The sequence below is a fragment of the Arvicanthis niloticus genome, chromosome 16 (genome assembly GCF_011762505.2).
Source record: "Arvicanthis niloticus isolate mArvNil1 chromosome 16, mArvNil1.pat.X, whole genome shotgun sequence".
Lineage (NCBI taxonomy): Eukaryota > Metazoa > Chordata > Mammalia > Rodentia > Muridae > Arvicanthis > Arvicanthis niloticus.
In genome coordinates, this window is record NC_047673.1 from 63,649,727 (window position 1) to 63,721,552 (window position 71,826).

At 43.1% G+C, this 71,826-nt stretch overlaps 2 protein-coding genes across 3 annotated transcripts; both read right to left on the reverse strand.

Moving 5' to 3' along the window:
* Positions 1-16,887: 16,887 nt before the first annotated feature.
* On the reverse strand, positions 16,888-19,643 carry Ackr1 (atypical chemokine receptor 1 (Duffy blood group)). The gene is made up of 2 exons (XM_034520042.2): positions 18,338-19,643; positions 16,888-17,923 (listed from the first exon to the last, which is right to left on the reverse strand). Exons 1-2 carry the CDS (start codon positions 18,356-18,358, stop codon positions 16,940-16,942), a joined length of 1,005 nt encoding a protein of 334 aa, XP_034375933.1. The 5' UTR covers positions 18,359-19,643; the 3' UTR covers positions 16,888-16,939.
* A 1,246-nt stretch (positions 19,644-20,889) lies between these two features.
* On the reverse strand, positions 20,890-52,389 carry Cadm3 (cell adhesion molecule 3). 2 transcript variants are annotated; one of them, XM_034520040.2, is made up of 10 exons: positions 52,137-52,389; positions 34,083-34,184; positions 31,471-31,611; positions 30,861-31,013; positions 30,035-30,172; positions 29,736-29,906; positions 27,378-27,468; positions 26,764-26,933; positions 22,763-22,888; positions 20,890-22,067 (listed from the first exon to the last, which is right to left on the reverse strand). In XM_034520040.2, the coding sequence occupies exons 1-10, from the start codon at positions 52,216-52,218 to the stop codon at positions 21,949-21,951; spliced, it is 1,293 nt and encodes a 430-aa protein (XP_034375931.1). In that variant the 5' UTR covers positions 52,219-52,389; the 3' UTR covers positions 20,890-21,948. The 2 variants fall into 2 exon arrangements, with proteins under 2 accessions (XP_034375931.1, XP_034375932.1); XM_034520041.2 differs by lacking the exon at positions 34,083-34,184 and having other exon boundaries at positions 52,137-52,387.
* Positions 52,390-71,826: the final 19,437 nt, after the last annotated feature.

A 71,826-nucleotide genomic window follows, 5' to 3' on the forward strand; every position in this document is an offset into this window, starting at 1 on the left:
CATAGTCTCTTTAAGAATGTTGGACATGTAAGAGTTGTACTCACAAAAATTGTATGTGGTGGGAGGGTGCAGGAAGTGATAGAAGATCATAATGGCAGTACTCAAACTAGAATGCTCTTCTGCAAATTTATTTAAGCTGCTTATTCGAAGTTTGAAATATATCTTCTTGTGGGAGCATTGCATTACATTTTTTGTCCTGTTTCCACCATTACTCTGCAGTATTTTTCCAAAACAAAATCAAATTCCCATTTTATAGAAGGGACAGTGTGGCTTTCTAGCGATCACATAGTGAATGAGCTGGGACTAGGATTCTCCTTTTAGTAGCGCTCAGCACTAACGGCAGAAAAATCAACCATCGCAAGAGTGACCTATGCTTGCATAAATATTTATCAAACGTCTGCCATGTGGCAGCCACTGTTATCTCTGCTGACTTCTCCATCTTCTTCTGCCACCTCCCAGTTTCATCCTGCTGGTTTTGTGGCCCAGATATTCCTTCAACAATATCTCCATAGCCAGCTTGTAGCCTTCCTACTTCAGGTCATTTCACCTCTTACCTGGCCAATTACAGATGCTTCATAATTTGCTCCCTTGGGCCCTTTGACTCAACAATCTCCAAAGTGATTTGCCTATGGTTTCTTTTTAATTAAGTTAAATGGAAACTTGCTCATCCTATTTCCCCGATAAAGGAAGACCAGATAGAATCTATGCTCTTGTTTCACAAAGTTCTCACTGGTCTAACAGCTCTGTGCCTCTCCTGCTACCCTCTGCCTTTCATCCTAGATATAGGCCTGGTTGCCATTCTCCGTCTTGACCATGATGTCATCCCTCCCTGTATAGGCTAATTTTCTTGCTTTTTCCAAAGTCCTTAACTCCATTCTGCTTACCAGGATAGGTCCTGATCTTTGGTAACAGATTTATCCACTTTCATATTTCTCTAGATTGCTCATTTCATCCTCTAAAATAGGATCTTGAATTCTTTGTCCACCATATGATGACAGGAAATAATTCAACAGAATCTATTACTTTATTATGGAAATCTGAAATTTCTTAGTCTTGGTGTGACCAGGAGTGTTGCTAAGGTAAATCAAAACAAATGGTCTATAAAACAAACTATCAAATCCCAGAGACTTAACAAAACACACACACACCACCACCACAACTACCACCACCACCAACAACAACAATAACAACAAAACAACAACAATAGGAACAAGCAGGCCATCAATTTGAGAAATGCAAGGAAAACATGGAAAAGGATGGGAAGAAAAAAGAAATTATGTTATTGTGTTTTAATTAAAACATATATTAAGTAAAAAAGAAAAAAAGAAGACTTCTTCATAAGCAATCTGAAGCATCTGGGTAAGGAATGTCATGTCCTGAGCCACACTCCATGAAATTGTCACCTTGAATCACTAAGAATGCTTTTACATATTATGGAAGACCTGACTAAAATAGACAACATAAAAATGAAATAAAGAAAAGAATGGTTGGTAGAATTTCAACATAGAAAACAGTGCTAAGAAATAAGAATTATTGATTTAATTGTGGATTGGCCAGCTAAAGAAGACATTGCTGGAAGCATCTACAGTATTCCAGAAGGCCCTGATAGAATGGTCTTTCCAGAAGTCATCACTTCAAGCAATCCATTCTTCTGTCAACCAACCCATGTCTTCTCAGTGTCAGCCTCCTGGTACATTGCTGCCTCAGGAACTTGGGCAGGGTCATGAAGCCATTCCCTTATCTGTCTTCTTCTAGTCCCCTCACCTTTTCTTTCATACCTTTTTCCTGACAAAAACTGACCCTTTCTTCTTACATGTCTTTGTCTTGGACATCCACAGATTGCAATCAGGCAATTGATTCTGTTCATCTTTGAACCCAAAGGCTAATCAAAGGTGAGGGGAAACAAGTGTTTATTGTGAATAGCAAAAATATTTCTCTAATAAGTGACAAGTTATCACATGCTTCTACTGAGCTTTAGGAGTTCTCCACTGTGGCTAACTGGAGGCAACCTTGGCTTCCTGTACTGATTATGCTCACCACACTATGTTGCTATGATCTGTTTTTATGCCTGTGTTCACCATCTGTAAGACATTTTTAAGAGCTCCCATTGTTCTGTTCATCTTTGTATTCTCTACTTCAGCAACAGAACCTGAGACATACTAGATATTCAATACATTCATGCTTTGCTATTTTTACTAACTTCCATTGATGCCTGAAGTAAATCAGAAATTTGCCCTCTGTCCTCATGGAAGTTATACTTAATTTGACCACAATTATTATAACTACAAACAACCATATTTAACTAACATGGGGACTAATTGGGGTACCAAAAATGTACTCTAAAGGTTGAAGCTGTGTAGAAATGCTTTTAACAAACCAACAGACAATAGCTCTGATGGGCTAGATGGTCAGCCAGGGGTGTGAGGATCCAGCGTCAGTCAGAGGCATGTGAAGTCCACCTGGAACAAAAGCACTTTTTAACTTCCTCAGACATTCTGGATAGTGGGTAGATTTTTTGCGGAGGTGTGGCAAAAAATGCTTTGTGACTCAATGCATACAGTTAGGTGCCCAAGGAGCCTTAAACATATGCTCCTTTCATGCTTTATGTCTTTTTTAAAAAAAAAGAAGTCCCTACAAAGCTAGGTAACAATTGACTTAACTAATAGTAGAATGTTAGGTCTTTATTAAAGCTATTTAGAACAGGGAACCTTCTAGTAACTTTCATTGTTGCGGAGAAGATAAGACAGGCTCATGTGCAAATTGACACATAGATATCTTTCTAATCTCTTTTCTCTGAATTGCAAAAATTGGCAGAGAGGCAAGATCTACTGGGGACAAGGAACTTGAACTAGCTTGGCATCTGTTAGAAGGCCCATTCGGAACAGCTGATGATTCTTCTTGCCTGGTCTTGCTGACATCTTCATCTCCCAGTAAGTGGAGAAAGCACTGAGGAAAAACTGCTACTCAAGATTTAATTATGACCAATAAGGAAGACCCAGACAAGGACACATGTATGATATTCAACCAGAGGGACAGTGGCTATGCTGTTTCCCACTGTTAACACTAAGTGATAGGACAGCCCTTATTGAAATAGAGCATGACCATCATCTCAATTCCATTTTTGTTAATGGACATGGTATGGATAACCAAATGAAGCTAATTCCTTTGTGTACCCCCCAGACATTCAAAAAACAGCTTTCTGGACGTTCCAAACAAAGAATTAAGACCTTCTAACCTGTGATTTGAAATAATGGAATAATGTAATGGGATGGGCACTTCTAAGAGCTGAGGTTCAAATAAAATAATCATGAGTTATCCTGATAAAGAAAGGAGAAGGCAGTTAACAAATCCCATGGGGATCCATAAAACTCTCTTTGATGGATTCAGATTGAATAAAGACCTGAACAAAAGATATAAGGATCGAGCAGAACTCAAAAGAAACCCAAATGTCTACAAGGTCCTGTAATGTCGATGTAGTGTTAACACTCAGTATGTGCGGAGTAGTCTCTGTGTGCTGAGCATCTAAGGTGTTCTCTTTGCACCATTACATATGTTAATTAAACCGCTGATTCCTCGGAGAAACAGGAAGCAGATTTAATAATTAATTTTTATTTTTTAGATGAAGGTTCTAAGAAATAAAGTGGTGATTGTCTCAAGGTCAACAAAAACAAAATGTAGCCAGCTTGAAACTTGAATCCAAATACGATAGTTTAAAAATTGATAATTTTGATCCCTGTGTGCTACTGCTTTTTTTTTCTTCCTTGGGACACTGTTTCTGGTTAGGATAGAGTGCGTAGATCTGGAGTTGGGCAAGCAATAGTTTCAAATAGCTTTTAAAGGGACATCCCATGTAAAAAGAAGAAGAAATAATGGGAGGTTTATAAAGGTGGCAAAAATGGAAACAGATGTCAAAGAAAAAGAAGGCAGCCCTATTAAATTCTTATTTTGTTGCCACTTTTTCCAAAGAGAAGGCCTTTTAACTTGAAAAGGATAGGTTTAAAATTGCTGAAATCTTGAAGCCAAAATATAAAGAATAAATCTATTTTCTTCAAAATAATAGCTTCTCTGGGATCTTAGGAATATCAGCTGATAAGAAAGAAAACAAGATCCATTTGTGCTCAGATTGCTGTATCAAACCAGAGCACCCAATTTAAAAGGCACACAGGACAATCAGCCATAGATTTATATTTCCCAGAGACCATCCAACCTTGTTCCTTGTATCCATGGTGTCGATCTGATACGAAGATTGTGCTCAATTCTGGGTAGAATGTTTTGCAGATAGTATTGAATAATTACACTCAACTTATGTTCAGAAGAGTCAAAATTGATGATGTACAATGGATATTATGAAGTGAAAAATCTATCAATAGGTGTGTGGTTGAGTCTTATTAGTAGACACACGTGTATAGAGAGAGCACTTCATCATTTTTAAATCTTTTTACATCACTTGTGTTCCTTGATCCTCATGGTTTTCTTCAGAGGTAGATGTTTCTAACCCACTTGATAAAAATTTAGAGGTGAAAACAAACACACTGGCAGAGGTGCAACTGATTTAAACAAAAGGCTTTACCCTGGATACCAAGCTCCCTTCTGGTTGATATCTGCAAGGATCTGAGGAGCAATCCTGTGAAAGAAGGGTGAGGTGCATATGCTTGTCGATGTCTGATCTCTAGAGCTTATAGAAACTTCAAGAAGGATTGTTCATATGGAGCTAAGATGATGACATGCAAGGTCACTCTGCCTATGGAAGCAATCTTAAGTTCTTTAATTTTATGAACACAATAATGATTATAAATGGGTTAGTGATCTTACTACCTGGTTTTCCACACCAGAAAAAAATTAGTTTACTGCTACATTGCCTTTCTGTTTTCACATTTTGTTATAGCCAGATTAAAAAAAAAAAAATCAAAAACTGGCAAGGAGCCATGCACAATTGTTTGAGAAACATTGGATTAGAAAATTTTAAAGGTAGAGCTTTTTAAAATTCTAACTTTGACAATTGTACAACTCTAGATCATGTATTTCAGTACTTAATTATGCCTTTCTTATATCTTAAGTTAACATCTTAGAATTGGTTAGTACCAAATAATGTGCTAGGTTCTTTTCATATTAAAGAACATTGATTTAAACCTCTGTGTAACTCCATGTAATAGATGCATCTGAGTCTACTTTCAATGACTCAGAGACTCAGAGAAGTTCTGGGACTCACCCCAAGAGAACTGAACTTTGATCTTTAATAACAATGTCTTTGTTCTCAATGACTGTACTTGACTAGGTGTTTATACCCTGCTTGCTTCTATCCACTTCCATACATATATAGAAAGAACACCCCAATATAAAGGTTGAGCAAGCAAGGACTTGGGGAAGTAACTAGAATATAAAGGTTTGAGATTAGTTCCCCTATAGAAGAGACACCAGAGATTTCCCAGTTGTCTATAAGCCATTAAGGGTACAGTGTTTTATTATTGCAGTCAAACCAAACTAAGACAACCACTGTGTACATGCCTTCTGCTATTAAATATTAATAAACATTTCAGTTTTCTTTATAGAGTCTACATTCCTAGATGGTGGGTCTGTTCAATATTTTTAACATTCCGAAGCTCCCAATAGCAGCATAGTATCTCTACTGCAAAAAGACAATTATTGAGTGTCCCCTGAATGCCCATGGTAACTCACATGGTCATGCACATAGTAACATAACAGGCTTGGTTGGGGTTGACTGGGGCATACAGAATGTATCTGTCCACTTGTTTTACAAATTCAAGTAGGCAAATCTCGAAACTGCGAAGTTGGTAAAATCACTCTCATTTAAACTATTCAAACATTCAGGGATCACTGTGGGGGAAAGCCTGATGAACTTCCCCAAGTCTCCTCTCAGAGTCAAGAAAAGATGAAAAGAACTCCCTCGTCCTTTGCTTCCCATGTTCTCTAAGCATACAGCAGTGCCTATGGGTTATCTGAGAGCCTAAAAGACTGAAAGGGTTTCCCTCTGGGTTTTCTTCAGCCCAAGCACTGTTAAAAGTCTATTGAGTAGAATCCAGCATGAGTTGAATAGTAGAAAAGGCTGGTTCTATGAGAAAAAGGTAAGTGGATTTAGCATAATGATGATGAGAAAATTATTCGAAATGGCCCGGGAACCCGTGGCTTCGCTTTGCAGCTTATGTTCATGTACAGCTCATCATCTGCTCGCCATCTTTGAGTTGAAAAGGTATTCACTATTGCACTGCCACCTTCACAGTGAAGAAGCATGCTGCCTGCGGAGAACATCTAATCAATGCAGCTGTCACTCTAGGACAAATATTCTAGCACAGGACAGATGTGCATGAACATCCCCCAATGTGGAGATGGAGTGCGAGTGTGCTTGCCAGAGCTGGCCTCACTACAGGTTGTCCCTGTGACCGCTTTGCTTGTGCCCTGTGCTCCTGCATTCTTTTAAACAGTGCCTTTCCCACAACACTGGCACACACTCAGCTTGTCCAGAATCAGGGCTCAGGAACAGTGTGGGAGGGCAAGAAGGCAATTGAGAAGAGCATAATCTATCCATGACAACCTGAAGGTGGCAATAATGACATTTACTTGAAAACCCGCAGGAGAATGAACTACTTGTTCTTACTGTGAGTATGTAAACATATGCAAATGTATGTAAATGTTAGACTCATACAATTTTTCCATCTGGATGTGGCCCCTTGTGGTGAGACCAGAAGTCAGTGGGCTCTAACTGAGGGATTCTGTCCAGTTTGCCCTGGGGCTGAGGGATGGCTTCTTTGTTCTTTTGCCCATTCTCTATTCACAGCAGGGAGGCAGCTGGGGCACCAGGTAGGTTCAAGACCAGACATACTGATTAGCTTGACTCAGTTTGCTCTGATGTGGAGAAGGCAGACTTCCCCTACCTCACTCCAGCTGGCTGCCATCTCTCCCTGCCCAGTGCACAGTGTGATAAAGACAGTATCTTATACTTTGAGGAATACAACTGAGGGAAAATCTTTCATGTTTCTGGGTCTCAGCCACCTTATGTACAAGAATGAACCTGATTCACTCAAAGCTCTCTCCCAGAAGGTCGTATCTGAATTTATAATGTGAGCTAGATCATCAAGGCCCGGTGCTGTTATGACTCACTGCCATCTGAAAGCAAGAGAAAGAAAGAGCAAGAGATTGGAAGTCTTTTTGGAACACAGACATGGGTTCTGATCTTAGATTTCTAACAGTTTATTCTTGAAAAGGTTGCCTCGCTTCTGATTGCCATGGTCCATTTTCTTCAATAGAGTATATTATATTAATATGTTCTCAATATTAATATGCACACAACATTCAAAATGGGTGCTATGTGTCTAGCACCGGGCTAGATTTTTTTAAATGCCAAAATAGGCAAACCACAGACTCTGCCTGAAAAACTTAGAATTGTGGGTTCAATCCACAAGGACAAGGGTTACACGTGAATGCCTATGTTGCTCTGGGAGCACATGTCAAGCTCACCCAACTCACCAATTCAGCCAGCAGGGCACAGAGATAACCTGAGCTAAGTACTGAGGAGGACATAGGCCTTGTCCAGATGAAGGGAGCCATTGAGGACCTTCTGGGACAGTAGTACCACTCTATGTAAAGAGACGGCGGTTCCAAAGAAGGTGACTTGCTTTCAAGAGATTGTTTTTATCCACTATTTTCTGAACATTGTCATGGATGGCAAGGTGAAAGGAATGGATTCAGGAGTTAGAGGGGGCCTCGAGCCCTTTGCTAAATTTGGTCTTACTTTAGGATAATTAGAAGCCAGCGATCCTCAGGAATGTTATGACTCAGTCAGCATGTTCTAAGAATCTCTTTGTCTTTTAGAGTGGGTCAAGCTGGAACCAGGGAGGCATTCAGAAGACTGAAAATGTTCCCCCTCTCTGCCCCAGAGAAGTTGCTAGAGTTCAAGCAATGGTGGGAGTCCTTCTTAAACTCTACTGTGCAAAGACATCCCAAAGGATCTTACCTAGGAGCAGACTCTGATTCGGCTCTATATTTGAGGTGGAGTCAGAGTCTGCATCCCCTGTGAGCTCCTAAGTAATAGCCCTGTCATGATCAGCAGCTCACATTTTAAGTAGAATTAGTAGATCATGAAGCACTGACATTCTTTTTGCTGAGTTGGGTCAAGTTCAGCTACTGAGCAGGAAAATTCTTCTAGTGCCCTTGCCTTCCTATAAGAAATAGCCCACAAGGAATAGAAACCAAGTCAGAATAGGATCATTTTAAAGATCTTTAAGTATGGTTAGGTACGATGAAGGGAATTGCAGAGGGACCATTGCTATTTGGTAGAACAAGACCATTTTATGATCTGCTCTAAATAATGCTATGTAATGTAGCTCAAGTCAGTCCAAAGGCAGCAACATGCCCAGCTCTAACGAGCCCCCAGTACCTCCTTCCTGCACCCATTCATCATGTAAAACAAACTCTTCCATAGAGTTTTCCCTTAAATGCTATCTCAGATAGAGTTGTAGCCCTCTGATCATGAGTGGAGACCCAAGGACAGGAGCAGAAAAGTAACTTCAAGTTTATCTCATGAGTTTAAAAAAAAAAATGTGTATTAGATAGAATGATCCCAACAGACAATGGGCATTTCCCCAATCGTCTGCAGGTCAAACTTTTAAAAATACTAATTACAGTATATTTTCTCCAAGCAGTAACTGATTTTACATCTTCAACATCTGTCAGACTATTTGATTTTGACATCAGACCTGTGAGCTAAGTAGGGCACGTGCCATTATTTTATCAGATAAGAAAATGAGGAATCAGAAAGTAGGTAAGTAATATAGCAGAGAATGCAGGACTCACACACTTCATCTCTATCCAGTGTTTCAATCCAGCCCCCTAACACTGGCACATTATGTCACTTCTCATAGAACAGAACTGACTTTTGGAGTGGCTTGCATCCTTAAATAGTTGTTTGTTTGTTAAGTCCTCAAAGCTACTGTATCTCTGAGTTTCCTTACTTAAATTGAAGCAACCCAACACAAGATGAAAGGCAAAGTAAATTTGAAATGTAATTCTTGTAATCTCTTCTCTCCATTATTAACATTAATTACAGGAAAGAACCTTTAAAACATGTATTTACATTACTTTTTTGTTTGCTCATTTTTTTTTTTTTTTTTTTTTTTTTTTTTTTTAATAAGGCTTCTTTTTTGAAGGGTTCTACAGCAAACTTCAAGACCCACCCAGGGTCTGGAAGAAGTGGGAGTTGAAGCGACAGCTTCTGAACACTAGAGGGTGCACAGGCACCAGCAACACTTTTTCTGCAGTAATTTGTGCCAGGAATGGTACCCACCTTTGGAAAAATTCAGGCCATGTCCACATCTGGCTAAGGATCTTTTCATTTTTCTATAAGCCGGATACAGAGAATACAAAACTGTTTCAGATTTGAATCAGATGGTTCATTCCAGAATCCAAACAGATTAAAATCAATATGAGACCTAGGAATCTGAATTTTTAAAAAAGCATGTTCATCTTGCTATGTCATTTAGCATTTATCAGAGGGATCCAGGGTTCTTTTGTGACAAAAAAAAGAATCAGAATAACTTTGAATGGGCCAAGGACGCCATGATTGAGAAATCTCTCTTCGGGTGACTGATCCTTGCTTTTGTGAGATAGCTATTAGGTCATTCTCTGCTGCACCCTAAGGACAGGACACCCTGTACTTCCTTCTGAATGTTCTCTTGCCCAACCTCAGCTTGAGTTCTTTCTGGCCATAAAAGAAAGTATAGCACTAATAATTTCTTCCCCTTTATTTTCTTCTTCTTCTTCTTCACATTCTTACAAACCTTTTCATCTCGAAACACTGGTAATTTATTTGTGTATTTATGTATTTATTATCATTTTTTTCCTGTTGACCTCCAGTCTCCATAAAGTTATGCCTCATATCTTGTAAGTTAACCTCTGAAAAGCAAGAACATAAAGCAACATAGAGTGCATATCTGCTCGTGTGTGTGTGTGTGTGTGTGTGTGTGTGTGTGTGAGAGAGAGAGAGAGAGAGAGAGAGAGAGAGAGAGAGAGACCGAGAGAGAGAGAGGAAGTTTCTCTCTTACTGTCTGTTCTTCTCTTCTCATCCCTCCCTCTTCTTCCATTAGTAACAGTGTGACAACCCTTCCCTGTGACATAGATTTCATCATAGACTGTGTTTCCAGAAGTTTGTCTCTCATTAGTCTCTGTGTTTCTTCATCTCATCTGCTATTTCCACTTCCAAAGCTATATATATACACATATTTATTTTTTCCTGTAGTTCAACTCATTTACTTCAACACAGATATATATTTTCTCCACTTTTCCAGGGTAGCTCTTTCACTCCCTCTAAGACACTCCTTAGTTAAACCTTGCAGCCAAAGCATGGTCTCTTACGTCTTCATCGTTTTGGTCAACAACTTTTAAGAGTTTTAATTTGCTATTAGAACTTTCAACACATGGAACCTGGAGATGAGCCCTGGATTCCGTCCACATCATGTCTGGGCAGGAGTGGCACCATGCCCTCCCTTGTTCTGGATGCTGCATCTCCTAATATGGTTGAAGACTACATTAGCATTTTGGCTGCCACACACACAATTGGATCATCCTTAGCTTGTAGCCAAGTGAAACCTCTAAGGGTTTTATTTGGGGGGTGGAGGGGTTGTTTTTAATATGATGACTTCTGTTAATCCAGATGTTTTCCATTCTATTCTGTGCAGTTGGTGTTTTAAATGCAAGTTTTCTATTCATGTCTATTTAGTTTTTATTTAATTCTTGTAAGTTTTGTTAACAGTGTCCTTTCTTCCGTCTGCTTTTATATTCCCCAGGACTTTCTATGAATCTATCAATCAATTAAATCTGTAAAGGAAGAAAGTAGTCATCACCAAAGCTTAAAAGAGCTGAAGGGGATCGTCAGAAAAAGGGGAACATTGTTGTGTTTTTGAAAGCTTTGGGTTGATAGAAATAATCATTCTGCTCCACCTCTTTCTCAGGTTACAGTGTGAGCCAACTCATTTGCACCAAGCTTTTGCTCCAAGCTCCACACCCATCCCTCATGCTCTGGGTAATTGGATTTCAGTGGGTTGGCTTTCAGAATCTACCACAACCTCCTTATGACAGCAAATATGCACCTCCGGTTTGCTTGCAGGAAAACTAGGCCAGTGAGACAGGCACTGACCAGGAGCTCTGGGACTAAGAACTCTGGATATGTATGTTCCCAGGTTCAAATATGCTCAATGTGGTTCAGTGGAAGCCTGAGCAACCCTGATAGAAAGGAAGGGAGGGAGGGAGGGAGGGAAGGAGGGAGGGAAGAAGGAAAGGGCTGGATGGGTCAGATAAGATGATGTTGTCTATAATTACAAATTTTCTTTCTGTATCCCTCAGCATCTCTCATGGTTGCTTGATGGGCACATCCTATAAAGGAAGTTAATTGTACCCATTATGTGCCTAAAAACATTAACCTAACCAAGTACCTTGAACATCAGAAAGATAAATTGGCCCCAGAGAATGGGGGTCACAGAGGACAAAAGGTGAGGGAAAGAAATAGAGCATAGAGGTAGAGAAGGAGAAAGGCTGATGGGAATGCTAACTTACAATTACTTAGTAGAGAACATTAGGAAATCTTTACTATGTAGATCAAAATGACTTTCAGGTTCCAGGAAATGTGAGCCCTTCCCTGGACTGCAGTGGAATCGGAGGAGGTGACTGGAATCTGAATAGGATTCTGAGCCAGTGGAAGACTTCATGTCCAAGAACTTCAGGGAGTGTCCCATGATTCACTTTTCTTCAAGTACAGATGAAACATGGTGGCCCTTCCCTCCTCTTCCTGGCTGTCCCAAGCCTAGCATTGTCCCAAATGAACCCAAGTATTATTCATTCATTGCATGACTCAAGACCTGTGTTGAGGCCCCCTAGCTCTGTCAGCCATGAATTGCCACAGAAAAGGGATTCATAGACACTGAAATAATTAAATAACATGAACAAAACAACTTGCAGGACTCAGAGAAAGTTAGTGTTTGTTGTTGGTGATGATTGTTTTGGTTTTGGCTTGTTTTTACAGATTTCTCCCCCAATTATTTGTGTGCTTGTTCTTGTTCCACTTATCGCCAGACTATGAAACCTCCAGTGTGGAAAGCTATGTTTTAGTCATATGAAGTCAACTAATGTGCTTATGTGTTAATCAAATGCTTACTGTGCTCTGGGTAACACCCAGGCCCTGTACTCCTGAGGCCCAATATGTAGTAGTGGATGAAAGGGGTGGACAGGAATTGAACTGGTCAGACAGTAAGTGAATAATCAAGACAGTTTTGATGCTGGATTCTTGCTGCTATGGAAGCAGCATTAGCTGGGTGTGGTAGCTCATGCCTGGAATTCCAAAATGTCTTTTTCTTAATATGAAGTGAGAGGCATACTCCTTGACCAGGGCTTCGGGCTGTCTGTGAAAGAGAAACATGAGAACACAGAGTGCCTAAATACTTGGGAGGCTCAAGCAGTGGTATTTCCATGAGTTCTTGATGCTCTTATAGAGTACCCAAATTTACTCCAAAGCTCACAACAAACGGTAACTCCGGATCCAAGGGATCTTCCGTCCTTTTCTATCTTCTCTCGGAGCACACATCCAGATACACACACACACACACACACACACACACACAAATAAAAATAAAATAAATCAGAGGGGTGTGGGAGATACCCCAGGGGAATTGGTAGGAAAACGTGAGTATTTGAGGGTATATCCCTTTGGAGGCTAAGTCAGATTTGAAGGAAGTAATATTTGTACTAAGACTCCCAAGAATGAGGAGATGTTACTCACAAAAAGAACACAGGAAAGATAGTTGGCCATTCAAAAAAAGACAAAGGTGTCATTGGAAATAAAACTTAAAGAATAAGAGAAAGCTAAGTCCCATGCTAACAGCCTAAGTGCTGAGACTTCAGGACAGGGCTAGCTGTAAACTCTATGAGCAGTATGAGAAACCCAACTCTGAGGCATAATAGAATCATTCTTAAAGGCAAGACTTGCTATTAGCAAGATGAGAGAGACAAAGGGTGCAGCTTGGAGCTATGTGAAATGTTTTCTGTTTTACCAGAATCTAGAAAACTACTTAAGACATTTATGCAAATAATTTTCCTTGATGGGAGACACAAGGGGGTGAATTGAGACACTGTGAGGGATGTCTCTGAGTGCAACTTTAGGAACTCCATATGTGTTAAAGATGCACAGAGGAAAAGCTAGAAATCACATTAGCAATCAATCAATCAATCAATCAATCAACAAATAAAGGAGAGAGAGAGAGAGAGAGAGAGAGAGAGAGAGAGAGAGAGAGAGAGAGAGAAATAAATTAGAGATGCCCAAGAATTATAAGGATACAACCTTTAACCTTGTCATGTATTAAAAGAATATGGAAAGCACATTCTAACTGTAAAAGTGGCACAAAAGATGCCCAAACTCCCACAACAGTTTGCTGATCCCAAACCCCCAACCCAAATGTCTAGGAGCTCTTTTTTGAGATTCCCTCTTCCCTTTCATCCAATAGTTGTAGAGGAGATAAAAAACAACATGGTTTGCTGAACTGATTTCTGAAAGTACCCCCCACCCTGTGTGCTCCATACCGAATCACCGAGATGTCTAGAAGATGATTTGGAGACACTTGGACTTGTTAATTAACCTAAACAGTCACATTCATCTGCAAGGTGCATTATTGTTAATTAAAACCGCGATTCTCCTCATGCCCAGACGGCCGACTGCTGTTGTCAGAATAATTAGATAGCATAGGATGGTTTTCATGCAAATTCCTGGCAATTAGAGTTGGCAATGGATTGGATTTGAAATCCCAGTGAAGTTCTCAGTGAGAATTCCACAGAGGCTACAGAAGAAAGGTGTTGGGAGACAGGGAAGGAGGGTATAGGTGTGGTGGTGGATGAAAGGCTTTAGGAAACAGGTATTTGTTTCCTAAATCCTAGAGGGTATGGGGCTCTGCCAGAAACAAATGAATTATAAGCATCAATGTGATGTTCAAACTTTCCTCAAGAAAAAAAAAAATCTCTCCCTTAATGTAAATTGACTCTCCCTAGGGGCTTTTTGTATTCCCCAAAACTTGTTTTCTGACTTTCATCTTTCTGAGAGGAGTTTTTCCCTCCTTCACCAGGATGCCCAATAACTCATACACAGCGAAAATCCCTGCCAACCCTTAGGTTAAACTCTAAGGAAATGATTTGTATTCTTGAACGAAAGATGCCAAGTTTCAACCCAATTTAGAGTTTCAACGAATTTACTGGTACCCATTGGGTTAAGTGGGTCTGGATAGCAGGTCCCTGAGGAAAACTTGAAGAGTTGGCTGAAGTCAGAGTCAGACATAAGGATGAACTACACAGCTGCCGTATACATAATGGTAGGGAAAGGGCAGTCTCAAAGGGCCTTGAGCAAGGCAGCAAGGGTGGGGGAGGGGGATGAAGATGAGATAACCATAAGCAGTCCTGTTTCCAGTCCACTGTGACTTCTTATCAGCTGCTGGCTTCTGTTTCTGCCTTCCTTTTGCAAGAGATGTGATAACTGTTAGCTATCACCAAGAGGCTCTCAACTCAGAATGAGGAGGGAGACCCCTCTGGGAGAATGGAATTGAGACAAAAGAGACAGTCCTAGTGTTAGGCCAAGTATCCCCTGAACACTGGAAGCATCAGGGAGTCAAAACAGCCTTAACATTCCTTCAATTAGGTCAGCCTCCAAATCTAGTCTCTTGTAGGAAAAGCAGTTAGAGATTCTCTTTCTTCTCTCTCTGTCTCTCTGTCTCTCTGTCTCTCTGTCTCTCTGTCTCTCTGTCTCTCTGTCTCTCTCTCTCTCTCTCTCTCTCTCTCTCTCTCTCTGTGTGTGTGTGTGTGTGTGTGTGTGTGTGTGTGTGTGTGTGTAAATGGCAACTGGAAAGGAAATAAGAATAAAACTAAAACACCAGGACACATTCACCATCTCTGTGGTTAGAGACCTGAATGTAATTTAGGCTTGTAAATCATTTCCTTTTTCCTCATTTTCTTTCTCTTCTGTTATGTTTCAGAATGTCTCCCGCGTCTCAATCGGCCCCACAATCCCGCCTTTCAATTTATGTTGCACCAATCAGGAACTAAACCTGGTGGTTGCTAAGAGACCAGAGGAGGGAGATTTAGAGGCTTTGTCAAGGCACCCACCCAGGAAAATTCCCTGATCCTTTTGCACTCTCCAGCTTAGGATGCTTTAAGTCATCCCTGCCCCTTTCTTGTACTTTCCTTAAACCCAGAAAGTCATGCATAGATATGTCAGGAAAGAAGACAGTAGAAAGCATCTTTGAAAGTGTGGAAGGATCATTAAGTGGAATCAGACCAACATGAAGTATCTGCTCAGGTTTTCCTGGGTGGGCTTGAGGTGGGTGCAGGGACAAGCTCCCTTTGTGGTCTTTCCAGGAAGAGGGTTAGTTTGTTGGTGGTGAGACTGCCCCATATGAAGATGGTCTTGCTTGCTGTCCTCCTAATGACCACCTAAGCTTTACTGAGTAGGACATGAAGAAAACCCTCCAAAGTCACAGCCAGCAAACAGGGAACCAGGCATGTGTAAGGGACAGATTTCCTGGGATACTAGGATTATAAGAGAAGGAGAAGAGAGACTGGCATGAGGGGAAGGCTTCCTTTGAGAGCTAGGTTTTGAAAAGGAAACTTTGGCAGTTCCAGTCTGAAGATGAACTGGATCAAAGTGCCTTCCTTTCAGATGCTTCACCATCAGTTTACATCATGATCTCTTGCTTCTATACGCCACAAACAGAAAGGCTGGACATAAACACCATCGTGGAAGAACTTATTGAATAAGGATTTCTGTCCTAACACCCTGAATAGGTGCAGCACAGAATTAAGTTAGGAAAGAACTTCTACTAGAGTTTTGTGTACCTGCAGAAACTGACTGAGATGTAAGCCCATGCATTTCGCTGTGTGCATGCATCTATTATAACATGGAAACACATCCTAACAGATTGAGGCACACACACATATACAGAGGAGAGAATAGGGGTCACGATGAAGAATAAACCTGCAAAAGCACACATACACATATATGTATGCATGCATGCACATACACAAACTCAAATTTACTCAAGCACACATGCATTCACACACACACACACACACACACACACGGGGGGTGCATACAGAGGAATTAGGGTTATGGTGATGAAACAACTTTCAAAAGAACAGCATATGTGCATGCAGAAATGTGGAGGGGAGAAATGGAGAAAAGGAGGGAAGAATGGAGGGAGGGAGGGAGGGAGATAGAGGTGGGGAAAATAGGAGGAGGTTGTCCAGGTCATGATGAAGAATTAACCTGCAAAGACAGCCCCTAGGAAGCAGCATTTTACACTACTTTGATATATGCCCTAGACTGGGCCATAGTAAACGTCACTGGCCAAGGTGACTGGCAGCCCTAGTAGTATCTAGTCTCCACCATCCTGGGGCCTCTTTCATTTTCTACCACCAGTCTAACTGCCAAACAAAGCCAGAGAAGACAAAGATGACAAGGAGCATGGAAGGGTCAGACAGAGGAGTGGGTGGGGCTGTTGTTTTGGGCTTTGCTGCCTGTAACTCATTGATCTTTTACCTGCTTTGATCTATCTCTCTACCCATTCCACTTGTTTTCTGCAATGGGTTCCCTTTTTGTGCTCCTCAAACCATGCCTTCTAGTTTAGAGAGTTCATCTTCTCTCATTCTACTGTTTCTTTTCTCTAGTTCCATAAGAAGACAATAATCACTCACCTCCAGAAAACATCTGTATTCCCTGATGATGTTTATCCACCATTCTCTTTCTTCCAGGACAGCTCTAAGGACAGGAAAGGAAGGCATGCATTGCTCTCCTTTCCCTCAGTGGTCTTTCTCTTTCACTCCAGACAAATCAAGAAAGCACCCACTTCATAAAAGCAGTATAGACTTTAATTTAAGTTGACATGTGGGGAGAAAAAAAAAACTACGACTTGCCTACAAGGGCATCCATTTGAGAAGCCTGTCTTGCAGGGAGGGAGAGTGAGGGCAAGAATTTGCGGGTGGTCTGGTGGCAGAACAGGGCCAGGAGCAGTGGTGTGGCCACACAGTGCAGCATACTCAGGGCTTCTGCCACGTTCAGCATTGCATCAAGAATCTTCTGGGATTGACATGTATGCAAAAGCATGACTTTGGACCTCACCAAGGCATCAAATATGAGAACCATCCCATGAGGCCACCAGAAAATGAACCAGACCCACAAGACACTAACCCAGGGGCCTGGCCCCTTGCTCAATGCTGTTTTCAGCCCCTTGGCTGCCAGAAGAATCAGTGGCAATACAGTGAAGATGATAAAACAGATGGCAGAATGCGCGTACTTCAAAGCTTCCGTGTCACGGTACAATGGAAAGGTGCAGAGGCCATTATAGACATCACTAGCCAGAGCGACTGGTATCCCTAAGAGAGCAGCTGCTGCCCAAAGTCCCACACTGAGTGCCAAGGTGAGGCCAGGGAATTGACGGATATTCAGTCTGGGGTTCAGGCAGGCATAGCATCCTATCAACAGAGCCTGGGCAAAAGCAGAAGTATACCAGACCCAGTAGCCCAGGCTGCACAGGGCTGTGCTGTGGGCACTGTATAAGCCTGGTGTCAGGATGGGCACCGCAATACTGAACAGGGCACTGCCCGCTGCTAACTGTGCCAGAATGGGCCAGCTGGGGCAAATCTGCCAGTGGAAGAAAGGTCTGAGGATCGTGAAGAGGATGCCACCACTTGCCAGCATGCCCAGGACACTGATGAGAATGAAGAAGGGCAGTGAAGAACTGTCCAGCAGGCTACAGGAGTAGCAGGGAGCAGCTTCTGTCTGGTTGTAGTCACTTAGGAATTCATAGGAGGCGTAATCTTCATACAAATCATCCCAGCTTTCGACAGTAAGCTGAGTTTCATTCTTGTCTAGTGAAAGGGTATCCACCTACAAAGTACATCCAGAAGGGACAGTCAGGGCATCTAGCACCTCAGTAAAGAGGCTGTGCTATGTGCAGGGCTAGACAGAAGGGGCACTTGGGTTTGGAGAACAGGAGTCTCCTGGGCAGACATGGGTGCAGTGAGCATGGTGAACAAGGAAGCTGAGGAGGAGCCCGAATCTTCAGAGCCACAGAGAAACCTGGTCAGAGTTGTGTAGAGAACAGATGGACAGAGGGAAGTGGGGACAAACCTGCTTGAACTGCCTGAAAGATGTGGAGAGAAGAAATAGAGTAGGAACGGGAAACAGGAAAGGCAAGGCAGAGATTTTTGAAACAGAAGAAACATGGGCATGAGGATTATGAGAAAGTAGAAGGAGCACTGAGACAGAGGCAAGGTTATGGAACATGGTCCCCACACTCACCGGGTGCAGACAGTTCCCCATGGCACTTCAGACTCAGGGCAGTAGAGTACAGGGCCTGCACTCTGTCACAGCTGTGGCTCCAAGATAAGTGCCCAGGGCTGATAAATTCTCTCAGGTTCTAGGCAGAGCTGGAGTGTGTGTGCATTCAGGATCACACTCAGGAAGCTCAGCCTCACACCTACTGCCTTCTTAAACCTTGGGCTAGCATAGGGCCCTGTCCTGGAGCTTCCTGTTTTGAAGCTGGATTTGGCTGATCAGAATGACCTCAGGAAAAGAACATGGTGAGGTCCACAAAAGGGAAAATTTCCCAAGGGTGGCAAGGAAGAAACCAAGGGTCTTTCCAGCAAGGGAAGGATGAGGGGCCAGGGGTGACTTGTGAAGCAGAGATAAGAGACATGCTGGGAAGTTGGAGTGACCAGGCATCTGATGACTCTCTCTGTTCTCTATTCCTTTGAATGAGATCCAAGGAAAGAGTTCAAAAGTTCCCCTGTTTGGGGGAAGGCATGCTAATGCTATTTGGTGTTGGCTCTGTCCAGACCGAGAGTGGGCACTTAGTTGGATGCCTTTTGTGTGTGGCAGCATGAGCGGAGGAATGTACATATTTATCTGTGTGTCTGTGTTGGGTATCAGTGTGCCACCATCTGAGTGCTAGGTGCTGGGTGGTGCCTGGGTGTGTGCATTGCTATCTAGAGGTATGGGCACTTCAGTTAAGAGGGACTGAAGACTGGAGGCCTGTTGAGGCTCTGTAAAGACTCTCCTTCAGGGAGCAGTTGGGCATTTGCCTTATCACCTGTGGACTCAATGAATGCGTCTCTTACACCAAGCAGAACACATAGTCTGAAACATCAAAATAGGCTCTCTGGGACTATGGGATAGCAGACTTTAATGTGAGACCATAGCCCGCTGGGTAATCTCTATTCATACTCTGTTGTGAGACATACAGACTGTGAGAATGCTTCATTGGCTTGGCATCTTAGCAATAAGTAAAGTTTCTGATGGGAGGTAGAATTGTTATTTCTCTGGCCAGGAGAAACACGGGATACATGTTCAATAGGTGGATTCCCATTAGCTCCCTCAGATTGAGGTGTAGAAAGATAGGTACCCAGGTCAAATTTCAGGTGTATGAGGAGGGCACTAAAAAGAGAGTTTAGCAAAACCTGTGAAGCTCTCCTTCCTGGATGGTGTTGCTCAGAGTCTTCACCTCCATCACAGTGGTGGCCAGCATTGCTGGACAGAGGGTAACAGGGTAGCAGTCAGATGTCATGCTTTAAATGCAAACATTCTCTGGAAAGCAAGTGACTCAGACACTCTGTCCCTTGATTCCACATACAGATGCTCCACAGAGTGGCATGGCAAGGGTGCAGTACCCTTTGAGTGCCAGGAGCCAGGGACATGAGGACAGCCCTTATTTACATGCGGCCCAGTCAGCATTGAGAGTAGCAGAAAGGAGGCAGCCTGACCACATGGATAATCCAGATATATTGAGGGTGGTCCCTCTGAGATTAGCACAGGAGAGTTAGAAAGATTATAAAGATACACGATCCCCTCCCTGCTCCCTTCCCCCACCCCCACCCCCACCCACAGACAGACACACACAGCACAACAGCCCCTCTCCCCCCCGCCCGCCTGGTACAAATATGGCTTCTGTGTAATATGGACAGAGTGGTTCAGCTCGAAGAGGAAAAGTCATTTTCCCAAAAGCGGGTGCTGGGAGACAAGGAGCCCGGACAGGAGCCCAACCCTGGGACCCAGGGCTCCCTTGCTGCTATAAGAGGAGAAGCCCTGGCTTAAGCGAGGGGCTACCTGGGGTGCCCAGGTTCCTAACCAGGGGATGGAAGATTCACGAAGGTATTACCTGAACTGAAGGAGTGGGCAGGCCTGCTGTATTGCAGCTGCCCCATTTTGCACACCTGTTGTCAGAGCAGGGAGGACATGCCAGAGGAGGGGGAGCATGATGCCGAGAGCATCTTGGGTCTAAGGGACAGGCCAGCCAGGATGGAGAGGGTGAGAAAACTCCTCTCCACAGCAACCAGCTTGGCCATAAGAAGGAAGACGGTAAACCAAATGCTGATATGGGTACCCAGAGGACTCTCTCGTTGCTGGGTACAGAAGATGGGAATCCAGGGTCAGTGCCAGGGAGAGGGGTGCATAGCAGAAACTGTGGCCCTGGCTCCATGGCTCAGAGATGGGAGGTCTAGGGAAGGTGGTGAATGCGTGGTATTTCAGAGAGGGACAAAATGCACAGCTGGGTAAACCACATCCTGGGTCTCCTCTCTTTCACATAGGCATTGAGAGCGATCTGGAAATGACTCTGCTGGAGCAGCCCCCTAGATGAGGTACAAACCCTGACTACAAACCATCCACTCCCAAAGCCCGCCTCATGTGTCTCACGCCCTGTTCACCCACCCAAGACCCCTGGTCCTTCTTCTCAATCCCTTTTCTTCTTGTTCACACAAACACACATGTACACACATCCATGCATACTTACGCACACTTATACACACAAACATACACGCACACGCACGTGTACAGAGTTCACATTATTCCCTCGGTTTGGGCAGGAAACAGCTCACTGCAGTGAAGCTCCTTTTAGTAATTTTGTTGTCAAGTCTGCCTGGCTGCTGAGGGAGGAGGAACCGAGGGCTGGCACAGGGAACAGGAGAGGGCACAGGGTGACACAGGGTGGAGGAGTAGTTGCTGAGCAGTGCCATAAGAGGAGTGGTTGCTGTGCAACAATCCAGGGGCTTGGGTAAGAGTGAGGGGCCCCTCCGAGGTCAGGGCAGCAGACGGTGTTCGGGTCCATAGCTGCCTCTTCCACAGCTGCTGGAGCTGGGAGAGAAAGCTGAACTCTACTGTCCCCCAAGGGCAGATTCTGTTAAAAAACAAAAAAGCCTAGCTTCAGTCATTGTGTGGGGACAATAGGTGAACAGGGCCGTTTCCATCATTCTCTCTGGAAATCTACTCTCTCCGGAGGAACATGTTGAGGCCCTGGATTCCTATGTGGCTGCATGCTATCTCCAGATCACATCTTGAACACTCTCCTCATTTCTTTCTTATGTAATGGAAGAGAGGTGTCAGTGTGACACCCGTCTCCCTGTCTGTAGTGTAGGGCCGACAGAGGAAGAGCCACCACTAGCCCCTGCTTCCACTCCCAGGTTCCTTGGGGCCACATCTGCTGTGAAAATGGAAGGAGGGCTGCGCTAAGCCCCCACCCGCAAACCAGCCCTGCTCCTTATTCATCTCTAATCCCTCCAACTTCCTCTGAACGTTGCAGATTCCTTGCTCTCCTTATGCCCATGGCCCCTGCCTCTCCAGCCTTGGAGACGGATTTGATTTGGGATTGTTACAAAAATAATAATAACCCAAACGCAGAGAAGCCACAAAAGGGGCTGAGGGCGACCCACCCCTCCCACCCGCCCTCCTCCCCCCCAATTCCAAACCGAGTACAAAACCGCACCCAAAGCAGACATTCTGTACAGGGGGCTGGGTGGACTGGGGAGCAAGCGGGAGGGGCGGCCCTGGGGTCGCTCTGTACAAGTCCAAGTTGGTGACAGCCCAGCAGTCCCCATGGGGCCCCTGGGGGGGGGGGCGCAGAAGGTGTGTGGGTGCCCCTAGATGAAATATTCCTTCTTGTCATCCCCGCCTGACTGCCCGCCTTCTGCGTTGATGATGGCCGTATCTGCATCTGGGGCGTCGTCGGAGCCCTTCGCTTCGTGTGTCAGGTAGGTTCCTGTGTGGAGACAGAAGCTTCTGTTTTCAGAAGCTTCTCAGCCTCTGAAGTCCATCCTGCCCACTTTCCTACCCACCCACTCACACATTGCTCATCCCATCTTTCTCTTGCCTGGAGCTTTTCTTCCACCCCACCTTCTCTAATTTGCATTTTGTTGCCAACATCCCTCACCTGACCACGCCCCCATGAATAATGAATCCTGCTCTTAACTAAAAATCTCATCTATAATGTAGGCAGGGGAAAAAAGAAGTGTGCGCACGTGTGCATGCGTGTGTGCCTGTGTGTGTGTGTGTGTGTGTGTGTGTGTGTGTGTGTGTGTGTGTACAGGAGATATGACCTAGGCTAAGAAGGGTGAAGAAGCTAAACAGAGGGAAAAGAAGACAAGGGCAAGAAGGCAGAGGCTAGAGACTGATTTGCAGGGACCTGAGGGCAGAGCAGCAAGGAGCAGCTGGTTGAGTGGGTAGGTTTGATTGTCCTTGGATGTTCACCAAGTGATCAGGCTTGACTGTGGGGTGCTGTCACTCAGCGAAAACAGTATTGGCTTTGCAGGAGTTGGCTGTATGTTTTTTTTTTTTTTTTTCTCAGACACACCAAGGGGCTAAATGAGTTTACAGGGCCATTTCTGAATCCCTCTTACTGTCTGTCCTTCCCTAACTGATCTCCCCACCCTCCCCAGTCCTCCTGACGCCTCTGACCTTTGTGCCGGATCAAATAGTGTCCAAGGAAAATGAGCAGAATGAGCAGCAGGAAGACAATGAACGCTACGATCCCTCCAATGATGGCGTGGTACGTGCTGGAGGAAGAGGGCACCGGACTTGGGTCTGCAGGGAGGACAGGCATACAGTTAGCACTGGGGACGATGTTAAACTCAAATGCTGGTTTGGCCTGGGATAATCTAACAGGAGGAAAAAGACATCAACATCAGGAGAAACAGGAGCTGTATGCAAGCACAAGGGGCATGCCCAAGTCAGTGTCCAAGTGGGCATCACCATGCATAGTAATTATTTTAAAAAATTGTGTGTTCACCAGGCAATAAACAAACCAGTTCTCACTGGACCATCCAAGTTACTTTCTTGGCACCAAAGTTTGACCTTAATCAGAGATTATTACTTTAATGCCTGTGACCAATATCAAAATTCTTCTCTTCTTCCCTCTTTTCCAGTAAACGCACACACACATGCACACACACACAGGCATACACACATGCACATGCACACACACGCATACACACACATATACCCCTGTGTTTTCCTGTTCCATGACTATCCCCATGTCTTATCACATCCTGTCTTGGTATTGTGCACTAGTCCCCTTAGGGATTTGGGAAAGAAACAGTAAAAGTTGATGGATCCAAGAATTAAGCAGTGGTACAGCACCTTGCAAAGAAAATGTTACTGTGTCACCCTGCATAAGATTTTTAAGTTTCCCGAGTGAGCAGTGCTATGATCTGATATGGATTAGGCAGTCTCTACCCTAACATCCTTTTCTTAGCCTGGGCTGTGACCTGTACAACTGCCTTACCACACAACATTTGACTCTGCCTCCAGGTATTTCATCCTTGATGCCTTTAGCTTCCCAGCCTACATTCTTTTGTTCCCAGCCTACATATCTTGTTTTATTTTTCAGTAATTCCTTCTTAGCAAGGAAAATTAGTGATCCAGTAAAATCCAATCTTCTGACCCTTCCAAGGAAGGAGACCTAGGATTTCTTTTCCACTTTGACATCATCTAAAGGTTTGTGCACCAGGTGTGATTGGATTTCTCCCATGATTACTGATGTTCCTTTCATTAGATACACAAAAGTCACCATCCATAATAGGGTGAACTGATCTCATAGGACAATACGGACCAAAGGTGTCAATAAAAGCCCCAACCTTTGTCAGAGACCCAGAACAACTGTGATGTCTCTAAAGTCATACTAGCCACGGCTATACCTCACCCACCCAAGGGAGAACTCCTGTCTTTCCATGGGCCCAGCTTGGTTCTTTCAGCCTCATTGACTCCTATCCTTTTTTCTTCCCTACCTTATGTTTCCTCAGGCTTGACTGGGCCAGCTTTTTAGGTCCCTGACTTTCTATACCTTATTTGAAAAGGAAACATTTGTGCTTTGGTTGTTTTATGTTCTGCTTGGGAGGGTGGCGGCATGTGGCCCGGGTGTTCTATGGTGAGGCAGGTGTGATGACATGATTTAGGGGAAGATGGGTGAAGATACACGAAATGTGGTCCACTGTGAAAATCAATCCTATATATTTATTCTGGAAGCTATAGAAGTGAACATTTCTTGGAAAATCAAAGTCTTCCACTATCAAAACAAAACAAAAACAAACAAACAAACAAACACACAAACAACCTCTGGGTTTGTCAATAACCAGGTATAAGGATTTTTTTTTTTTTTTTTTTTTTTTTTTTTTTTTTTGCACATTTTTACAGAGGAGATTCCTGAAGAGGCTGCAGTAACTCCTTCCACCACCAGGCGTCAGCACTGGCAGCAAACTGTCAACCTACTCTCCCTTAGCTTTTTAGCCCAGGGCAGGATCAAGAAGATACCAACTAAGGCCAGACAAGGCTGTCCATAGGACTTGCATGAAAAAGTACTGGGATGAAAGCAAGGGCTGATATTTAAATATAAAGTGAATATTTAAATAAATTTAATAATAATTAAAAAAAAAAAGATACCAATTGCAGGGCATGTAAGCTTTCATTCATTCCTGTTTCCCATCAGAAAAGATCTGGAGATATCTTAGGGGTTGAGCCTAGATCCAAGTGATTTATCATAGCAATCTAAATCTTGTACTAGTCCTGCTGCTGTGTTGAGGAATTTCCATGAGCTGAGAGAGGTTGTCCCTAACGTCATAATTAACAATGCATATACTCTGGCCCCAAGCATTTGGGCTTCAGGTCTCTTTCTCATCCCTGAGACTCTGGGTGTTAGGCATCCCACTCTCTGCCTTACTGGGCATTTCAAATGATGAAATGTATGACCTTGAAAGGCAGCCTTGGCTTCTGGTCAAGCACAGGCTAGAAACCATTGGCGACCCCAGGTGATCCTGAGGGTGAGTAGGTGTTTTGCCATACCTCCAACTCTAGGCTCCTGACAGAAGGCCACATCCCTCTGTAGATTTGTGTCTCTTAGCCATGTAGCCTCAAGACAGATCTCCATATTAATGAGGTACCTAAAGGCCAAAGGGGCTTAGCTAATTAAGCATTCCTTCCCAGACCCTCCTCCTTGCAAAAGGTATTTAATCTCAGGCCTGCCCTGAGGTACTGAGGTACAGTTTATCATCTACCTTCCATCATGACAATAAACACCTTAAAACTATGGACTGTTTCTCTTTCATTGGGATCTGCTGTGGGGAGAAATGGAGAAGGCGTTCACCTACAGAGCCGCCATCTAATCTCCAGCAGAAGACCTCTCTGTGTTCCCAGCAACTGCGACCCACCAACCCAAGTGAGCCAGCCGCGACCAAGCCAAGCCAAACCACAGCAACAAGACAAGGACTCTCCCTTTGGGGCATAGCCTGAGCTTCTTTCCCCTTCTCCCCTTCGGCCATGGGCCAATCCAGGCAGTGGGCCCCAACTTTGTTCTCTTTTGCGGCTTCTGGCAGTGCCTGGATGCCCAAGAGCCTGAGAACCAGTTGGTCCCCATGCTACAGGCCGTGGGATCCTCCACCCCAGCTAGCTCCAGTTCCCCTAAGGACCTCAGACTATGCTCCCCCAACCCCGGAGCAGTATCCCCGAAGTCCAACACCCACTGGGTTGGCACCCGGAGTGAGAGTGCAGGCAAACTTCCTATGTCCAGCATCTGCCTCCACAAGCAGTGACCTTAACCCCGTGGTGGGGCAGACACTGGACCCCCACTTTAACCCAACAATGAAAGACCCTGAATTTTCTTCAGGGTCTGAAGATTTGAATGTCTCTTTTGTGTTTGTATGGTATATACATATGTATGAATGTGTGCATGTGCACTAATGCCCACACATGTCCATGCACTAACTATAAAAGCCACAGGAATGTCATCTATCCAATTTACTGAACAGGACAATCTCTCATTAGCTGAGTGATCACCAAGTAGGATAGGTTGTCTCTGCCTCCCTGACACTGAGATTACAAATATACAAATGTGAATTACTGCATTTAGTTTGGTTTTACTGCAACTGACAAATATGGACTAGCTTAATTTTTTAGGTGTCTGGTGGCTCCAGTTTTTGAGAGGAATTTCAGTAAAAGGCAATCCCTTGTCCCTTCGGGAGGAGTAGCATTAGAGAAGTGATTCTGTCATCTCTCAACATAGAGCGTGCTTGTTTCTTTTTCTTCTTGGCCAAACTATAATGTACACAGGGTCCTGGGGAAAGAGACTGGAGGCAGCAGCTTGCACACCACATCCAGTCCTAGGAGGAGGGGTATCTCATCAGAAAGCACACATGCTCTCAAGAGGGGCCTCTCAATGAAGTTAATATTCTCCCCATCAGATGATAAAGATGGTTCCAGAGGAGCTACTGCCTGTATAGAGAGAGACAGTGGGAGCTCATCTTTCTATTGATTGAGCTACACACTCCTCAGGCCTAAGTGCCATGCTTTCCAATAGTGGGTATTTTCCATCCACCCAACTACCATACAGAGTTGAGGTTTGCTAATCAGGAGAACAAGAGATGACCAGAGAAGGAAGATGTCGGGGAAGAGAAGCAGGGAACACTCACCGTTGACGTTGAGGGTGAAGTAGGCCGTGTAGCTGCCCATGTTGCTTGTGGCCGTACAGCCATAGGTGCCACTGTCACTCTTGTTCAAAAAGGGGAAGATGAGAGCGCTCTCCTGGGTCATCTTGAGGGGTGGCTCACTGCCTTCCTTTACCCACATGTACTGCTGGGGTCTGTTGAGATAGAAAGGAGAGATACGGTCAGCAGGGCCTTGACCAGTGGGCTAGAGGAATTAAAAATGAACTAGTATCACAGGAATCAGAAGCAGCATGGTGATGCTAAACAGTATTGAAGATGCTATATGGGCCAGAGAGTGGGCATTGGTGGTGGTGTGGAGTACCAGTCGTGGGTGAAATTTGGAGAAGGTAGAGATGTTTTGATCCCTATCTTACTGTAATGTTGTTCCTTAGAGGACCCAAAGGAACTGAGTTAGGGAGCGTTCCAACCTCACTTCTGCTGTTTTGCAGTGGAAATGAAGGAGAAGCACATCTGTACAGTTAGGGGTGTATGAGGTATGCCTGGGTGGGTATCAGAGGTCGGAGTCGAGAAGATGTATAGTGAGGATGGTTATCTGAGAAGGTGGAGGGGTATTGGAGACCAAAGACTGTTCTTCTTACACTGGATTTCCACGCCCCTCACAATGTAACAACAGCTTCTGGCCTTCACGAGGATGAGCAGGTTCTGGCCTAATCATGGCTGTTGGTGTGTCTGTGGAGAAGTACATGATGTCAGCACAAAATTCCCTGCTCTGTATAAGAGACTCTTAAAACCTTGGACTCACCTAATTACATGTTACAGAATCTACCTCTCGCCCCCAATGTCTCAGAAGCCTAAAAGGCTATGAACAAGACCTTCTTCCTCCTGGCTCTTGAGAACACAGACGGTGACCACCATTGACTATGAGAGCAACCCGCTGCAACACAACCTCTGAGTGCTGGCATTCCAGCAAGACTGCCCTTGGTGGGACCTATAGGATATCTTAGCAGAGCCGAGGAGAAGCCATGGTTTATTCATGCCTAGCAAAACTGCCTGGCACATAGACAGGACCTAATACATATATTTAAATGAACAAAGAGAGTGAACTTGACACTGACTTGGTTCACAACCTCTCTATTCCATCTACTCTGTGAGAGAGGTTGTGAAAGCAACGCTTGAACACAAAACATCCCTTTGAACTGTCAGTCCAAACATGGAACGGGAGCACAGAGACAGTGAGGAGTGGGGGTCATATTTTGGCAGAGGGAAAAAAAGCCTGAGACAATATAGATGGGTCTGTGTGGGAACAATGACATCTGTCATTGATGCCAAAAGGCTGCTTTGGAGACTGGGTCCAGATGGTGGCTTAGAACAATGTGACCAGATGCTGGTTTGTAACCACGGATAAAGAGGCTGTACTTTCCCTAAGGACAGAGCCAACCTTAACAAGCAGTTAATGAACATGCTTCAGTTAAATCGTACAGGATAAAGGGTGCCAGGCCAGGTGAGAGACCTTTCCAGAACTTCACAGCTAAAGGGATTTGTAGCATAGGATCTGGAATGTAGCATTTATTGACTGCCTGATCACAGGCCAAAGGGGACCCTGAAGAGTAATAGCCAGGTGGCCTGGTATCTAAGAGGGGACTGTTGGAACTCCAAAAGCATAAAGTATTCCTCAGTTATGGCCAGGGAGCCAGGACTCCAGGGAGCTGCCCAAGGTCAAGTGCCTCACGCTTGGAACTAATATAAATACAGAAACTTTACAATAATTTAGACCTTGAAAGTTTGCAGGGCTCTTTCATATAATTCCATTTATTCCCAGTATAATTCAGAGTGGTAAGCCAGATTCACAGAAAGATCAAATGCTTTGATCAAGGTACATACAGCTATTACGTGTCAGTCCCGGCTAAAATAGTCAGTCTGCCAATTGATTGTCATTCAAACAGACGATGGTACTGTTTGAGATTGACTCATGTTGAAGTTTGAATAAAGGCTCTAGCTACTGATTAAATGGCACTGGAGTTAGGAAATTAATCAGCTTGTATCTTCCCTAAAGAGATTAAAAGGTCTAGCTATTTTTTTTTTTAAATCCCCCAACCTTTTGGTAAACTAGGAAAAGAAAGGCATTGTTGTCTATGCCTCCATGCTTGGCTTCCCCACTTCAGTTGTACCCTTGCTTTTCCGAACATGAAAGTTCCTTTGAAAAAGTTTCCAAATTTCCTCAGGTGAGAAATTCTCGACTGTTCCAACTTCTTCAGATATCCCCTACTAGTCCCCAAAACAGAGTCCATGAACAGGACTAAGAATCGTGGAGAAAGGTTGTAGCTGTGATCCTGACAACTGGCCATGTTCAGTCAGAATCCCAAGTGGAAGCTCGGAACTGGGGCACATAGAGAAAGAGGAGGTAAAAGTCCTCAAAATGTTTCAGCACCAGCAAGGATTAGGCTTTTCTTTTATGCACACCTCCTGGCCTCACGGACTGTTAGAGTGTGAAGAGGCCATAATGACGGCCATGCCCACCTCACTCATTTAACAAGTAGACAACCAAGATCAGTCCGAGAGAGCTGTCTTCACACCACACAACCAGCGTGTAGTGGACTACAGATGAGTAATTATATCCAAGACTCTGGGTTTGCTATATTTACCACAGTAGTTTACAGTCTAGTGCCACGTTCACCAGTGCAGCCCAAGGGCTGGTAAACTTTGCTGGCAGGCTAAATCTTGCCTGCTGCAAGCTTTTGTAAATAAAGTTTTATTGGAATGTAGCCCAACTCATTTGTTCACGCTTTGTCTGTGGCTGCTCTCCTGCAGCACAAGCAGACATGGATACAAAGACCTCAGCTCTCCAAGCCATCAGTGTTTACTAAAGGGCTTCTCTTGTGAAGCCTTGCTTGCCGCCACATCTGTGCGTGTGGCTTCATGTGCAGCCAGCAGTGCTTTTCTTTTCCTCACAGCCTACCTCACACCTGGTCCTTCTCAGCCCAAAGCCCATGACATACATAACACTTCAATGCGCTGAGAAGTGGATCTGTCAGCTCCCTTCAGAGATTCATGGTTCACAGAACACACGATGTTTGCTCCATCGTCCTCCCGAGTAACCTGGAATGACACTGAGCTGCTCACAGTGAAGGTTTTCCCATTGGGATCTTCCTGGATTCGTGTTTGGTCCCCTGGAATGCAGAAACAGACAGATAGAAACACACACACACACACACACACACACACACACACACACATCATATCTCAGCCACCCCTCCTGGAACTCCATCCCCGTAACTCCAGAGCAGAAACTACTCACCATGGAGTTCTTGATCACCTTTCCGCCAGGTGAGCTGGGCTGCAGGTTTGCTCCCAGAAGACTGACAATTTAGAGTGGCTGTCTCCTTTTCCCGCAATGATGACTTATAACCAGTGATTATGGGTTTCTGTGGGATTCCTGCCATGCATAGGGATGGCCAGGATAGGAAAGAGAGGCATCATGAAGTCACAGTTCAAACTCCCTGTTGATATGTCCTCTACATGGGTCAGGACATCTGAACTCTATGCTGAGTTAGGAAGATGGATAAAAGCATAAAGAGTCAATGTTCCTGTTGGTCTATCTACTTCCTGAGGACAAGTCTTCCTTAGGAAGACTGAAGGGAGAACGCGTGGTAGTGTAGGAGGGGTGCAAGTGGCCACACCTGGAGGTTGATAGTGATTGGATATCTCAGAGTGCATCTAGGGGCCCTGCAGATAATGAGAGGCTCAAGAGAGTAGAGATGGAAATTAGAATACAGGATGAAGATAACTGTATTTTCAAACAACTAAAGAATCTTCTTGGAAACTAGAATTAGACATTGCATATAGATCTTGTGTTTCCCCATACAATTTTTGGAGTGAAGTGGAATGATCATTCTTTGCTATAAATTACAAACTTCATGCTTAAAGAATGAGAGTTGTCCCAGATCATACAGTACGTGCAGCAGATCAGAACTCTGTTTCCCTCATATTTAAAGGGAAATGTTTGGGATTTTCCTGATATTATTGGAGGCTTGCCTGGCTCCAGGACGCTTTGGAGACCAACTGAGGGAGGTTTGTTTGCAAAGCAGCATGCTGTGGAGACACAGGGGTTTTGAGAACCTCACCGAGCACAGTGACAAGGGACTTGGCTGTTCGCACAGGCATCGTAAAGATGGAGCACGTGTACTCGCCCTCGTCTGCCAGTGCCACATTGCTGATGCTGATGCTGAGCTCGTGTGGAGTGGAGCTAACCAGCTGAATCCGATTATCTCGAAGGGCTGGGGAAATCAGGAGAAATGAGAGTCAGGATTCTACTGGTACCTTGCATGTTTCTTTCACATTTACTTTCCAGTCCTGGACCAATATCATTGAGAGGAAAGTGACTTTCATGAGCCACTAGGGGTAGTAGCTTAAGAGGCTAGTACTACAATCTGTGTCTTGTACAATTACTTAGGAGAGGACTAGCATTGCCTGATGTCAGTTCTCATAAGGGCTTCTTTAGGGTGATACTACTCCAGGACCCTATAAGACTATGTATGCATGGCTGAGGCCAGAACTGTAGTACTGGTTTTTCTTCGGTAAACAACTAAGGAGCCCACAGCTTACTGCTTTTTCAAATAACATACCTCTGGTTTCTTAGCCTCTGGACTACAAAGAAATCTCCTGTCAGCCTCTGCTGCCCTGTTTCCCCTAGCCCATGGTTCCCATGGAGAAAGGTCATTCATGAGAAAATACCTCTCTTCTCCCCAAAGTACAGAGTCTGCTGGGCAGGGTTAGACCACTGCAGAGAGGAGTCTTCATGGTCTTTCACTTGGCACTTGAGCACCACTGTGCCACCGGCCACCACTGTCTCGTCAGATGTCCAGGGCTGGCTATCTGCAGGGATAGAGCAGAGTTAGTTTCCCAAAGAGCTCTTAGGATGTCTACTCAATACTGGGCCACAGTCCACCTCATCTAATTCAGGCTATCCAAGGCTCTGGTCTCTGTATTCTCTTGAGGCTTCATGGGTGAACGAACAGAGGTGGTGGTGGCAGTGGAAGGGAGGCAGACCTGATCTTCTCTTTCTTTGGATACACAGAAAGCTTCACCTCTTGTTGAATGTTGGATGAACGGACAGGGTCACAAACACTGAAAGGATAAAGGCACCCATACCTGAACATACTATTCCACATGTGTCTCTTTAGATATGGCCTGCCATTCATCATTGAGAACACACACGCATCTCTCTCATCCTATGTCTTGCCTTCCTGTTACCATCTATTATGAGAGCAAAATCAGTAGAAGCAGTTATGACTAATAACCAACACTGCAATGGGGTAAAGCCTAAACCAGCCCTTTGATGTGTACATTCATCTATATATATATAAAAAAAAAGCAAAGCAAAAAAAATAGAAATTTAAAAAGTCAAAACATTTTAGCATATTTTACAATTTTTCTAGCATTTACTTCAATCCAATCATCATCTCTCTCACCAGGCTTTACCATTGCTATCAATTGTTGTGGCTGCTATTGAGACAAGGCCTTACTATGCAGTCCTGGCTGGCCTGGTACTTACTGTGTATTCAAGATGCCCTTTAATTTACCAAAGTTCATCTGCCTCACCTTTCTAAGTGCTGGGATTATAGGCATGCAAAATTTAATCCAACTATTTGTTTTCTTTCCTGGTAGATCTGCTTGTCTCCCCAACTACAAACCCAAGTCCCCACTCTGATATCATTTAAAGAGTAAAAGACTAAATTTTTCCCCTTAGTGTGCCTAAGCATAATTTCTAATTCCTCTCTCCTTAGAGGAATCCAATAAAACACAAGCTCAGTTGATAGAGTCCTTGTCTAGCATGCATGGAGCCCTGGATTGGACCCCCAGCACCATAATGGCTGTTATGGTGGAGCAATAACATCCCATCACTCAGGAAGTAGAGACAGGTGGAGCATAAGTTGTAGGTTATCCTTGGCTATGTGCTGAGTTTGAGGTCAACTTGGACTGCATACACCCTGTGTCAAAAATGGGAGAGAGAGAGAGAGAGAGAGAGAGAGAGAGAGAGAGAGAGAGAGGCATGGAAGGCAGGGAGGATGGGGGAGGGAGGAAGAGAGGAGGAAGAGAGGGGGGGAGGAAGAAATCCAAGGTGTTTTTTGGTTGGTTGGTTGGTTGGTTGGGTTTTTTGTTTTGTTTTTTGTTTGTTTGTTTTTATATAAATCAATTGAATGCCAAAATGAACCTTCTCCTAAGGTCTAGCTGTGAACCTCTCCAATACTGACATCTGTTTCCACCACCAGGCACTGTGCTAAAGTTCCCACAGCAGGGATTCTGATTCCTAATATTGATTCCCTCATCTTGAGAATCACTTTTAGTGACCTGACAGCAGTGACCTCCTCAGAACAAATCTAAAATAATCATCTCCATGCTCTGATTCAGAAATGTCCAAAAGTCTGCTCTATGTCACAGAATTAATTCCACAACCAGCACTATTCACAGCTCCATAGGAAACTGGGAAACACACTTACCACATCCTCTACAGAGCACTATACAAAAGACAGTCAGTCCAATGCTTTCCTTGTCACAGACTGGACCCCTACCCAATCTGCCTTTCCTAATCCTGCATTGATCTTAGCAGAGAAGGAAGGCATACTGGAAATTAGGCCAAGAAAGACATGCCATTAAGGGCGATCCTTCCCAGTTGGAGTATGAAGTCTGGTGGTTGTGACTGCCTAGAATGGTAAAAGCTGGAACTGAGGGAACGTCTTCCATTTCCTAGGCACAGACAACAAGACAGGAGATGTGAAGAGATCCCTAAGATCAGCTCCTGATTTCTGAACAGGAGAATTACATTCTGTCCTCCACATGGAGCTGTTCTCATTGAGTTCTTCCTAAAGTGATCCTCTGAATGGAGAATTAAAACCTGTGATGGATTTTGAGATTTCTGTGTAGTCACTGAGTAAATTAAATTTGGAAGTGAAATTTTCTCAAAATTCCTCAATGGAAGGTGTCTGAGGCCGATCATTTACAACAGAAGTAAATCACTTTCTAACCTCTAATCCCTCTGTCCTTGTCTCCCTTGAAGAGTTCTTCCTTGCCAGTGCCTCTCCAGGACCTCGCTGTTTTGAGTAATCCACTTTTCTGGAGGCATTTTATTTTTGGAGAGAGGTGTAGGGTTACAGAGGTCTCAGTACCAGAGTTGGTGCATGAGAAAGTGGCGGTGCAGAGCTAAGATCTAGATGTCAAATGGGAAGGAGAAAGCTGTGTGGTGATGAGTGGTGTGAGGAGATGGAGTGGGATACCGTGAGTGGGAGATGGTTTGAGGATGAGAGAGACATCTGTAGAACGTTGAGATGAAGGGCCTGGTTTCTCACCTTGACTGGCCAGCAGGTCAGGGCTGCTCCAGACTGTGGAGCTGAGGGCCTCCTCCAGTGGAGCCGGAGTTCCCAGCTCCAAATCCTGCTCCTGCCAGTAGCCTGGGGAGAGAATCTCCATCAAGGATGAACCCTGTGCAAACTGCTATAGTTCGTGTCTACACTTTCATGGTGGGGGTGTGGAAGGGGTAGCCCCCTATGGAAAGGAGCTTCATCAGCAAACCTAAGGGAAAGTGAGACATTAGCAAGAGTTCTGAGAAAGGAAACAACTTCTCCGATAGGCCATTTAAGGAGGATACTAAGTTTTATCTGTCAATCACATGGTGTTAGAGCAAAAAAAAAACAAAACAAAACAAAAACAAAAACAAAACAAAACAAAAAAAACAGAAAAAAAAAACAAAAACAAAAAACGACAACAACAAAAGACCTTGGAGGCCAATCAGTCCAGTTTCCCCACCTCACAGATAAAGACAAAGAATCCCACAAAAGATTGTGAGGGGTTCGCTACTGAAAAATGGAAAACTTAAAAAAAAAGAAAGAAAGAAAAGAAAAAGAAAACCAAAACTATAACCAAAACAAAACAAAAACCCAACACATTTTAAACTCCTTATCCAGGACTCTTGTTGTTATACCATATTATCTATTAACACAACAGCAGGTTTAAACATTAGAATGTATTTTTACATTTAATTCTTTCACTAAACCTATAAAAAGTGGTGATGTCATCACTCCTGTTTTGCCATGTGGAAGCAGGGTGAAATGACTTGCCCAAAGCCATACACATTAAGTAGTAACTAGAAATGAAATGCATGATTTCAAATCCAATGCTCTTTGTTCCAAGGTGAGATCCTTCTCACTGAAGAAAGACCACATTTAGGGCTGGAAGTCACACTACAGCTTCTCAGTAAGCTCAGAGCCTCTTTAGTTTTCATGCTAGACTCCCAGGCTTCTGTCTCACCGAGTCTGTGCCTTCCTCGGACGCCACCAAACCTTGTCACCCAGACAATGGTCACCACTTCTCTTAGAACTAGATCGCTTTTATACTCTGTTGTGAAATACAGCGGTGTCTGGGGCTCACAGCCCAAACCGAAAGAGCAGAGGGACAAAGAACCCAGCTAAGCACCTTCTCAAGATCTCCCGCCACAGAGTCCTAGAGTAGCCAATCACATCGCAAAATTTCAGTGAGATCATCAGCTGCTGAGCGGAGACTGGAATCGATTCTTTTTCTGGGACAGCAGTGCAGCGAAAAGTTTGTCAGTGGTCCCAGCATGCGCAACAGTAAGTGTGTGTGTGTGTGGTGGGGGTGGGGGTGGCGCGGAGGGATAAGAAGGTGGAGGTGGGGCTAAGAGAGGGCAGGTGGGTGGGTCAAAACTGAAAAAAGAAGAAAGGGGACAGGGCTAGGGGGAGAGAAGGGTAAAGAAGAAAAGAGAAAGCAAGCTGGTGCAGAGAGAATAGAGAAGAAAAGATAGCCTTTGAAAGAGGGCGAGGAAGAGAGGAGGAGGGAGAGGGGAGAGAGCAAGAGAGTGTTCACATCAGATAAAGCTGTAAGAGAGCCTCTTGGGTGGGCTGGCAGTAGTGTAAACATCCCCCTAACCCCGCACTGCTTCTGATCTGGGTCTTCCAGATTGGTGAAATTACTTTGCTCTGAGCAAAGTTGAGAGACAAGGGATATCGGGTGAAGAGGAGTTGGGGAGTGGGGCAAAAGCAATGAATGAAGACAGAGAAGAGAGACAAGGATGAGAGAAAAAAAGAGAATGGGGCTCTCAATTCCAGCAGAGAGACAGTCAGGAGGTGCAGAGTCCTCATTCCGTGGTGATGTTTTGTGTGGACATCAAGGATGAGGCTATCTGAACATTAGTGAATGTTTCAAATTATTTTTCAGGTTATATGTTTTGTATTGTGTTGTGTCAATACCAAGTAGGAAACAGGATTGGTTTTACTGGAGCATGGGATGCTGGATGGACAGGGAGAAGCCAGGTAAGAGGTCTCTGCTCCTACATACAACACAGGTAACTCAGCAGGCAGTCTAAGAACTACTATACAGACTTTTACTCAAATGGGAGGACGGAATAGCCTTGTCATACTTCAGCGTGGGACTTTTAGTTTGCAGAGTAGATTTTCACCCATGATGTCATCTTATCTCAAAACAATTGCAAGGGTTAAGCAGCCAGGTATAATCTCTTTTAAAGTTGACATCCCAAAAGGCTCCTTGGTTCACCTGATGGAACCCAAACAGCACACTTCTCAGGAACCCTTCCTGTCCCTTGGGGGTTCCTCAGCTTTCAGCAACCTCTGTTTTCTAGAGCATTTCCTCACACTGTATGGGTGTGTTTGTTCAGTTGTCAGGCTCCTCATGTCGAGTCTGAGCTGGTTAAGAACAGACGCACTACCATTTTAATCTACATTTCCTTAACACTTGCATCCTCGTGAGCTCTTGGGCATGTAACTAGCCCTGGTATTTTGCCACCTCCACACCAGGCTGTACACACTGCTCATCAGGCAGAGAGTTTCTGCTGTCCACTCTCTAGTCTGTCTGTTTGTCTGCATCTTCCTCAGTGGCTTCTTTCCTTGCTCAGACCTGTCCATTAGGCTTTTTACCCCTGCATAAAATAAATAAGTGAAACGGTAATGTACATCATTTAAACCCAGCTGAACTGTTCAGAACCAGAAAGCAGCAAATAACCTTCGATAAATGGCATGTTTGGCGTGTGCATGGTTTACTGCCTCTGTACATTTGCAGAGAATTTGCTTAGGATTGTAGTGTTTTAGGGAACTATTTAGGATATGGTTGGGACATGACTCCCCCTTCTGGGGTGTATGTGTGATGTATCTGCTAATTCTGAAATGTACTTGTGATCTTGTATCTCTGCTCTTGGGAATTCTGTTAATATGTCTGAAAGTTACCCAATTTTACGAAATTGTAGCCTGCTAGCGATACGTTCTGAATGGCCATTCCTATGGGGGCAGGTGAGTGATTCTAATGCTATCATCAGGACCATGGATAAGTAGCACAAATTATAAGCCGCTTTACGAAAAGCTTGAACAATCTTTGGATTAAAATTGTGCCAGTCATTTATGACATCACCATGATTTCCCTCAAAATGTTTGGACAGGAAAGAGAAGAAGCTGAGGCATATTCTAAAAGGGACATATGGGCTTTGAAGTGGAGTTAGTAAGGAGTCTACCCAGGGGCTTTGGAAGGAGCTGCTGCCTCTGTGCATGGGGAGAGCCATGAAGAAGTGCTCCAGGCTTACTGGGAAATGTCAGTCTTATGAGTCACATGGTTATTTGCTCACAAACCTTTTGTGACTTTCTATTTTATTCTCTACAGTTCTCGCTCTCTGTCTTTTTCTTTCTCTCTCTCCCCTCGTGTGTGTGTGTGTGTGTGTGTGTGTGTGTGTTGTATGTGCGTTTGTGGGTTCATGAGTATATGCCTATGTGGGCATGCAAGTGTGCATGTAGAAGTCAGAAGCTAGCATGGTGTGCCTTCGTCACTCGTTCTCCAGCTTATATTTTAATTGTTTTTTAAAATTAAATTTATTTGTATGTGTACATGCATGTGCATATATATATATATACATATATATACACATACTATATGTATGTGTATATACATACATATATATACACATACATATATACATACATATATATATATGTATATATATATAGTATGTGATATATATATATATATATATATATATATATATATATATATATATAGTATGTGTTATAGTGTCTGTGTGGAAATTATAGGACAACCTGCAAGAGTCAGTTACCTTCTTTTACCATAGTGATCCTGTGGATTAAACTCAAATTGTCAGCCTTGGTAAGTAAGTAAGCTCCTTTACCATCTTATCTGCTCTTTACCTAGAAAGGTGTCTACTCGGTGCTGGGTGTTCAGATGCATGCTGCTATGCTGGGCTTTTTACATGAGTGCTGGAAATCTGAATTTAGGCTCACAGAAAGTACTTTACTGAGGCATAACCACATAGGACTTTACATTTTTCTGCACATCACACCCAGACTGGCTAGTCTAGTCTTCAAGGTCATGGGCAGTTTGATGTCAACCCACCTGTCAACTTTGTCCTGTTTACTGATCACATATTCTAGGCACAGCAGCCATTTAGAATTTCATTTAAAGTATTTGCCATCCTGGGTCCATTTGCTTTTCTACAATAACTTGATTCTAATGCTGTTTACCCACCTCTATGGGTCTTAGCTCTAGCCTTTAAGACGACTTTATGTAGCTCTTCTTTCCAGACCACCACCTTGGTGGTTCCATATGGGACTTGTTCCCGTATCTCTGAGTTGCACTGCATTCTCTGCCTTCCTTACATGACACAGCACCTTCTTTCCTGCATTGCACTTGGGCTCCTTCCTAAATCAAAAAGATTCTACAAGAACAGTTGATATCTGAGTCATCTTAGTATCAATACTAGCCCTAATACTGCATATTGCACATAGAAGGTGCTTAATAAATATTTATTGATTAAGTGAATCAGATGCTGAGTGTCTTCTGTTGTGAGAACAGAGCTCAGAATCTGTTATTGCAGAGAAAATAGCAAATCCAAAAGCACAAGAAGTAGGCTAAGAAGAGCATGGACTACCTGGGCATGGTGACTTTAGAGATCTACAAGGCAGGGCTTGATATTTATAACCCCCTCCCCCCCCCCGTGCTAACCTTAAGATCCAAATTAAGAGGTCCATGGGAATAACTCCAGACAAGCTCACTAAGGAACTATGTGATGTATCTAGTAAGGGTTAGGATGGGACAAGATTTAATCATAGGTCTCTCTGGCCATGAAGCCTAAGCTTTCTGCTTCTTCTCATGATACTGCCTGCCTCAGGAAGCAGAAACATGCAGTGTGTGTGTGTGTGTGTTTGTGTGTGTGTGTGTGTGTGTGTGTGTGTGTGTGTGTGTGGTAGGTTAGTAATAGAAGAGGGAAGACTCTCTTACATTGCTGGCCAGGGACAGTTTACCTCAACAATGTTCACAGCTCTTACCTGCACAATGATAAAAATCACAGAGTAGCAAGCTAGAGTGGGTGCCTTTGGTAGTGCTGATAGTGGTGTTGTGATTGGCATTCAGTGAATTATGGTTTTAAATGGATTTTATTGTTTGTCTTCACTTCGTACTTTGGATATATTTTGTCTGTCCCCAATTTTTCTATAATGTGGTACTCTTTGGTTAACCAAACAACAGATGTGTTTACTTAAAAACTTTTGACAAAACTTCTTTATGTTTTTATCACATGTTAGCATCTAGGTTAGAAGCAAAAAGGTTATCTTGTTGGTCCTCAGTCATTTGGGGTGTTTCTGAATTCTTGTTTTTATTTACCTGTGGGTTCTGATATCCTTAGAATTCTTAGCATTTTAAAGGACAAACTAATCCTTTTCCCTACACTGGTTTCCTTAAGATTGATGGTTCTCCTTGGGAGCAGCTCAGGCACGGATTTCAGACTTAATAATGTGCCTCTACAAATCGTGCATTGGCACCAGTGACTCAGTTTTTCACTGCAAACACAAGACCTCACACATAGTAAGGGCTCAACAAATATTTAATAAATAAGTGAGTTACTCAAATAAATAAAAATGTATTATGTCTGCAGCTTAAGTGACTGGTAAGTAAAGCTATGAGAGTACGTCACCATCACCCTTGACTGCTTGGTTTATGTGTCGTCTCTGTCTTGTTCACTCTGAGGATTCAGGATGTATGGGTAGCGCTATTAACAGTATCATGGGTGCACATCTGGGATGGTGGGACAAAGGAACCAGCTCTGGTCTGCATGATGTCAGCTGGACTCTTGAATGCTTGTGTCCAGAGCCTGACTTCCCTGACTCTAGAGAAAACAGCTCTCTGAGTAGGAGTGGACTATGATGATGATGATGGTGATGGTGATGCTGATGTTGATGATGATAATGATGTTGTTGGTAATGGTGGTGATGGTGAAGATGGTGTTGCTGCTGCTGCTGATGATGATGACTCAGCATTCCTCTAACTCCAGAGTTAAAAATAATGCTCAGCCCAGCCTACTTGTTATTCCTCACGACTGCCATGACAGGTGGGTGGAGAAGTGTTATCTCCAAGCGAAAAACATACTGGGGGCTATGGCCTAGAATACTGAATCTCTTTTAGAATGGAGTATCCATCCTTAGGAGCCTTACTGCTGGGCTCCCAGACCTGGCAGTTTCACCCAGCTTTACCTCTTCGGTGAACTGCTGTGTACATGTGGGTCACAGACAGCAGAGAATGGCCATAGCAAAATTAGAGTTGGAATTTGGCCCCTGGAGGTTTCCTTATTCTCAGAGTCACATTTTTCTTTAAGAGTAAATGTTTGAATGTGCATTTGGAGGAAACTGGACCAGTTCCATCCGAATCCTGATTTAGAAGATAACTCCAAGATTTGGAGGAGTCACTTTGACTTTAGAGCAAAAACATTCGGATCACAAAGGACTCTCTTTACGCTCAACTTCCTACAGCTGGTTTTTGGCAGCCACAAATGTGCCACATTTACCAAAATCCTCCCTGTTGAGATCCTTTGACAGCTACTGATGTATTCTCGTCTTGCTCTGTATTTCTGTCTCATGTTGCCTTTTTTTTTCTTATTATTTTTTTTCTATTTTTTTTCCTGTTTGCTAACGCCTGTGACCTTAAGGAACAGTCAGAGGGAGGCCTTAAGAGGGGAGTTAATTCTGATTCTGGGCTCCTCTGTGTTTTCGGGTGTGTTTCCTTTCTTTTTCCACTGGGATGGGATTCTGTACCACAGTGAGATCACCAGGTCCTCATGCACACCCTCCTTTCTATTGCCCAGGAGCACTTCAGAACCCTGGAGCTCAGTCACACTTTGGCTGTTGCTCTCTGATCTCAGTCTCCCTGTTCCCTTGCCACTCTCTGTCAGCGGGTTGCTGAGAGGAGGTTTTACTCCTTGTTCCTCCCTATATTATTTCTGTGGCTGTCTAGTTTTTCCCCCTCCTGGAGCCCTGTTTGTCAAGAAGCCTCTTGGGCCCAAAGTCGTTATTCTCTCCTGGCTTGATTTTACTCTCCTAAGAGGCACATAAGATGTAAGTGGAAACAGATGGGGGAAGGGTAGATTTCCACTCCTCCCCCTCGGAACTTCTAATATGGTAATTAACCCTTGGTACAAGGCCTGAGCCAGAGACTCAAGAGTTGAAGAGCATGCCATTTTCACACTGTTAACAGTACCTGAGAGTCAGGTTAGAAGAGACTAAGTCTGGGTTCCAACAGGGCTTGTGTTGCTGCATTTCATAGACATCTTTCGGTTCCTTCCTCAGCAGGTTGAAAACAAAAGGTTTTATAGGCTAAAGGAGAAGGACACTTTCAGGCTAGTTGGCTAACTCCTCTAGCATAGTGTTAGGAGGGAGTTAAAATGAAAACCTTATCTTGGTGTAATACTCTTTTGTCACTAAAATTAGAAGTAAATAAAAAACCAGTCATTCAAAAACATTTTTCACATTCAAATTTTAGGGAAAAACTATGAAGATTTACCATGTCATAAAGATGTGTGTGTGTGTGTGTGTGTGTGTGTGTGTGTGTTAAGCCCTACAGTCAGATTCCATATTCTATCAGTATTTTCTACTGACCCCTAATGGCCAGAGCTGGTTACTAGTAAGAACATTCATTATTAGGATGAGAAGAATGCTTGTTCTGACTCTGGCACCAAAGTGCAATTACTTTTCTCCTTTTTCTGTTAAAATTAATTCACCCCAAATAGTTTCTCCACCATGAATCTCAGAAGTATAGGCTTTCAGAACTGACATGGTCCTAAGTAGTAGTCAGTTGTGTATGTGTGTCTGTGAACATGCATATGTGCAAACTGTTGAACTACAGCCCAAGTACAGCTGCTTCTTGTAACTATGAGAAACCAAAACCTCAAGAAGTATAAGAATTTGAACAAGTGCCACAGGTAGTCAGGCAGAGCCATGGTTATAACTCTTATCATCACATCATCTTGTGGGCTAGCTAACTCAGAGAGTCAATTGCCACTGAGTGCGATTTTTCTATCTGGTGATATCTATGCTCCTTCTAGTCCTACACGTGGGAAGGACCTCAAACCTTAAGGGAAGTGAGTTTGCTAACTATCAGTCAGGTTGGAGAAGTTGGGGTGAGATGAAGAAGAGATCTCTGCATCTGTGTCAGATGCCAGGTCTTGCCTACAGACTTCGGTTTCCTCAGAAGAGGAATTTGAAAGGCAGAGGCTATTGCTTTGTCACTAGGAGCTAAAAGCAGTGGCCATGAGAATAAGACTGTGTGACGTTTGTGTGTGTGTGTGTGTGTGTGTGTGTGTGTGTGTGTGTGTGTGTGTGTGCATGTATGAATTCGAATGTACTCCTGAATCTACCTGATAGAGCATGCACTGTTCACAGTCATGGGAGCACTCACTTGAGTGTGAAGTGGAAGAGAAAGGGGTTAGACTAGATAGGAGCATAAAAGCAGGAGCATGTCCTATTCTTGAGCTAGAAGAAAAAAAATCTGGAGGCAGAAGTGGGCTTGCAGTAGGCTGGGCGAGGGGGATGGGGGATGCTCACAGACTTAGTTAAGATTCTGAGGAGCAGAGAGACTGGGAAGTGGGTGGCAGAGAAGGAGGTGGGGACAGCTGTTGCTTTGATTTGCTACTGAGTCAGTGTTCTTGGTGCTTTAGCGCTGAGAGGGAGCCCTGGGCTGGCCCCCAACCAAAACAAGCCCCTCTGCAGCCAATATTGAGTTGTAACAAGGACAAATGCAGTTGGGAGACAAAGAGGAGGGGCATCTGATCCTAGACAGCTCCTCGTTCAACTTAGCCCCTTCATAAGCCTCTAACATTTGGCACCAGCAGCCTGTGAGGGAGAGAGAAGGCAGAGCAGGGAAGCATATCACTAACAACTTCTGGAGAGCAGACTCTGTGTAGGTATTGGATTGTACCTGGGATGGTGACAGCCTCTTTCAGTGTCTGTCTTCCCATGCCTTCCCACAATGATAATATTCTTCAGAAATCATGGAAGGTTTGATATGGGCTGTGCATTCTGGCACAATAGCCAAAAGGCTGGTTTTGTGTGAAGTTTTGGGTGCCCCCTTAAACTGAGCAGGAAAGTAGTATACCTTTCCTATAAATTTCTTATTTTTACACACACACACAGAGAGAGAGAGAGAGAGAGAGAGAGAGAGAGAGAGAGAGAGAGAGAGAGAGAGATGCATGTACAAATGCACATGATAAACTGGGAAAATATTCATCTCCCATATTTTAGAAAAGCATTTTGAAAAGGCAACATAACAGCATTGAATATGGAATTCATTTAGTGCATTGAAAGGTTATGGGAAGATAGAAAATTGAGATTGAGCTGGAAAGCTTAGAAAATCAGAGAGGGACATGCAAAGAAAAAACAAAACAAAGCAAAAATAAAAAAACAAGAACAGATTACAGGAGGGCGAGGGATCTGGAGTAGAGCTTTCAGCATGGTTCTTCCATCCTGCCATAACTACCTGGTGCCTGGGTACCTGACCCGTCTGTATGCATATGCAAATCCCCTTCTTACAGCATTGCACCCATTGCTGTTTGGGTGGCATTTTAGATTTTTCAGAGTGATGGCTTGGCTTGGTGTGATGACAATGCTTTGGAAAACTTTTAATTCCGTATGAGGCATGCAGGATTTATCTCTGCTGGCTCTCATATTCCTGACTTGTTTTTACTGTTTCCCTTCACTGAATGATCAGAGGCAAGGTGTGAATGACAGGTTCAGGGCAATGGTTAGGAGTGTTACATGAAGAAAAATGTGTGGTTCACTCTACACGCCCACCCACAATACTCCAGTTTCCCTAATTCCCCTAAGCCTAACTGAGATTTATTCTCTCTCTCTCTCTCTCTCTCTCTCTCTCTCTCTCTCTCTCTCTCTCTCTCTCTCTCCTACATTCTTATCACTTAAAAAAGAAGATCTGTATTTTTAAGAATGCTGCATTGTACATGCCAGCCTCACTTCATGCTTTTCTGGGAGTTTAACTCTTCTATGAGACTGACACATTCTTCCAAGTCTACAAATCTCACAGTCTCCAAAATGATAAATAATGTTGCTTTGACAGAAAGGTCTCTCTTGCCCTCTTTTAAAACCACTGTTGACTACCTCAGCATTGGTGTGGTCATGTCTCCTATTTTCTCCCTAAGATGTTAACATTTTCCCATGTGGTCACCCTTTTTCTCTTCTTTGGCATGTGCCCTTCAGTACACTATGATTCTCATTATTCATAGGCCTGTTTTTATTTTTTTTTCTGACACAGACACACAGCTTTTATTATGACCCAGATACAGAGCCCATTTCACATGCCCATGTTAATTTGAACCCCTTACTTCCAGAAAACCATATGGCTTAACCTCAGAGCTTCCCCCCAGAGCAGAATTTAGTCTCTTTCTTCTGCTCAAACTCCCCAGGAAAGAGCCAGAATCCTCTCCTCCCCAGGGCTGAGGCTCAGTCCATCTGTCACTGACATTGGACTCCAGGGCTTGGAAACCAGAAAAGACTTGGCATTAACTGCAGTTGAGGGTTAATGAAAACATAGAAGGCTCAGGGGCTTAGTGGTGGTGTGTTTTATATTTGTGTGAGATTGTAGGGTGCAAGTTGGTGGGGGAACATATCCTATGTCCTTGGAAAGATCTTATTATTAGGAACTGTAAGAACTAGCAAGCACCATGGTCCCACTGTAATTTTGCATTTGCAGAGTGACAAATGGTTAGGAGCAGATGGTAAAACTGGCCCTTCGTTTTATAATGGAAGAACTTGGCCTCAGGCTCTTTAGAGGTTGGACCTGATGGTACGTTCCATGTTACCTGTTACTGAGGCACTCATTAGAGTTTTTCTGGATTTCTAAAGGGTATCAAATATTTAAATCTGAAGTTCTGTAAACAAACTCACATTTAAAAAATTAAGGAGGATTTTATGTTTTTTTTATTGCTTTTTTTTTTTAAAAAAAAAACCTGGGTGAAGCTTAGGCTGGAAAGCAAAGGGCCAAGGCACAGAAGGTAAAGTAAATGAATAGACTCATGCTACAGGGTCAAGTCCTGTCCATTCTCAGTAACACCTGATATTTAAAGAACAAGTTCTCCATCCCACTTTGCTAATGTCTAAGACAATTATGAAAGCAAAGAAGAGATGGATTGTGGCTTCCTTGTAGATGAATAGCCAGGACACATACTTCCATCATACTTTCTTTTCCCCAGGGCAAGGTGACACTGCTGACCTTCTTGACCCTGAACTAGAAGTAAATGAGCTAAAGGTGCTTATAATTAGCAATCAATAAATAATTAGTACAGGTCTGGCTGGGGAAAGGAAAAATGAGTCTTTAGCAAATGCAGCCTTTTAGTTCTTAAAAAAAAAATATAGCTTTGTTATGCTCCTGGATACCTTCCCAGATGCGAGATTTCACACGGAGGGATGAAGGACACATTGAACAAAGTTAGAATCTCTACATTTGAATCCTTCTTGAAATAGGTCCTGCTCTTCACTGGAGTGGGGGGCTCAGCGAAATGAGTGGATGCAAGATGCTCCAGCTGTTGCTGTAACCCCAATCCTATCTTCCAGAAGGCTCCCTCATAGAGATAAATCACTTTCATTACCTGCCCTTGACAAATGAAGCTTCTTTCTTCAAGTGAGGAAATGAAGAAGATACCCTGAAAATTCATTCTGACATTCTGCTTCCCCAGCTAGACTTCTCTCTAGGTCATTTGTACATATAAATAGACTCTCGTGTAGAAATTGACATGGGGCATTTTACGTTCAGGGAAAAGGGAGCTTGTCCTGATCTGATGTAATGATGCCACATGGTCTGGATGGCACTCGATGTCATCAGATTATTGGCAGATATGTACCAGAGTCCACCTTAAAGATACATCTACTGAGATTTGGCTACCAACATTAGCCTAGGACAGGAAATTTATGTTTAAGGCCATTTTCTTCATTAAAGTGAAGAAATGAATCAGGGTTCTAATATTTAGTTTTTATTTCTTTCATATGGTAGGGTCCTCTATTACCTAGGTTTTAAACACTTTATTACATATCATATTTGCATTGCTGATGTAGAGGGCAGAAGGAAATCAAGCATTATAGCAGGACCAGTAGAGAGACATAAGATTCAGGGTGCAATAGGGACTGTATGCTTATGACGGAGGAAGACTCATTCTCTCCTCCACACCCTACAGGAGCAATGCCATCTCAATCTAAACCATAACATATGCAGATCTGGTTTAAACTATGATCTCAGTTACCATAAAACATTCAGTTATTTTTAGGCCATCTAAGGACACTCTAGACCCCAGTTTCCTGAACATCTATAACCTGAGAATTGCTTTTCTGTTTCCTCCCTACGGTTCATTTGTCATGAGGACTCACAATGTCCCTGTATCAGGGTTTGGTCTCCCTTTTAAAAGATCAGGGCCACATGTGTTTCTGACAGAGCGGGAGGTGTGAGGGGAGTTTATCCAATTCTGAGGGCTGCCCAGTGAGAGCAGAGATTATAAAGCATAAGGTAGAGCAGGACCATGGAGAGCAACAAGAAGTGCCTGGAGTGTCACCATGAGGGGCCAGCACCATGGAGAGCTCAAAGCAAAGGTATTTTATTTGAAAAGGGACTTGGAACCTGGCCTCACAAGTTAAGGTAGCAAGTTCTAGTGGCCACAGAACGTAACACCGGGCTTTCTTTAGTATCATTATCCTACATTCATTATATTTTTAAGGATTTCGTTTGAGTCTGTTGTATACACCCAAATACTTTGAGGAACACCACCAGACTTCATTTGTGATCGTTAGCCAAATTATCTAAGTGTTAGTGGTGATGGAATTTGCTAAATATTATGAAAATTATACTTAGGATTATTGTCTAATAAAGGAAATAATATACAGTTTTTAAGACCCCCTGCCCTCTCATAAACACTAGTATACAAAGAAGCCAAAATTTTATAACCGACAGATAGGTTATATGACAAACCCAAATGTTCTGATGATACCAATTTCCTATAACTTTTGATGGTACAAGGAGAGGAGATATGAGAATAGGAACTTTCTAAAAGAGTGTAGTGTCACCAGGGCTTGAAGCCCTCTATTTTACAGGAGACATTTAGTTGCTGGCTTTTACAATTAAGGGAATTTTGGTAAATTAATAAATAAGTCTTTAATATTTTCTGGTTTGATGATAAGTATGTGGCTTTAGTAAGCCACTATATGTGTGGGGAAAAAATCAACATATTTATGTGTTCTGCTCCTAAGAGGTTGGTTTTTCAAGATCAGAATGGGTGGACTGCCTTGTCACATACAACTACTGGATTGAGGTTTTACTTACATAGTTGTAAGAGTTTTAGCATCAGCTGCATCTGACCTTATAAAGAACCACAACTATTTCTGATCTTGGCAGTAGAGGTGGGTCTTTGCCCTGGAGACATATATATAAATATATAATAATTTTATAATAATATAGAGTGTTTATACTTAATTTGACTGTATTCTTAGAGAACTGAATCTTTTCTTAGTGGCTTGCCAAACTCTTCTGTGACTCTGACATCCTCTCTCTCTCTTTCCTCCCTCTCCTTCTCTCTTTCTTCCTTTTTCTCTCCCCTTCCTCCCTTTCTCTCTCTTCCATCCTTTCCTCCTTTCTGTCTCCTTCCATCTCTCTGTCTTACAAGCATTTCTGTGGAGATTTTGATTCTCATAGCCTATGGGTGAACCTCTAGGACATGACCCCATACAGGAAGCAAAATGTTCCAATGTATTGGCTTGTAGCCAATAGTTAAACAGGAAGCACTAACCTCTGACATTAAAAAGAAAAGCAGATCTTGGGCTGGGATAGAGAATTAGTGGTAATTATCTATTATCTAAGAGTCTACAGGTTAAATCTTGAGAACTACAAAGAAATCAAATAAAAATGTAATCACTCTACTTTTCTAATATTCTGGATTATTTATTCAGCAAGAAGCTGACTGCTTCAAGGAGAATCAGAAATCCATCCTTAGATGACGTTCCCTTACTGAGACTCAGATGACAGAAAAGGGATCGTGGAGCCAGTAGGCGGCTCTGCTGGAGTAGGAAACAGTGAAGAATGTGACTAGGCACAGCCCCAAGGGTTTTCTTTCTCTGACAACTGTGAAGATATACCCCCCCCAGCACATGACTTGAGAAAACGCAGCTTTAAACACCATTCTACAGATTAGATACAGAAAGTACAGTGAGAAAAAAAATGCCTAAGTTCAATCTAAGGATTCACAGAGTAATGGCATCTTTCAAAATGACCAGAACACCAAAAAGAAACAAGCCATCTGTGGAATTTCATGGCTGCAGAACTATGAGTCACACTCTTCAAGTGGATGCTGAATATCTCCAACATGTCACTCCTGAAATAATACGAGGTCTTTCTTCTTTCCTCAGTTGGAAGAAAGCAGAGAGAAAGCCTACTGACCCTCAGTGGAGGGTAGAGAACTTAAGACTGTAGCAAACCCCAGGTGGAGCTTAAAGAATATAGAGAAGCCAGCAATGGGGCAAAAACTACAGGTCTTAATTTCCTCGATTTTCCTGTGGTTTGTTTTTCTTACTGAATGAGAGACCAGGGTGCTAGGGAAAAAATAGGAAAATCAACAGTGCCACCCAGGTCTAGGCAGAACTTAGGACAGAATACTCGGCCATAATTTTTGAGACCATTTGATATTCTACATTAGACAGTCTGTATGTTCATTAAATTAACTAGACCCTGTCATTCTGGTGTCTTTTTTGTGGTCTCAACTTTTGTGTGTCAGATGGTGTGCAAATCTTAAGGGAGAGTATGTCCTTCCCAAGAGTGATAGCTGGAACTGAGAACAGAGATAAAAACAGGCAGAACCCTTACAGCTGTAGCAAGGAAAAGAAACTCAATGGAGTAGATCTGCCAAGCATATCTGTGGGCAGAACTACAGAGAATTCTGAGCTTCTCCAGCACATTGGGCATGATCTCCACACTGGGCACCTGGCCAGGGGGCTGCAGAATTCATGGTACTGGACAGAAGGTCATTGGGAAGGGAAAGATATGCATGTGTGGGATAGTTAAACTACAAGGTTAAGTTGCTATAACCTGGGTAAAGCAAAGCAAGGTTGTCCTTCTGCTGGGTTAAATCACTGTACTGAAAATAACTTGGGAATGAGGAAGCCTGAGATGGCTGGCCGCAATGCCGAGTGTCAAGCTGCTCACCAGAGACATGACCACAGGGTGCATGAAGTTCACAGGCCTTGTGTTTCTCAAACTGGAGCTGCCAACTTCTGCTAGTACTAGAGGAGAAAGACCAGAAGGGAGGGCAGGTGGCAAATTCCTAAGCATGTGGCCACAGCACTAATGTCCATGTTCAGATAGAATTAGCTGGCCCCGTCTTGTTCCAGCTTCTCAATCCCTGCTCATCTTTATGAGCTTGAAATATTTATGCTGTGCCCAAGGGAGATTTACACCTCTGAGGCACATGGGTTTGTTTTTCTTCTTCTCAATGGAGTTAGCCTTCCAATCATAGCATTCTTGACCATTTAAGCACCAGCTTACTGGCTTACTTTTTCCTTAAGTCTTCACAGCACATCCATCCTAGTTTAGGTCAAACACTGCAGGGTGAGTTATGTATCATCTAGCAGCCTGCTCAGGAGCCCCAGGTAAACTCAGCGACACTAGATCCACCTGATTGATGCTGGTCAGAATGGCCTTCCAGACTGCCATCCATGAGTATATTAGCTCACCTTCTTAGCTCAGAGATTAAGGTACAAAGTCAATTTAATAGAGGATATCTGATGGCTATATCTCAAACATCAGTGCATCCTGGAGTTTTGTACTCTACACAAATGTTTGGGAAGCTTGGTTGGATTTTCTTTGAAAGGGCTATCCTAACTCTCTTCCTGACCTGTCCTCTCCAGTTCTTCATGCTAAACTTACTGCTTTCTGTTCTTTCCTATAAGTTTCTGCTCTATCTGTTTTTCTAAGCTGAGATAAAACATTCTCATTCTTTGGACTTTAAGCTCAAATAAGGATTGGGCTCCTAAGTGGAAGACCAAGAGTCAAGCATTGGACATATGAAGATGTGGTCACTGGAAAGGTTTATTCTAGGCTCTACCTAGAGGTAAAGACCCTGGACCTTATTGACATAATCTTTTTCTCTTTTCAGCTCTGGGGTTGCCACTCATAGCTCTCCCATTACCAAAAGACTATAGTCTCGGCAATAGATTTCTTTGGTTCAAGCTATGAGTTTGGGGAAGTCAGGGGCTGTACTAAAAGTCAAGGCCTTATAGGAGTGTCATTACTGAGGCACAAGCACCCAGTATCCAGCTTTTGCCTTGCACTAAGCCCACTGTCCCCCAGGACTGCTTATCTTCCCTGTGAGTAGGGTCATCAGTTCAGTCCTCAGGGGATGGGGGATTCCATGTACAAGAAAAGGGACTGCCATCTCTGTGGTGATAGTAGGAACTCCCTTTGGGGAGCATGGGGAGTAGAGAGTGGAAAGAGTCAGCCAACCAACTGTAGAGAGGGGATCCCCAGGGTTCCCATACCAGGGGAAGCTTCTTTACCAGGATGGAGACAGGGTAAGGAAGGGGAAGAGGTCAGGCAAGGTGGAGCTATTATTCCTCCAGCACCCTGGCTTTCTGCCGGCTTTCCTCAGATGAAATTCTCTACATCATCCTCCCCAGTTCCAACCCCTCCTCTCTCCACCCCGCCCCGCCCTGTGCCCATCCCTGCTGGCCACTGAGTCCATCGCCCAGGAACCACCTCCCCTTCCTCCTCCCCTGCGGTTCTTTCTGTTCCCCAGTCCTCATTGGCATCTGGCCGGGCATAGCCATCTCCCTCCCTCTACTCTCCCCACTTCCCCTAGCTCCGCACAGGTCTTGTTCCCTTTCCCCTCCCCCACCCAGCCCACCTCTGACAGGCCGCGGGAGTGAGGAAGATGCATTCCTTCAGTCCGTCCACTGCTGGTCCTCCCTCCTCCGGGAACCTGAGGCTCTGAGCTGGGGCGCCCTTCTTCCTATCTCTACACAGTTCTTCAAGCCACCCCATTAACCATCAGCAGGCTCCAAGAAGGCTGAGGTGCCCCCACAGCGCTGACCTACATAGCCTGGTCTGGGGCGGGAGGGGCTCTTCCCCAAGTCCCCTCTCCCCTGGCCCCGCCTCTTTTCTTCATCCCCCGACTCCCTTCCTTCATCTCTTTACCTTTACAAACCCAAGAAGGGTTGAGTTTCAGACTGGGGCAAATAGGCTAGTCTGCTACCCCACCCTAAATTTGGAGAAATTAATGTTCAGCCCAGGAAAGCTTTGGTTTTCCCATAGATCCTTCTCCCCAAATACCCTGCTCTCTCCGTTTGCTGACCCGCACCCAAGTATAGGTTTCCTTTCCCAGATTTTACCACCACTAGGACTAGAGCCAAACTGGGGCCCCCTCCGCCCTGTGTTGTTGTTTTGCTTCAAGGAGAAGCCCCCTCTCCTTTGCCCACGCCCCCCTCGACAGCCTCACCCAGGCCCCCTTCCCTGCCCACTCAGATCTCCGCGGCTGGTGGGGGACGCGCGGGGGAGCAGAAATGTTTGCATACAGCAGTTTTGGGGCTCGTTCTGGCCATCCAACCCCTACAGACATACATACACAAACACCCAACACACGCCCTGACTGAAACAGCGACAAATCTCACTCCGCCCCCAACACACACTGACACAGACATACACACAGACTCTGACACAGAAACGCAGCACCAGACACCAACATAGACGCGCACACCCAGACACACACGGACATCAACACATTCAGACCCCGGTTGCTCAAAATAGACAGCAATCCCTGAGATCCAGAACCCTGCTGCACACGGAGACATACACAGTCGGCCGTGTACACAGGAGGGTGCACACGCCGGCACACCCCACGGTCCTCAGAGACAGCGATGCTCAGAGACAGACACAAGGGTATTCCAAGAGGCTGGTGACTTGAACCCTCGATTCCAAACAAAGCCAACTGGCTCCCTACGCCGGCTCTCAATCTGAACCCCCACATCGGGGCACTGGCCACCTCCCCTGGCGCCGCCCCCTCCCTCACTCACCGTCCTGGGAAAGATTGGCCCCGCCGGGCGCCCAGGAGCAGGCGAGGAGCAGGAGCAGGGGCAGGGCGGAAGGGGCCCCCATCGCGCTTCCTGGCCACCTCCCTGGCTGGGCGCTGGCGAGCAAGGATCTCCGAGGACTGGGGCCGGGGGCTCTGGGTAGCCGGCGTCGCTGTCCAAAAGGGCGCCCCCGGAGCGGCTTCCAAGCCCGGGGCCGAGGCGGGTACCGGGAGGGAGCCGGCGCTGCTGCAGTCGCCGGGATTAAATAGGGCGCTCGGAGCAAACCATTCGGTTGGAGGTGGAGGGGGGGTGACGGGGGGCTGGGCTGGTGGCGGGGGGGCCTGGATGCCGCATTCTCTACTCCCCCCCCGCCTCCCACACCCCCTCTACGCTTTTGTGGTGCCTTCCATCTTCTCCCCCGGGAGCTCCTCCAGCATCACTCGGGTGTGGAGCAAAGGGAGGGAGCTGACTCAGAAGTGGGACCCCATGCGCACCCCTCTTAGGCTTGGGGTGGAGAGAGGGGAGGTGGACAGGGCGGTGGGCCAGCTGGCGAGAGAGTCCACTGCAGGCCTGGGCAAGGGCGTGCCCACTAGCCTGAGATCCTCCGGCCCCGCCTTCTCCTTAGGCAACCGGGATCCCCAAAGCTAGGACACCCCTATCCGCTGTGTGACCCAGGATGCCTCCCCAGGGTACCTAATTACTCAAGGCATTCTCCTTAGCATAAACCTCCTTAGCTCCTTTTACTCAAGACCCTCTACTTAACTGTTCAGCAACAATTTGGGGCTCCAGGCAACATGTTTTGCAAAGCCTACCCCAGGAGGCCACCGGACTCAATCTCCTTCAAGCCTTCTTTAAAGACATTATTCCTGACACTAAACAAGGAAGTGTCCTGTAAAGTTACTTGGTATTTTCCTCCTCCGTGCTCTGTCTTAGACCCTCTTTCCCCAAACTAGTCCCTCAATATTCTTTCTGCTCAGTCTTTCAGGGGCTCTTCTCAACTTTTAGCTAGTAAGGACCCAGGGTGAAAGCCAGACCCACAGACCCTCTTACAGACCAAGAAACAGTGACTAATGGAGCTCTTGTTCCCCGGGGCTATAGAGAAGATGGATGAGAAAGGTTGTGTTTGCACTTGCTCACACTCAAGAGTCCCAAGTCCCTAGTGTTTGCTGCTTTTCTAGGTTATCTCTGAAAGAGTTTTGGTATGTTTAAAAAGAGGATCTTTCTGGGTTCGTTTGGTTGAAATTTAACTTTGGAGAATACATTTCTGTAGAAATTAAGGAATTTTAAGTATGTTAAGAATTCTTAGAAAATACCTGATTTAACCCAAAGGAAGTTAGCAGATCTAATCCAGACTTTATAGTCACTTAGAAATAGATCCAGCATTGGGAATGGAAGAGAAAGGTATATAGTGCTTTATTCTACAAGTGGGATAAGGGTGGCTCTACTAACATCTTCAGTCCATTTTCTGTGCTGCTTTCCTGTGCTAGTCTTTAGTGTTTGGGTAATCTTTCCTTCCTTATGTCAAGGCTTCTTAACTCTTTATGGTGATGTAGCTAATGTCTCTGTCATCTAAGAACCCGAGGATAGCCTGCAGAACATATTTCGTAACCAATAAACCCTTGTCTAAGTGACAAGCAGTGATCTGGGGCTGAGATAGGACTGTTCAGGGTGCCCCTGCAGGCTGGTCTGGGTCTGCTCTGATATTTTTCACTCACTGTTTCTGGAGTTTAAAAGTTTCTGTAGAAGAAATCTGCCTGCCTTTTGGACATTTCATGACTGACTGAGTGGTTATTTCTTCCTAGACAATACTGAACAAGGTCCAATCTGACCTGTCTTGGTGACACCAAATCACTTTACCTCTCTGAGATCACTGCCGTCTTTAAACCCAAGCAGTGGAGATGGAACAGTGTTTAATGCAGGAATGTGGAGATGTGAATATAAGACTGGGAGGAGGCTGGACCAGGAAGGTGGAGATGGCAGGAAGATTAGACTTTTTGATGGAGGTGGAACCAGGTTGGTATGAGGTTAGTTATGGTATGAAAAGGAAGGGGGTGGGAAAATAATACAAAACCCCAACTACAAAGCAAAACGAACTTATCAACCATGGTGCGAAAAATCAGGCTTTTTTAGTTAAAGGCTCCTGATGGATAAAGAGTATTATATTTGAACTAGAAGAAACCCTAGCTTAGCCATCAATGTAAGTGGGGTTTAGGTAGAAGGTAAGGGGTGTGTGGAGGTGAATTAGGTGGGGGTAGGCTGGATGTGGGATTAAGTCCCAAAGTCTACTAATTAACCGTCTTTTCCATCTGCTGCATCACAGAGATCCCCTTCTGCCTGCCCTTAATTCTCTGATGACTGCTGCTCTGGCCCCACCCTCTACTGTAACTGCAAGGAATGGATGGGTACCAAGGGTGGGAGGGAGAAGTGGAGCTGTTCTGGAGAGACTGTGTTAAGGCTAGCAAATGAGACTCTGGACTGCTCTTTTCCGACTGGCTCCTCTTCCCTTCCCTGCATCATCAGCATGAGTTTTGGCAGTGTTTTAGTTCTTGGTAATATGAAGTTGCCGTTGGCTTTTAGAATTAAGGAATAAAAACATATTAGGGTTGCGAAGTATCTTCAAGATCATCCTTTCAAATGGAATCATTGTTGAACAGATGAGGAAAATGGAGCTCAGAAGTCAAGTGGCTTCCCATGTTCCACAGCTAGCTAGTAAAAAATAATAATAATAACAGGACTGGATGAGGGACAGAGAACGAGTGAGTACCCTTTAGAGGTAGGAAGACTGGGGAGAATCAGATCCAGTAATTGAGAGCAATGTCTGATTTGAAGTGTTCTCTTCTGTTTACGTCAGAATGGTAATTTCTGCGACGTGGTGTACATTCCGTTTAGAAGAACCCATACTCTATAATTCTTCCACTACTGCTCTATCTGCACTGCCCCCTCCCCATTTTACAAGCATGCCATTTGCTTAGGAAATGGGCTTTGCAAAGAAAGAGTGACCTGCAAGGATTATCTCATCATAAAAAAAATAGGTAAAATGTAAGTATCTATGTTGGATTGTGATCTCTATGGTTACTCTGCCCTCGAAAATGCCGTGACATACAATTTGCTCTTCCAGAGAATTGCACAAGGTCTGAGGTGGGTTGTCTGTGGGATTACAGAGACTGCGGCTACAGTGAGATTTGTGGGGAGCCAAGGAGGGAAGTGAAGAGAGGGAGAGCTGGCCTCCCGCATGCCCCTGTCCACTCAGCAACAGCCTGGGTATCTGGGGGTGTGGAATGTGATACTGGCACTGACACTGGGCTAGACACAGCTGTGTGGGCCCTGGGCATTCTTTCCCCACACAACTTCTGTTCAAAGGGGAGAGAGAAGGAGCTCAGTTTGTTGAGGGTGAGTTTTATGTATTCATTTGGTAGAGATTAGCAGTACCTATAAGGAAGACTCATGAGAAGAAGTGGCTCAGCCCCCCACTCAGCTCCCTCCTCACACTCTGATCCTTCTCTCTGTGACTTAGTAGACTCTATGCAGGTTCACACACTGCTTTCTTGTTTAATTTTCCACCCAACTAAACCAGTTCTTGGCAATGCCATCCCTTGCTTCTATTATCCAGTTTTAATTAACAGCATCCTTAATAATAACCTCAGTACGAATTTCAATTCTAACCTTAATTGAATTCTAATTTTAATCCTAACCCTAATCTATTAAGGATTCTAACCACCAGTCCTAATGGCAGCCCCAACTTAATTATCAGTTTTAACCAGTATCTTCATTCTAACCAGGTTTGAGCTGGCAACTAGGAAAGCAACTTGCACGTGATTAAAACAGTCACAGGGTCCCATGAACTGAGAAGCCATCATTTGCCAGCCTTCATGCTGAGTGCTTTATATATACGGCATCTCGTGTGGGTACCAGAAGCTACCTAATGCAGTTAAATTTATTAGTTCCTTACCAGTGCAGAACATGTGTAACATGATTATAATTGTAATCAGTGGATCCAAGCCAGGCCTGCTTGATGTGTGACTGTGTGCTCACCTCCTCTCTGCCAACAAGTAATTCTGACCAACCTTCTCCTAAAATCCTTACTGATCCACCCTGGCTTGACTTCTACATATTATTACTAGTTTTGTTTTATTTTTAAATAACAGTACAAATTAGAGATGGAGCAAATTACAAAATCCTCACATGTCCCTGCCCACAGACCCTATTGGCACTTTGAAACATTAAAGTAATTTATTGATGAAGTTAAAATATTCAGACTATAGAAAGAAACTAACTGCAGAGAAAAGCCTCCTCGCCTTCGCCTTCTCGGAGTAGCCATATTGCACAACCCCAGGGGGCATCATTCTAATTGGAGTTGTGTAACTCGGCAGCACTGCCTCCCACAGCTTTCCAGGCAAGCAGATAAAGTCAAGGTAAATATCTACCAAATTAAATTGCCCTGGGTATGTGTATGACTTAAGCATAACAATCACTAGACACTTCGAATTTATAATTAGCAATAACTATCAAGGGTCAGATTTTTCAGGTTAACTCTTTACATTTATCAAACATTTTAATATTCCTATGTCTTCTGTGCAGCGTCCATCTCCTCTCTACAGATGAGGACAATGGGGCCTGAAGAAGCCCACTTCCACAATGATGGGGAATGACACACCCAGGCCTCAAAGTCTACATTCCTAACTTTGTGCTTAGCCAGAAAAGCTTCTCAGGCCTTGGCTCTGAAGGTCATGTGGGTTTAGTTCTTAATGTCAGAGAAGTGGAGTTGCCTGACATTAGACAAGAAGATGACCTATGAGGCTGTCGATGGACTCAGATTGATGTAAGAGGAGACTATGTAAGGAAGAAGGGGTGTGAATATAACTACATTACAGAGGGAAATGAGTGAAAGGTGAGAGAACAGAAGAGAAATATACAAATATGAGCAGAGACTGGGGAAATTGTTTTGTGATAAATTCAAGCAAAAACAAAATCATATAATAAATATGTGTGTCACCATTGCTTCAGCTACAGGCTGATTGATGTATTATGGAAAGACAGTAGACATATATAATCACCTTCAAACAAAAATGCACATTTTCAGTTACATGGGGATTGGTAGCCTTCTCCAGTGAAATATTTCCACATTTCTCACTTTGATTCTGCATCCTAGCAATATCAAGCTGCTTGTAATTTCCACGAGATACTTTCTTGTTTCATGCCTCAGTGTCCTTGCACACATTGTTTTTCTATACCTGGATTGCCCGTCTCATCAAGCCTGAGGAAAATCGTGTTTATTCTTCCAAACTTTGATTAGGTGCTCCCACCTGTGTAAAGCCTTCCACCTAAGGGGAACCTTGTCTTTCTGGGTGCTACCACTGTATAAAATGTATACCTCAACTATTTCAGTTCTTTCACTGAGTTGCCATGATTTCACTGTAACTTTCTTCTTTAACTGTGCACTCTTTGAGGCCAGGAATGATATTTCATGAATCTCATTACTGCCAGTGTAAAAACTAAAAGAATCACAATTTTACTTAAGTATGAATTAAGCCAAATGACAAATGTATAAATATGGGCTCAATAAATCATTTTCCACATAAGCACATAATGTATATAAGCATAATTCCTTGGCATTTTTCACACAGGTATATATACATTAAGTTATATGGACATTCCATTTCTAAGCTGATGTGGCTGATTGTAACGTATGTGCACAAATGTATATAGAATACCTTTCATAAGTATTACAATTGTCCATCATTTGTCTATCTTACTGTATGTATGTCTGTCTATTTGTCATCTGGTTTTGCTGGTCAAACTCAGAGTCTTGAGTTTGCTACTCTGACATAGCACCACTGACCTGCGTCTCTAACTGCATGCTACTTTCTTTTGTACTGCTGTAGTTGGGGGAAAACACTTATCATCTAAGCATCCATCATTTGTAATTTGGACAAATATCTTTAAGGATCTTCACTTTGTATACAAGTTGGTGGTTCATTCTGAGCACAAGAGCTAAGAACTGGCTGTAACATAATAGTCAGTGTCTCATCGACTGATTTATGTGTTGCTTCTTTAGGGACTTCTGAAAGAGAAGTCCTAAGACATTTCCAAACAATTACATTCTTTTGCATTTGTAAACATAGATTAAATAAAACAAGAGCCTTTATACGCACACCTGGTGAACAAACATGTTATGTTCTCTCCAGATCTGCTCTCTGCTCTCTGAACATTCCTTCTTTTGTTCATAGCCTGTTAAGGAGCTTCTGTGTGATGAACAATACTGGTTGCAAGTGGTTAAGTGCTTTGTGGTAGCCTATTAAAAATTATATAAAAGTTTGTTTGTTTCTTTCTTTTTGAAACTGCATCTCAAGCAGCCCAGACTGGCCTTTAACTTTCCCCACCCCCTGTATCTGTAAATGACTTTGAACTCCCGATTCTCCTGCCTCTACTTCACAGGTTTCAGGATTATTGGCAAGAAATGGTAGTTCCATCTTTTTTTAATTAAAAAATGAAATGATCAGTAGATCTATTTTTCTCACCCCATTCTCAAGCCACACTCCAGGTTTGGACTGTATTTATCTTTGAGGAATAATATGAGTCAAGGATAGGTTACAATTTAGGAATACCAATAACTGATAGCAAAGACCATTCTAAGAGAAATGGGCTGCTTTTTAAAATCCTTAAGTGAGGGTAATTTTTAAAATGCTGTTATAAAATGTCACCATTTGGTGAAAGCAAAACAGAAAGATGAGGAAGTTATGAAAACCACATTAGAGGAATTCATAGTCCAATAGATAAGACAGGCTTGCAAACACACATTCACAAGATGGTGTGGGAAAATGTATATCTGAGGCAGAGAGGGAGCAGAGAAAAGATGGAAATTAAACTTAAAAAAAAAAAATCCGTTGAGACAAGGAATTGGCCAGGTGTCAAAGGAATGAGAGAGATGAAGGAGGGAGTGGCGTATGCATAAATGGTGATGCAGGCAACTCTAAAGTTGTGGCTAGACTGTGAGGGAATTTATGCTAGATTGTTCTTTATTCTGCAGACAAGCAGTCATTGAAGGGCTTAAGCAGAGAAATGTCAGTGCCAGATTTGCATTTTAGAGCGATAATACTGGCAGTGCTGGATGGATGGATATGAGCTGCAGAGGCCTGGCCTTCACCCCCTGGGCACCACAAATCCAGTGGCATGACACTAAGTAAGACCCACTCAGTGTGGTCTTGTCTTGGATCCTATGGGTATGATAGAGAAATGACCAGGACGCCATTATAGAACTTAGGCTCAATGCATGGTAGAGAAAAGACTTCTGAACATTTATGCTGGTTCACAGCAACTCATATTTTGTGGAGTAGGACTAGCCTTGTGACCAACTGTTGCAGTTCATCAGGGACAGAACTTTTGCTGTGAAAACTGGGAAGTTTGGCCACTACTTTGTTTCCTGGAAGAATTAGTCTGTACTTAGTAACCCAGAACTTAGGTCAAGTCAAGGGCAACTGGAAAGAAAAGAGAAACTGGGTAAATTATTTTCTGTTTTAGGGACAGTGGTAGATAAACCAATTGAATGAAATTGAATGAATGGATTGTTGAAAACCCAAGTAGGAGACAGAGAGAGAGGTTGGTCCCTAGTCCTGGCTGCCATCTTCATTCTCTGAGATTGTGGTCTCTCTGATGGAAATGAATATTAAAGGCTCAAAACGAGTAGCACTGCAGGAAGATAATGCACACATTTCACATTTTTCATTCATGTGTAACCCTAATGTATTCATACATAAATCTACTAATTTAGCATTCATAAAATGCCTACTTTGTGTCTGGTATTTTGCATATTCTATGTTATGTATTCTTTATGTACAACCTTACGACATGAAAGCAGTATTATTGCCCTTTTATAGATAAGGAGACTGTGACTCAAGCAATTTGGTAGTTTCATATAAATCATATGTTAAGTAGTGGGGTATGTGTGTATGTGTGTGTATATGCTCACATCCATATGTGTGTGGCTACACATGCATGTGGAGGCCAGAGTCTGATGCTGGTTTTTTTTCTTTTTTTTTTCAGTTACTCTCCACCAGATATAGTGAGGCAGGATCTCTTACTAGAACCTAGGGCTTACCAATTTGACTAGTCTTGCTAGTGAACTTGTTCCAGGAATTCCATCTCTTCTTCTCCCACCCTGAGGCTGTTGAGGGCCATCACATCTACCTGGTATATACCTGGGTGCTAGGGACATAAAGTGAAGTCCATATGATACTGTGGCAAGCACTTATCTTCTAACCCATCTCTTTAGCCCCAGGAATCATAAGTGTCTTGAAAGCCTCTGGTCATTCTAACATATCTTTCTTTGCTTTATCAAAAAAGACAGACTTGGAAGTACTTACTCAGGTAATACGAATGCTCAGGGTACACAGGTTCCATGAGTTAATAATAAAAATTCCTATTTCTAGTGTCAACTGCTCGTGAGTGATTCCTAGGCCCTGACAACCCAAATTAACTACTCAGTACCCTTGACAAAGTTCATTGATCCCCAAGGAAACCATGTAAATACCTCATTAAAACAGCTGTGGAATGTTTCACAGCAAGAAACACTACTGCCTTTCGACGACTGAGTTTCTCAGTGTTTCGTCTCCACTGACTGCAAATCTTGTAACAAAAATCTGCACAGTGTGGCCCATGCCTTCCTCTCTGGCTTTATGCAGGCTCATGGCTGTGCCCTCCAGATTTTTGTTGTTGTTGTTGTTGTTGTTGTTCCTAACAGACACCAAGCTCATGTCCACCCCAGACCCTTCTTCCTAACTGGAATGCCTCTCCTTTGCTGTGCTGGGTTGTTATTCTTGTGTTTGCTTCTCAGCTTTAGCTACCACCTCACTGGAGATGCCTTGTTTTCTTGCAGTCACTTACTGTTTTAATGGATTTTTTCTCCTGTTTATTTACCATCTAGCTTCTTTCTCAGAGTAAGTGTAGGCTCCAAAGGATAAGAAATTTTGTCAATTGCGATAAGAGTTGTGTTGCCCAAAACGGTAGAAGATACTGCGTCTAACACTTATGGCTACCACATGCTAGTATACACTGGTTGAATAAATTGATCATATTAGAAGAAGCATTTGATTTTAAGCTCAAGAACCTTTGTCTTGGGTCCAAAGCAACTCCCTGTGTGCCATTTGAAGCTCTTTCCTATGCTTCCTGAGAGAAGACATCTCACTCTTTTTCTGACCACTATGTAATGTCCCTCTAGAGGGTTTAAACTGTTATTAAATTGCCCCACAGCCTCTTATACATCAGGTGAAGTGCCCCAATTCATAACCTTCTGTCAGTTCCTTTATCCATTTAGAACCTCCTGTCTAATCCCTTTCTCTTTGATAACTGGGTTCAGTGGGCCACAGTAGTTTACTAAGTCCAAGGCTGATGATTATGAGATAAACATGAGATGCCCTTCTAGGTTTTCTGGCACAGCTTGTGTGATTCCTTATTTTTAAACCATTTCCCCTCTTCTAATGCATGACCAGCTTATGCATTAGAATGGTCCGTTTTGGTCTCAAGATCATGTTAAGCCCTAAAGTTCAAGAATTTGCTACCAGTAAACTAGTATCCCTTTGCCAGCTGAAACCAAATTGAGGTTTCCCACAGGACTTCCTAGTTTCGGGGTTTTCTTGTGGCTCCAGTGGGAAATTCAGGGATGGTGGGGGTAGTATTTAAAGTGCTCCTGCTAAATCTGTGTGAAGTCCTGGGAAGGTTTTTGTGTGTTGTGCAGACCTAGCATAGAATATGCTTCTATCCCAAGAGAGTTCAAAGAGTCCTTGTTCCAGCCTTGAGGAGATTAGAACTGACTAGAAGACAGCACGTGGGGAGAAAACCATGGCTTTGAGGGTAACGTCGGCCAAGACTAAAATACAAGTTATGCTACTGTTATTTGTCACCAGAACGTCCCATTTGCTGATCAGTAGGCTCCATCACTATCAGTCTTACAGTTTCATTGTGTAGATTACCATGGGAAAGGTTAGGATGGAACGGAGCAACACTCACTGTTTCCGTCTCTGACTCCTTCATCTTGGAGCAGATGCCCGAGGGCTATTTCTTTGTGTTTGTCTTGCACAGACACTTGTCTTGTACTCGCCATCTTGATATAAAGCACTTCATGGATCTAGATTCGAAATTCTAACGTTTTCACTTCAATGCGTTCGCAACGTAGCCTGCTCTCTGCTACCCTCATGTGGCCGCCCTGACCCCTGGCTATTCCTGATCCTCTGCCCCCTCGGTGTGGTGGCTCCGCTGTAATGCACTACATTACTAGTGTCTAGGAACTCGTCTCAAATCCTCTGAGTTTTGAACGTTTATGTAACATGAAGTCCCTTTAAGTTGGTCTTCTCTTAGGATGACGTTATTAATAACTTAGTCACTTTAGCATTCTTTGTCTCTTTCTACAATTCCCCTCACCTGTCAGAGATAAATGCAGCACAGATGCATGCTGAGTTTGGACACAGCAAGGTCTTTTGATGTTTCAAATCCCACACAGGCTTCTGTCTCTTAGGAATCCTGAAATTACAGTTCATTACCATAAGTTATTTAATCATAGATTGACCTGCTTCTCCCACCTCAAATTAGTAAAGAAACCATATTCATTCCTGCCTTGGTAAGGGTTAATAATAGGTCTTGTGTAGACCAACAAAATGTTGGCTTCAGACTGTAATATGGCAAAAGACGATATCTGTTTTTTCCTCTCTAATTGTGCTCTATTTTTAGCCCAGGGACCGAAGAGTTATTTAGAATAGAATATGCATGCTAGTTTGTTTGAAAAATTTTGCTAATGAGAATATAGGAAAATCAGTTTGAAAAGGTGGCTTTGAAGCGAAACTAGGAAGGTGAAATTTGAGAACCAGACCCCAAAGAGTCTTTAATTTTTATGTCATGCTGGGGAATGAGCCCAGAGCCTCACGCATGTTAAGCAAGTGCTATACTACTGAGCTGTATCCGTGGACCTCAAAGGGGTTCATCTTTAGTCCAACATCGATTGAAATAATTTTTACAGCAGGATGTCATGTGACTGAATTATTACTTAAATATTAATCACATTAATCCTGTATTTAGGGTGGTAAAGATGTGTTAAATCTTAATTTGTAAATTCAGTACTATGCTAAATCTCAGTAAGATGTTTCTGGAACTTGACAGGTAGATTCTAGCATTCCCATGCTGAAGAAATTCAAGAACAATCGAGGTGAACACATCAAATTAAAGGGGAAGCAGGTTGTTGCCCTATGTTAAGCTACTTAAAATTATAATCATTAAAATGTGGAGAAGACACAAATTAACATGAGAATTTAGTGTTTGAGAAGTGTTGTCTTTCTTATGAAATACACGTTTAGTGACTGAAGACCAGGCTGTAGAGTTCCTTTAGAATAAATGGCTATTTGTTAGTTAGGGTGGGCAGCAAAGCCACTTTCTTTATACTATATACAGAACAAATGAATATGCTGTAAATTGTATAAAAATAAATCTTTTTTTTTTTTTTTTTGGTTTTTGAGAATTCCTCTGTGAGGTCCTGGTTGCCCTGGAACTCACTCTGTAGATCAGGCTGACTGACCTGGAACTGAGAGATCTGCCTGCCTCTGCCTCCAGAGCGCTGGGAATAAAGGCCTGTGCCACCACCCCTGGCATACATTCATTTCTTTTAAAACTGTGGGAAAATACATTTATTCTTGGAAGTCAAGAAGCCCTTCTTAAGATGTAATACTATAAAATCTCCAAAGGAAAGGACTGACAGTATTTAACTGTGTTTCTGACACGATTTGCCTTTTTAGATATTGTTGCCAAAATTCAAAAGTAATTTGCAGAGTGGGAAAAAGATTGAACACATATACCAAAGTCTTCAACTTGACAATAAGTAAAATATTCAGCCTGTAAACATAAAGAGGCAAATGAGCAATAGAAAATTGGGCAAAGCTGGGCGGTGGTGGCGCACGCCTTTAATCCCAGCACTTGGGAGGCAGAGGCAGGCGAATTTCTGAGTTCAAGGCCAGCCTGGTCTACAGAGTGAGTTTCAGCACAGCCAGGACTACACAGAGAAACCCTGTCTCAAAAAAAAAAAAAAAAAAAAAAAGAAAAAAAAAGAAAAAGAAAAATTGGGCAAAAAGTTATAAATAGAAATTGCCAGGAAAAAGGCAATTGTTTAATAATCATTTGGATTTTGAAAAATATAAGTTAAAGCACCAAAGGGATCACAGGCTGTTAAGAAGCAATGAAGAGCTCCGTAAGATTGTTAAAAATTAAAATGATGGATAGCACACAGTGTTGGTAAGTGTTGAGGGAAACAGGCACCTTCATATATTATGAGTGAAAATGTAAATCTGAAAAGCTTTCTGAAAGATATTTTGGCAGGATGCATCAAAATTAAAAATGGAAATACCAGAGGTGCTGTTTCCACAAATTGTGTATGGATTTATTTACACATGAGTGGCATGATTCATGTACAAAGGTGTGCATCTCGTCATATTTTCCAGCAGTGAGAAATGGGAAACAACCCCAAACCCATCAATAGTGAATTGGTAAAATAAATAAACCAATGTCATACTTTGTAATAACACATAGCAGTTAACATGAATGAGGCAAATTTATGTGACCCATTATAGAAAAAATACTCAAAATGTACTGTTTGGTTAAAATGTAAAAAACAAAAACAAACAAAAAAAAAACCCCACATATTATTATCTTTTGTGAAAAATAGACAAAAATTTTAAAAATGAATATGTGTACATGCAGATTTCATGTATGTGTAGATGGGTATTTAAGTACATGAAGAACTACTTAATCGTTGTGTGATGTCAAGCAAGGTACATAATCCTCTTGTCATTTCAGGTTTTTATACATAGAAAATAGAAACAGTCATTGGATATATGTTTAACAATTCTATGATGTGAGTGTTAGTACATTATTCTTTTTATACTAGAACCTGACACACAGTAGGCACTTAGTTAGTATTTCTATTCAGCTTCATATTTTAAACTTGAAAAATTAATATTTATTATACTACTCGCTACTGTGAGCGAGAAGAAATGCACGAAGGGCTTGTCATATCTCATGCTTACTATTTGCACCATGATTGTGTGTCTGCATACTGAAAGACTAAGGTTTTTAAATTTGAAAAGTTATTGAAGTTCAGCTAAATGATGATTACTAGAATCTCAGAATGAGTTAAAAGAGCCCAGCATTTGGCTCTGAGACAGAATGTTGAGTAGTGGTTTGAGAAGCAAAAAAGGAGAAGAAATGAGGTACAGTTCTCTGCCCTGGTATTTGAGTGGCTTGAAAAATGCTGAACCATAGAGAGAAACACTGGAGTCAGGAGAAGCTTTTTGTGGGTTATAATATTTTGGGAAGGAAGACGTGTCTTGGTTCAGGCTGCTGTAGCAGAACACCAGAGACTGAGTAGCCAAAACATTAGACACTTATTTCTCATGGGTTTCAAAGCCGGAAGCCTGAAATTACAGTACTGTCTTGGACCTGGCCTGCTGCGTCTTAGAAGGATGGTCACTTTCTTACTGTACCTTTCAGGGAAAAGAGAAAGAAAAGGAACTCTTCTTTATCTTTTTATAAGGATACACACACATAGCAGGCATCAGCATATGATTTGGGGTAGGGACATAAAGAGTCACTCCATAGCACTTAATATACTTTTCTTAATCATATGTGTATAGAATACTCAGGTCTCATTTCAAGAGTGCCATATAATACTTCTATTATATCATGAATGAATAACTGAGGAATGACTGCAAAGGCCATAAAACCACAGTTTGTTCCTACTTTTCCCCCTTAATAAACACATTGAGCACCACCATGTGCTGTGCACTGCTCAGACTGTCAAGGGTAGAGAGAACTCAGGTTGCTCATCATCTGGTGGGAGAAAGACATGTACAAATTAATTGCAATGTACTGCAATCGGGGTTCCAATAGCCATATGCACAGGGTGCAGGGATGGTGTGAAAATGGGTGTGATCCAATCTGCTTTGGCTTGTGGTGGGTGTCAGAGAAGATGTTACAGAAAGTGAGGTGACTCAGCGGAGTCAAGGACGACGAGCAGTTTTGCAGGCAGATGTGGGGTGGGGAGAAGAGAAGGGCATTTTAGAAAGGAAATATCATCATATATCAAGACATGCTAGTATAGAACTGAAATCTTTTATTTTTACTTTTTCTCCTTTATTGAGGAGTCTCGAGTACTTGAATATTACACAGTTCAAAGAGTGGGGGTTGAAAGAATGAGAAAAATCAGTTCACCATTCGCTCTTCTCTAGGCAATTATGAAATAAGATGCACTAAGTTTACCTTCAAGACAAATCAAAATTAGCCTGCAGAAGTACTACTAATAAGGTTTAACTCTCTATTATAACTCACCCTGATTACTACAGAAGCACCACGACTGTGCCCTCTGGATATAATCTCTACTCAGCAGCCAAATAGCTGAAATGTAGACTTTATCACAGCTCTCTGGTAATGAAAACCTTTACTGCTCCTGCATCTGGTGAAAGCTTAGAATCTTGAAACATGATGCTGAAGGAACCTCATCACCTGGTCTTTGCAGGCAACCACTGTCACTTCCTGTCTCTGGACTTTGTAATATCTCATTTGTCGTAGTTTCTTGTACAGATGGTACTGGGTTGTAATTTTGCAGTTGCTGTCATTGCAGAGTGTCCTTCCCCCTTAGCTTGCACTCAAGGAACGTACACACACACACACACACACACACACACACACACACAGAAGAAAGAAGAACATGCACATGATCATACACATATATGCACACACTCAAGCACAGGTACACACACACACACACACACACACACACACACACAGTTACAAAACTCCAACATTTTTTGTGCCCTGGTTAAAAACTGTTCACATTTTAAATATCGGCTTAGGTTTGCAGCTCTAGAAAACTCACAGACTCATCAGACTTGTGATTACTTGGCCAATTTTGGTTCTGTAGATCATTGGATGTAGCTATAGAGTTAGACAACATTTTTATGATTCTGGTAAATTTTCTGTTTCCAAGTCTTCATAAAAAAATTTTTTTGTTTGCCTGTTTAAATTTTAGTTTTGTGGTTCCCCCCTCCCTTTGGAAGAGAGGGAGAAAGAAAATGGGTAAGGGTCGGTATGGTGTGAGGAGGATCTAGAAGGATTCTGGGGCCAGGGAAACATGATTAAAACTGTATGAGAATAATTTTAATTTAAAATCTACATATGATATCACCATTATCCTTTTATTTTCAAAGTCCAGCACATTTCTTTGTAGACAGAAATTATTTATGGATTTGTAGCACAAATAAATAAATAGTTAGATGGTAATTAATGAGTGAAATGTTGCTACCATTAACTAAATGGATTGAGGAGCAGGTTCATGGAGTTCAGGGTTACATATTTTGCAGTTGAGATATGAGTCAAAGGTAGCTTGTGTTCACCAGGCTGAATTTCATGGAAGCTGTCTGGCTTTCAGATCGATGTAAGGGTTTCTAGTTCTTAGTCAATAGTGTGTGCTGTTGTGCTATTTGAGGTCAATCAGGGAGAAAACGTGAAAGAAGAGACCCAAGACACTTTAAGGGAGTAACTTTTGGTTAACATTTGTATTATGCCCTCAAATACACAAGCCACTTGAATGTCAACTTACTTTTATTATGCCTTAGGACAAGAATGAAACTCAGATATAAGGTGTGCCCAGAGAAACAGGTGCTGAAGGTTTGGTCCTCAGGGATTGGAAGACAGCAAACCATTAAAACAGTGGTTATCAACCTGTGGGTTGTGGCTCCCGAAGGGGTTGTGTATCAGATATCCTGTACATATCAGATATCCTGCATGTTAGATATTTACAGGATGGTTCTCTCCAGAAATGACATTTATGGAGTAGTAGCATGATAATTTTATGTTTGAGGGTCACCACAACATGAGGAATTCTATTTAAAAAAATCACAGCATTAGAATGGTTGAGAACCACTGCTGTTGGAGGTGATGCTGAGCATGGAAGCCTTTGGGTCAGTGGGGGTGGGCAGTGCTTGAAGCGGGGAGTGGACTGGAGTGCCATTTCTCTCACTTTCCCATTTTGGCTCTTGGCTCATCGTGTTAGCAACTTTGCTTTGCAATGTGCTCCTCATCAGTAAGTCCAGTGCCCCAGTCAGAGGCTGGAGCAACAGATGCTTGCTCTTGGACCAGATAGTCTAAAAGTGTGGCCCTACATAAACCTTTTCTCTATATTTGAGTTAACTGTCTCAGATATGCTATTGCAGTGATAAAAAACTGATGTGTGTGTACATGTGTATATATCTGAAACAAACCATTTCATTAGATGATTTTTAATGGTTTCTGCTAGTTTCTTTTACTTATCGTGACATGGCTTGTCTTACACCGTTATTTCTTTTTCTCTTTAATGTTATAAAAATGCTACTAACATTCTGACTTGCAGTCTGACAACACTGCTCTTTGGAAAATCGAGAGTTAAGAAGAAAGAGGAGGGGCTGGTGAAGGAGAGTGAAAAGAAAGGCCTAAGAAATGAGACACCAGTAAGGAGAGCTTCTATCACTGAAGCCAGAGGGATATTTTTAAGAATGGAGCTGTGGTCACAAGTGTGAAATGCTTCAAGAAGGTGAAGTGAGACTATTGAATTTGACAATTAGGAAGCCATTAGTAACTCTATCGAGGACGCTTTATCTGTAGCTGGCTTGGAGTCAATTGAGGAGAGACGAAGGGAAGAGACAGTGAACAGCACACACATAGAAACCTGCTCATTGCAGAAACCAGGGCTGCCAGGCACCAGTTTGCTAAGAATTTTTACTGTCTTTTCTTTTCTTTTCTGTATAATGATCTTACAGGACAGGCATTGTTAGTTGTGTGGCTTTTTAAGATGAAGCAAGTGATCTGTGTGTCAGAGAAGGCTGTTTAGGTAGACAAAGGAACCCATCATCACCCAGGAAGCTACAGACCTGGGATTAACACTGGCCTCCCTGAGTCTGTAGTTTCCCAATTCCACCGTAATGGTAACTTTATTTTTCTAGTATCAGATAAGTGATGTAATTTCTGTGGGCCCGAGTTTACCAATATATGTAATTATACATGGAGAAAGACAGTGTCAAATATTATAGACCACAGAGATGCAGCAAATAAAGAGCAAATATTCATCCATTTAGCACATTCAATTTAATCTTCAAAGGAAGTGGCTTTCCTAAAATCTCTAGAAGTAATAAGAACACATGACAAAAGTAAAGTTGATACATAAGGTTGAAAGAGACTCGATTCTCTTAAAGTCCTTTTCCATTTTTGTGTCCTATGTGATTCCAGGGGAAAGTCCTACTACTCCTTTTAGTTTTCCTGGTTCATCAGTTGAGACTGGGTGCATTCACCCAGGCATCTGCTTCCCATGTTTTAACTTAAAGTGATTGGGTGGGGAATCAGCCACCGAGGCAGTGACGAACCTAAGCCCATTTCCAAGGCTATTCCCTCTGACTTCTAAACACTACACACGTTGATTTCACCTGGAGCCCTTTCTAAATCTTTGCTGTTCTTCTGTCCTATTACAGAGCAAAATAGCATGAGGCCAGACCAAGTGCCTCCCTGGACTCCTGTGGAGGCGTTCAGAGTGCATATAGGTAGGGACACTGCCATGGCTATCTGTAATGCTACCAATATATGAGTGGTATGCTTCTTTTGTAGAAGGACCATGACAGTATTCTTCTCAACTTAGGACAGCTGTAATGTCAAAACAAGACAAATCATTTGGAATAATTTTATTATCGTATTGGTATGTAATGATATTACTACCATTAATACTACAGAGTCCTAAGGCAGGTGTTAAGAAGAAGGGACTTGAATGTTGAGCTTTTATACGCTAAAAAAAGGACCTGAGACTGTAGGAATGAGTTGATTACTTCAGTAGAATGCTGGTCTTCATCTTTATCTTCAATTCAAGAGCAGATATTTTTAGGGACAGACTTTAGGGCTGGTGGTGCTATACATTTAAAAAGTACTTGCCTTAGTGACCAGCTACTGGATAAAACAGGTTGGACTGGAAACTGAACACCTGAAATTAATTAAGTTCTTGGAGGATCTGGGTGAAGCAGAATGTTTCCTTCTGAATTTCTAGAAAAATCTGGTGAATCTGACAGCCATCATCTTTCTAATTTTAAAGAACGGGCAGTTTTCTCAAACTTCATATGCTTAGGGATATCATCTAGAATGGTCTTCAGATGGTTTCCTGGAGGAAGGCTGGCAGGGGGTGAGGAATGGTTCCCAAAAGAGGAAGATTCTCTATCCAACTTCCTCAGTTAAGTTTGGGGAACATGAAATGCTGTATGCATTTGATTCCAAGTTTCAAATGGCTTGTGAGATCCAGTGCAGTTTCAAGACAGATAGGTTCTTGGGCTATACTGAAGAAGGTCTAAAAATGTCTCCTCCGAAAGTCAGTTGGGCAGAGTTAGGCCTAGAGTGGCTTCTGAAAGCTAGACACAGCCACCAACGGGGGTTGGGGGGGGGTTGCTTTGCATTTCTCCAGAGGAGAATAAGTAGGATGGAGAAGACAAAAGTGACATTGGTAGCCAAGTTCACAGGCTAAGAAAAGAGGGGCAAGGCAAAGCCTGGGGACACAGGCACTTTGTTGTAATGCATTAGAGAAGCATGGGAGGAACAGACAGGTGAGCATGGGACAATTCTACAAGGATGAAATGTCTAGAAAAGAAGGGGTGTTATATTACAGGTCTGCCTATGTCAGTCTTTCTTTGTAAGTATCTGGGAGTTACAAAGTGAACATCTGTGTGTTCTGAGTTCTACAGGGCAGGTCTTGTAACAGTGGCCTAATGCTGCAAAATATCTCTCCTGGTTTGGTTTTTGTTGTTCTGTTCTGTTCTGTTCTGTTTTGTTTTGTTCTGTTTTGTTTTGGTAAGATAGTACACCAGGGCTGTCAATGGCTAGGAACACAAGAAGATGGCAGGCAGAAGCCACTTCTATAGGGAGCTCCCACAATAGTGTGAACAGTATAACATGGGGTAGTTATAGCAACTGAGATGAAGTTATAGCAGCAGCCAAGGGTTCTGCTAACCAGATAGCTACCCCACTGACTTATACTACTAGTATCCCTTAGCATATAAATCATGGACCAGTTAGGACTGGCACCTTTAGTAAAGCTGTAAGACCACAGTGGGATGTGGGATTTACTTCTGGATCAAAGGGAAGATTTTGGTTTTTTTGGGCATTTATTCTGCGTATCCAAGCAACACTTTATGAATGAAATAATGTATGAGCATCCCCAGTTTGTCTGTAGGGTCACAGAGAGGCACCTAATTAGAAGCATGAGTAATGTTTGAGTCATAGATCTTTGGGGAATTAAATCAGTGCACTTTTGTTTTAATTGGAAAGGGAATGCACTTATCTTCTTAAGGGTTTACATAAACACAAATGATATGTATCTGGTTTGATAGAATAAAAAGATATGTACTATAGTCAATCATTTTGAGTGGCTTAATCTCATCTTTCTGCTCTCTGTAAAGTTACGGCTTTATTTGACTCTTCTCATTTTAAAATTGAAACCTAGTTATGAGACATCACCCACACTGCCAAGCCACATTGATTTACAGATGATAAGGCAAAATTAGAGTTGTCAAAAAAAAAAAAAAAAAAAAAAAAAAAACCCAAAGTCCAGAATGTTTCTGTTGATACAGACAAGGAATGTTGCAAAGACATACAGGCAGCA

What these genes read in the sequence shown, in the direction of transcription:
- Ackr1 (XM_034520042.2), bottom strand. Translation starts at nt 18,358, where the DNA reads ATGGGGAACTGTCTGCACCCG. An exon ending in TGGGGAACTGTCTGCACCCG is followed by an intron (nt 17,924 to 18,337) that starts GTGAGTGTGGGG and finishes TGTACTTTGTAG; the next exon opens with GTGGATACCCTTTCACTAGA.
- Cadm3 (XM_034520040.2), bottom strand. Translation starts at nt 52,218, where the DNA reads ATGGGGGCCCCTTCCGCCCTGCCCCTGCTCCTGCTCCTCGCCTGCTCC. An exon ending in GGCCAATCTTTCCCAGGACG is followed by an intron (nt 34,185 to 52,136) that starts GTGAGTGAGGGA and finishes TTCTCTCCCCAG; the next exon opens with GCTACTGGCAGGAGCAGGAT. An exon ending in TGACCTGCTGGCCAGTCAAG is followed by an intron (nt 31,612 to 34,082) that starts GTGAGAAACCAG and finishes CTATCCCTGCAG; the next exon opens with ATAGCCAGCCCTGGACATCT.